The sequence below is a fragment of the Pezoporus occidentalis genome, unplaced genomic scaffold (genome assembly GCF_034315485.1).
Source record: "Pezoporus occidentalis ecotype Australia unplaced genomic scaffold, CSIRO_AGI_Poc_V1 ctg169, whole genome shotgun sequence".
Classification (NCBI taxonomy): domain Eukaryota; kingdom Metazoa; phylum Chordata; class Aves; order Psittaciformes; family Psittacidae; genus Pezoporus; species Pezoporus occidentalis.
In genome coordinates this window covers 2,070,308-2,123,926 of record NW_026913521.1, presented here as the reverse complement: position 1 = coordinate 2,123,926, position 53,619 = coordinate 2,070,308, and the positions used below count along the sequence as shown (strand labels likewise).

The window sequence follows — 53,619 nt, the reverse complement described above, 5'->3', positions numbered from 1 at the left end:
TTGGGGGGGAAGGTCAGCAAACGGGGTGCTCTGCAGCCACGCAGGGATGGGGCAGTGGGAGGGAAGGGGACGGTGACATTGTGGGTGCCGTGTGACCGTCTGGTGGGCGCCGGACGGTTTGGGGAATTAGTCGGTGATGGGGTGGGTGGGGGAACCTCGTCCAGGCTCCCTATGAAGGCAGTGGTATAAGGTGGGGAAGCAAACGGGCCGCGAGTGAGGGGAACCGAGATCTCAGTGTGTCAGGGTCTGTTTCCTTCCTTCTCCTCTTCCTCGGGCTGAGAGCCCGCTCCCTTCCCTCGTGGGCTACTCCGCGGAGGGTTTCTCTTACAGATTGCGCTGAAAGCAGGCCATGAGGTCTCAAATTAGGAACGAGCCCCCTTTGGGCAAAGTTGTTACAGAAAAGGGAAAGGCCTCCATTTTCACTTTCACCTGGCACCCACCTCCTTTGCTATCATAGTCTCGAAGCTCAGCCGAGGGGGGGGGAGAGGGAACTGTTGAGAGGAAAGTGTTTCCCGGGAAAGCTGCACGCCTTTTTCTTGCGCTTTCAGTCCTCACAAGCCCTGTCGGTGGTGAAGCACAGCGCTGTGCCCCAGCCCAGGCGGGGTTTTAGCAGCACATGGATTTACCTTGTGGGGCTTTTCTCTCACTGCTGAAACGGGCGCGTGTCGGTCCGGTTTTCCCCCTTCTCCTTCCGTGTGTACACGGTGCTGCCTTTGGAGAAGCCTTCCTCGTGCAGTCACTTCCTAGAGGTGATGGACATCATGGTTGCCCAATGGCAGCGCACTCGGCTGCGCGGCACCCGAGTTAACTCTGCTCCTACCCGGTGGAGGTGCTGAATGGGGGTCCAGCAGCAACGGGGTGATTGCTGCAAGGCTGGGGCACGACATGACTCTCGCCTTCAAGACACCCTGCCTGCTTGTGCGGGCTCTGAGCCGTCAGGGCTTTGTGCCACAGCAGCGTTAAACGTTGCTGGTTGTATTGTGCCAGGCTCGTGCCCTGCTTCGCAAGTGTTTCTGAAGCAGAGGCAGAAATGTGTTAGCTCTCTTTCTGTTTGCCTGTCAAGGCTAGCGTGCTTTGTCATGTTTTATGTCATTTCTGCGCCGTCACCCGTCTCGGCAATCTGTTGCGGCAAGGAGTTCAGTACCGCTGTGTGCCTCCTGAAAGGGAAAAATACAGATCAGCTTGATACGGTCTTATTTCCATCAGTGTTTAGAAGATGATTAATGGTGTGGAATGCGCTGCAGAACTTGGTACTGAAAAATCTCTAGCTGTGTGAGATGTCTGGGAAGTGAAGAAAGGACAGCTGGGAGTGCTGGCCCCCGCGGCAGTCGGGGTTTGTGGGATAAGCTTGCTCACTGATCATTTCTGTAAACATCCAGCTGTGAAGTGCTTGAGCGGTGCTAGCACTTTCAATTATCAGGAAGTTTCAGGCTCAGCACCCTGTAGAGATGAGCAGGCAGTTTCCACTTCTGTCTGAGCTATTGTTTCAGGCTGCCTTCAAACTCGGGCAAGTGATAGAGTGCTCTGTGACCAACCACACAAGAAATGGGGGGGGGGATGCAGTAATGAGGGTGATTACCCTTCCACTAAGCTCACGAGCAGGGGGACAGGTTACATAGTGAGTCACACTGCTTCGCAGTATTGCAGGACCCTGAATAGCGATGTGCTCTGTTCCATTTTTAGCAGCTGATGAAGATGTCCAACTCGATGGCTGGCACGTGGGGTCAGGAGCAGTTTAGCTAGGAATCCCAATCACAGCTCTGCCCTATGATCCGGCTGTGCATCTAAGCAAGTTATTTGTTGCTCAATGACTTAGCTTGGCTGTCCGGGGAGGTGCGTCTCTGGACTGGTGATGCTGAGGCATAATTCTGGTGTAGCTCTGTCACTGTGTTTTGTAAGCACGTGATGGAAAAAGTGCTGTATGGTTGTCAGTACCAGGGCTCGCTGCTGCATACCTTTCCCTTTCAGCCACCTCCTTGGTGGAGTTTCTGAGGTGACACGCAAGCATGCCCTCCTGGCACGCTGTATCCTCTGCTGCCTGGCCATAGGCTCCCTGCAGCATCTAACTAGGTTGTTTACCAAACCACTGAAGGCTGTCTGATATGTGTCCAGGCTTCCCCAGAGAGCGCCTCAGAGAGCTGTGTCCTGGCAGCTCTCAAATGTGCTCTGAAGGTTCCTGAATCTCCACTTTGCTGTTGGATGCTGGTTCCGATCCATAAGGGAAACGGAAAGCTGGCCAGCTGGGCGAGGGCTGCATGGAGCTCCTCTAGAACAGTAAACAGTGACTCACCCCCTCCTTGTGTCTTCTCTCCCTTCATGTCAAATATATTGCCTCGCATATGCTTCTACTCTCTGATTCACACCATCAGCCCGTCCCTCCCCGCTCTCATTACAAATGACTGACAAGCGTCAGTCTGCTGTACAGGATGTGTGAAGATTGTCAGAGCAGAAGCATGGCTTCTTGAATGATAGGGAGAAGGATGGTGCTCTGCCTACCATGCTGCAACATGCTGGAAATCCATGTCATGCCTCTGAGCAGCAGAGGCATGGCCACGAAGATTTAAGCATCTCTGGTTCCCTTCACCTGTCAGCTCAGATGTTATCCTTGGTAGGCACTTCCATTTGGGTAGCGCTTTGGAGCTGGGAATAACTTGTGAATAGATGAGAAATTTAACTAAAATAGCTGCCTGGGGATTAAATCACTGCATTTGGGAGTGAGTAAAGTATTCTCTGTGTAACTGTGCTCAGTGGCAGAGATCCCCATTTGCTGCTTGAACCTCACATTGTTTTTCTGCCCTCTGGAAGTCATCATTGGCCTGGCTGGAAGTGAGGGTTGCATGTTTTCACTTTGCTGTATGTGTCTGAGGATGGAAGCTGAACACCGGCAGGGCTGCCTGCCAGGCTCTCATGTTCTGGCCAGGGTTGTCTTTCAGTGTAGAGAGAGTTTTAAGGTTCGAGTTCATCCGCAGTTGTCGGGTGTCAGCAGTGACTTGATAGTAATTCCTTAATATGCTATGTGCTTTGAGAGCCCTGTAGCGTGGAAAGTCTGAAATCTCATTCTGGCATGCTTTCTTCCTTAATTGCAAGCCTGGTGTGGAAAGCACCATCCTGCACCTCTGCTTGAGTCAGGCTTTCTGCTCTCCTCCCCTTTCAAAGCGAAGGAATGGCGATCTCTATAGATGGTCCAAGCCGAGACCGTCAGGCTTGGGATGTCAGCCAGAGACCTCCAGGTTTTTGGGAGGATGCTGCAAGAGGCTGAGGAATCGACTGAGAGAGGGAGAGGGCGTTGGCAAGGCTGTCAATGGGTAACTATTGCAGAATTACAAGGGCGCTTTATGTAACACACAGTCAAAACACTTGCCTAAATACAAGTGTGAGCTGCGCTGGAAAAGCCTTTGCCCCTTAACAGTTGTATTACTACTCGCTGCTTTATTTATGTAGCGTTTGAAACGTGTCGTACCGCTTACAGAGGAGCGATGTAATGCAGTCCTTGTTCCAAAAAAGCTGAGCTCCTAATTTTAGACGTGATGCAGCAAACGCAATTAAGAAAAGAAGGGCAGGCATAGGGTAAAGACTAAAAGGGTTCTAATAATCAAATCGCAGGCAGGGTCCCAGCAGACCCCTGTGCAGCATGTTTAGGGAACTCTGCTGGATAGGGCATGTTTGCAGGATGGTTTTTGTTGTGGGGGGTTTGTCTTCTATCTGTGGGAGATCCTGTGCTTATTTCAGTTGGTAGCTGAAGAGTCCCAGAGAGTCCTGATGGGAAGGATTTCGTAGGTGGAGAGATGGAGCCTGAGGCCCCGGGGGACTGTTGGTGAGGGTTGTGAGTGTTCTTGTATGGGTTTCGAGCCCGGACCACGCCTGTGGGTTCACCTAGTACAGAGATAAGACTCACCCTGGCACCTGAGCCTGCGTTTCCACTTGCACTACCAAATCCTGCCCTTAGGGTCAGGGCAGACCCCAGTCTCCCACCCTTGCGTGAAGGGGACCCAACCTTCTTGCTCATCTCTGTGCCAGCAGCAGCTCTGGTGCAATAGGATGGATCCCAGTCCATTTCAGAGGGATGCTGGCCCATCCAGGGTGCAAGTGGAGATGGGCGTGCAGTACAAGCCCGTCCGCTGAGGAATGTGCAGGGTCAGGAGATGTAGCTTTGACGACATGGAGCAACAGGTGACCATAAGGGATTTGTCACATGGAGCCGGAGCATCGCAGGGGTGGCAGGCGAGCCCCCACACCGACCCCACTGGAGGCGACCTCACCCCTCGGCTCTTGTTTTCCATGATATTTTACGTTTCTTTCCATCTCGGCGCAGCCAAGCGGCCCTGTTCAGTTTTTCCATCGGCTGGCGTAGAAAGTGCTTTGAAGACGTGCTGGGTGAGGATCAAAAGGGTTTTTTTTTGTGTAATTGGTGGGTGTGACGGGTCTGCCGTCGGCCTCCCCCTCCTTTTTGACTTTCCTTTTCCGGTTTTAGCAGCACGGAGTGCCGGCAGCGTGCCCCTTTCCTTGTAGGGATGGGGGCGGCGAGGGAGGGGGGGATGCCGAGGGAAGGAAGAGTTTCTGATGCTGTGGGAATGTGAGCTCTCAAACTCTGTAAACAGCTGGTGACTCACTGCATAACTATGGCACCAACTGCCTGCGCGGCTGCAGGGAGGGGGCTGCCGGCCGTTTCCTCTACGCACTGGCAGCGCCTCTGCTCTCCTGAACTCGCCGGGACCGTTGGGCTGAGACCAGGAGCTTTTTCCTTCCTCCTCTGTGCTAGCGCCTACGACTGCGCCTCCGGCCTGGAGGTAGGGGTGGGTGGCCATGGCCCGGTGTGGAGGGGACGCAGTGGGGTCTGAAGGAGATCCTGTCTGCGGTCAGCCCTCGTGCAAAACACTCAGTGGGTCGGGCGCATCCATGTCCCTTGGAGGCTGGGACTTGGTCCCCTGCAGCCCCGGTGAGGCAGGGGCTGTTGGAGGTGTGCCCGGGGTGGGGTTCGGTGCTGAAGGAGAGGAGGGAAGGACTTGGTGATGCTCTAGAAAATGCAGCGCACACTAGTTGCTGTAAGTGGTCCATTCATCACGGAGCATCTTGGCTTGTGCGCTGTGCGGCTGTCCTTGTCCCTCCTCCAGACATGGAGAGCTGTGCTGTCTCGGGCTTAAAAATAGAGAAGGCGCCTAAATACACTCCCTAATATCTAGGATATTATCTCGCAGCTTTGCACTTAGGGGATTGGTTTTTTTCTTTCTCCCCCCTCCTTGCTCTTCATCTTGATCTTTACGTAAGTCGTGTGATGATGAGGTGTCTCGACCGATAAAGCTCAAGTGACAGCGGCGCAGGCTGAGCCAGCACCTTTACCCACACGGCTCCCACTGGTCCCCAGCCCCACCTTTACCCCCTCCCCAAATCCCGCCGCCCCCTGTTTGCAGATATGAATGAGTTTGTTTACTCTCCGACGACCTCGTGATGTCTTTGCACAGACATGACCTGAAGTCATTATTGCTTTTGGGCTTCTCTGTTTCCATGGCGACTGTCTCTGGGTTGGCTACTTTCCCAAGGTCACCATGGCAACTATCAGAAGGGAATCATGCTTGGGATGCTTTGGCTGGATTTTTCATGAATGATTAGGATGTGTGACACGATGCAGACGTGGAAATGGGGAGGGTTTGGGCTGGGCTGGAGAAGGAAGGAGGGGGGAAGAGGACTCCCGCCAGACAGGCTGCGCGCTCTGCGGTGCCGCTTGGGTGTGCATCGGGGGGGGGGGGGTCCGGTGCCTTGTGCTCTCCCCGCTGGGGAGCCATAGGCAGAGGCTGTGATGGTGGCAGGGCTGCGGTCGCCTCTCTTGCGGTAGGTACCAGGCAGAGCTCCGTGCTGCCGTCAGCACGGGGTGAAGGTTTCGGGTGGAGGTGCGGGCAGGTGGGGTTTCTGCAAGGTGCTGGTCGAAGGGGTGTAGTCTCTTGCTAAGGTGAGAGTGAAGGGCAGTGTCTCGGTGTCTCGCTGTCGGTGGACATGCCTCCATGTCACTAGAAACATCAGGCAGGTCAGCTCTCGCAGCCTGGCGCTGAGAGGATCGGGAAGCAACAGTCTTGGTGCGTTGGGAGAGGCAAACTCCTGCCTTTGCTTTGTTATTGGGGTGGGGGGGCTTTTGTTTCTGTTGTTTGGGTTTTCTGGTGGCGTCTCCTTTGGGTGGGGACAGCGCTGGAAGCAGGTTGCAAACCAGGCAGCTTCTTTCTGGGTTGTTGATTCAATTTTGAGCCGGGTTAATAATAATCAAAATAAGAATGAAGGGAGTTGTTGCCTTGTGGCTTTTCAGTGCCTTTTATGAGCGGAGGTAACTCTTAATTCAATCCCTAATAGGCCATTCCGAGCGTCTGGGATTCCTCTGGAGGGAGGTGAGCAAGTGACTGGGCCTGGGAGGCCACACTGTGCACTCCCCTTGAGAAGGGGTGGCATATTGCAAGGTGGTGCATGGTGGTTAGCCTAACTGCTGTTTACAGACAGGAGCTGGTGTACTCTTCCCCCTCCCTGCCCTGTCCTTTCTTCTTAATCTTAGTGTAGTTAATAACAAAATATGAGGTCTCAGCATCAAAAAGCAGTGCACTTGTCAACACAGATTTCTCTTTCTTGTATCTGAATGGGGTAAGCTGATCTCTGAATCCATCCAGGTGTTTTAAACAACTGTGTGGTTATTGCTTTTAATGGTGGTTGAGTTGGGGGCTTCCACCGTGCGTTGGGTGTCTTCTTCCTACCTTCACCTCTGACATTCGTTATTGTAACCTGAAAATCTTGTTTTGTTTTTCCAGTTGCAATTTCTGAGCAGTTTTGTCCGGAAGACTGTGCTCAGGTTATGACGACTAATCCCAAACCGAACAAGGCGTTAAAGGTAGGGAAGAAGGCTGAGTGGGTGATGCTGGGTGGCGGGGGAGGCTGTCACGGAACCGTGCTTCGTGCAATATCAGTTATGCATGACTGTTCTCTTTTATTCTGAGAGACTCTTACAAACAGGTGCTCATACAGTTTCCTACTATCTACAGGAAAAGTTAGGGTAGAAGGGTACTGGTGATACCCAGAAAGATGTCTGAAATCTCTGGGATGGCACAGGTGTATCCCCGTTGCTATCCAAGAGACTTTTGACTTAGCAGGTGTTGGCAGCATCCTGAAACCAGTGCTCCCAGGCCTGTCAATGAAGTCCTTCTCCTCTTGGGACTGGAAAGCACTGGGGAAAGGATGTGTTCAGCTGGTGTCTCTCACATCCATGGGACAGTAGATCCCTCAGACATACCAGCTTAGTAGCAGTCTATGCATGGGCTGTACATGCATTGTCACAGTTCTTTTCTCCTGCCCTTGTGTTTCAATCCAGATGTTCTGCAGTCTCTGAAGAGACAAAAGGATGATGTCTTAAAGGTTTTGCACTCAAATGATCTTAAAGCTCTTTTCTAATCTAAATGGTTCCATGATTCTTAAAAGAATTGTGGCAGCAAACCTGCTTGAGAAAAAGGCACAAGGCCTTGGTGTCTTTCTCATGTATTTCAGAGTCTGGCCTATGCAGCAGGAGAACCAAATCAGGCTGTGGTCCTGTGATCCAGGCAGGGGGTTGTTCACTACTTGAATGAGCAGTCTTCAGCAAAAAGCCACCAAATGCTGAGTTAAACCTTGCATATAAGTGGCTAGTTCTGCTTTTGAGATGCTGCACCGGTGTCCCAGCATAATGCTGGGAAGAGGTGTCATCTTTAGCATTCATAGTATGAATTCCGAGTCCTGACAAAGGAATACAGAAGGCTTCAGTCTGCTTAACACTTATCTCCTTACAAATCTTACTGTTCATCTTACACTGGGTGAGGAAGGCTCGCTGCTTTCTCTGACTTAAGAGGGTTACCCAAATTCAGATGAGAAAGCAGTGCTCAGATCTGTGCAGATGTTTTAGTGGAATATGTGCTCTCTGCAGTGCTCTGGGGATGTTTTCCAGGTATGGCTGTCCCATTGCTGAGGGGTGGCCTGTCTCTCTTTTACTGTCCAGAGCATCCATTCACATAGGGTTGCTGCTACCCCTGTGCTGTTGGTATTTGCAGGTAAAGGAGGAGTCGGGAGAGAATGCCCCAGTGCTGAGTGATGATGAACTCGTGTCAATGTCCGTACGGGAGCTGAACCAGCACCTGAGGGGTCTCACCAAAGAGGAGGTCATCCGTCTGAAGCAGCGGAGGCGCACGCTGAAGAACCGGGGCTACGCTGCCAGCTGCCGCATCAAGCGCGTGACTCAGAAAGAGGAGCTGGAGAGGCAGCGGGTTGAGCTGCAGCAAGAGGTGGAGAAGCTGGCCAGAGAAAACAGCAGCATGAAGCTAGAGCTGGATGCCTTGCGCTCCAAGTACGAAGCACTCCAGACCTTTGCTCGTACTGTGGCGCGAGGGCCCATCACCCCGACCAAAGTTGCCACCACCAGTGTCATCACCATCGTGAAATCAGCCGAAATCTCATCCAGTTCTGTGCCGTTCTCAGCAGCGTCCTAGTGCCCTCGGTGGCGGGGGAACTAGCAGCCTTTCAGAAGGGAGGGGATAAGGCTCTTATGCATTGTTCCGGAGTACTTGGTCACGTCAAGAATTGGCATTTTAACAATTCTCTTCCAAAAGTGCAAAAAATAGGAGAAGAAAAGAAAAACAAGAAAACGAAACCCCCACCCCAAACCTACAAAGGGAACTTAACTGGCTGCTTCTGTCTGGACTCGGTGGCTCCATCAACCTCCTGTGTCCAGGATTTGAGCTCTGTAATGCAGAACAAATAACAAGATCTGCTTCCTCCTTACCCCTGCCTCCCCCAAGCCCCTCTCAGCTGTGGGCAGCTTTCCAGCTGCGAGAAGATACCTGAGGAGCCTCCGGAGTCTTTGTGAATGATGCTCAAGAGCCAGGAAACAGATGGACTGTAGAAATCATCATGTGAGATGAATGTATGGGAAAAAAAGAGTTTCCTATTGTGGCATCCTACTCCCTGTAAGAAGGGTTTCCCCCTATCTTCCCCGCTTCCACCTGATACTATGAGGGCAGGGATATAGGCTTTCTGGATTAGATTTCGTCCTGCTGTGAGTGGATGGGAGCAGGAGGACGATGGAGACTAATGCTTGGGTCTGACCACACCCATTAGGAATAACCTTTCGTTTTCAATCCATGCTGTTAAAATATGGGAATATACATATATTTTGCATATTTTAATATGCCCCATTACCTGTGTGGCCTGTAAAAAAAACAAAACACAACTACATTGCAGCCTCCTTTCTTCCAAGCCCAGGTTTCCCGATAGCTCCTTCCCTAAGGTGTGCCTGTGAATTGGGTATATTTATGCAGTTTATTTCTTCCAAATGATCTGCAGTCTTGAAGTAGCAGCTGCTTTATTATTTTTTTCTGGATTCCCTGAAGCTGACAAGGGAAGGAGGCACAGTAAATGCTGTGAAGAGCAGTGTGAAGGGGAGGAGAAGGGGAGATGAGGAGGAAAAATGCTGCAAGTATTACCAGGTGGAGGCAGAACTGGCTGTGAGAAGGTGGGACAGTTCTGCTGGGATCAGCACTATGAGAAGGGGTTTGTGCAGAGGTATTTCAGAGAGATGTTTTTAAAGCACTGAAGTGTAACTAAAGGGCAATAGCATTCAGACAGGAGGAGGGAGCTTCCAGAGCCTCCTCTTTGACAAAAGCATTGGCAGGTTAGCAATGAACATCCTAGCTGGAGAGCTGGGCTCGCCAGTCTTTGACCAGAGAAGGGCTGTGGGGAGGTCGAATGGGAGCTGGAAGAGTCTTTTCCTCTCCAGAGCACGTCAGGCGCTGAAGTTGGGATCCAAAGAGTACAGTGAACAACCCTCAGTGTTCAGACAACCTGTGTGAACGTGACCCTGAAACTTGACGCTTTTTCTTGCCAATGGGTGGATTATCCCGAGAGGACAGGATGGAAAATCAGTGTGCATGTAGGGGACAGAAGAATTGGGATCGAGAAGTTGTTTGGATGGCTCTGAGCAGTGGTTTGGGAGAGGGATTTCTGGCTCAGCAATGGGCAGGAGGTGGGAAGCTGAAAGGAGCTGAAAACATGAATGTTTCCAGGTCACTGTAAAAAACAAAATAGCTATGTTGGTGTTCATGTGTTCTGTTGTTGTTCGTTTGTTTTCCTTTTTGAAGTAGGAAAGAAAAGGGACTGTGAGTTTTTGCAAGGCAGGTCAGAGACTTGTGGAACGGACGATGCCTGTTCTCATGCAGGTGAGAAGAGAATGAGATGTTTGAAGTTTAAAGATGAGGAGAAGAGCTTAGAGGATTTGGGCTCCAGAACAGAAAGCAAAGATCACGGAGAATTCACGAGTGTTTTGGACTGAAAGAGAATAATCAAGTGCCACCGTTGTTGCAAAGGGGACAGTGAACTGGCAGCTGACACCCAGTATAACTTGTTGTTTGAGGCCTTGAATAGCAGTAGGTTTGTAGACGTTTAGTGAAGCCCTACTTGTCTTTGGAAGAAGTTGTTAGCTTGCTTTTCCTTTTTTTTATGATTTTATTTCGTTTTTCACCTTGTCATCGGAGTCTCTGGATTTCCCAGGAGGGTCCTTTGTGAAATAGGTTAATGAAAAGAGAAACCTCAGACTTGGTTCTCGTTCAGTCCTCAACATCGACAGCCGTGACCTTACTGAGCCAGAAAGGGTGTAAGTGAAACGCTTCCCGAAGGCTCGTTACCCCTGCCAGATCCATGTGTTATGGAGGGGAGCAGGGAGTTTCCTTCAAAGTGATTTTCCAACACGTAGAGTTTGGATGACACTTAGCGTTACCTCATTTCTCCTCCACTCCCTCCCTATCTCCGAACAGGCAGATCGGTGCCCTGTGTATCAGTACCAGTTATTGACTCCCACAGCAGAAGCTGAGGAAGAGAAAGATGTTACTGTCATTTCCTGGTCCTCTCATGTTCTCCAGCTCACAGACATTGGAATCTTTCCCAGACCTTACAGGTGCCTCCGAAAACAGGCAAAATGGAGACTCCTGGCACTGTTGGGGCTTTAAATGAAAACTCTAATGAAAAAGGCCAGTTGACTTGAAAATGCCCAAATGCTTCCAGTCTTTCAAACAGCTCCAGAGCTCCATAACATTCCTGGCTAGATAGGAACACCCTCTGGCTGTTCTTGAGCCCTGCGCCGGGGCAATCAGACCAGGGGAACTTGGAGGTCAGACTTGGTTCCGTGGGGTCTTCTTGCTGTTGGAATGGGTTGAGAAACATATCTTTACGTGGCACTTCCCTTGTGGCCAAGTGTTTCTTTTATTTCCAGTTCTTGGAAGGAAGGGTGCCAAAGGCTTGTCCAAGTGATTGCTAGTTTAGTGCTGGTAGGCACTTCAATCTCTGGTCACTCGCTAAAGAACAAGAGGCCTGGGTGTTGTTAAAGCTGTTGATACCATAGCCATGGTAGGTAATCCATATTGGATATCCATAAGGACCACGTGGAAATATTTAAAAGAGAGAGAAATATATATATAAATATATAATTATATACATTTTATCGTACAGATTTTTTCGTAAAAAAAAAAGAAAAAAAAATTAATTTTTTTTCCAAGTTTGATACTGTAAATCTTTATTAAAAAGAAATTGCCAGTCCAGGGCTCCCTGGGTGGTGACCTGGAGGGGAATGAAATGTCCTGGCTAAAACTTCCACAGAGGGATCAGAATTGCAAGGTAACGTGGAGGGAGGAATGACCCGAAAGCTGTTGTGACCACGTTGGAGACCCAGCTCCTCCACCCTGGAGGGTCCCTCCAGCTTGGGGTTGTCGCGTTGCATTCCTCTGGGGGTCGGTTTGTTTCTGTTGTGGTTTTCTTCGTTTTGTTTTAATTTTTTTTGGGTTGTTTTCTTTGATTTTTTTCTTGTTTTTTTTTTTTTTTCTCTCCGTCCTGCACTTGCAAGCCTGACACCCAGGGCCAGCGCGGCGTGGGGAGCTGGCTGCAGCCTGTGGCATCCCCCCGGGCCGTACCTCTCGCTTGTCTCTTCGCTGCAGTAGTTTGGATGCTTGGGGCTCCCTTCTCTGCCCCTCTTTCGTTTGTGTCATCCCCTCCCTGCCACGCTGCTGAGGAGCAGGGGGGGAGCTCTGGATTTAAATGCTGGGATCCTCTCCCTATGGGCCTGGCCTTGCTTGGGATGCTCCCCATCCGCAGCGTGGGTACCAAGGGCTGGGCGGGAGGCAGGAGAAGACGGAAGCATCGGGGAGGGACATCTCTGTTCTTGTGGATGTCTGCTGTGCTCTCTATTGGGAATGGGGAACCTTTTCCCTCCAGGGCAGCTCTAGATCCCTTTGAAACAAGTCAGCGTCTCTGTCCTTGCCCAACTCCACTGTCTGCCCATGGAGACCAGGGCGACACTGGAGAAGGGATGAGGCGCTGATGGGTGAGCTGTGGCAGGGCCAAAGCCAGGCTACTGGACGGCTCAGTCCCGGGGAGGAGGAGAAGGTGGCATTTTGTTTTTTCTCTCTCAAATCATTTAAACTTCATTGTCATGATTGTTTTTATTTAAGAAAAAAAAAAACACCAAAAAAAACAAAGAAAGAAAAAAAAAAAGAAAAAAAAAGATACAAAACCTAAACCCTTTTGTAACGTGGATTTGTTTTCCTTCGTCTGTATTTCAGTCTGCTGGGGTGTTTCTGTAGATGGTGGATACTTGCTTTCATTTTTTTAATGATAGACGTCTTCTGTTTTCAGTTGGTTTTGTTTTGTTTTTTATCACCAGCTCATTCTATCCTCTGTGGTTATTCAGTAATTTCATTTCAATATTTATTTTTGTGCTGCTTTTTTATTATAAAATAAATTATTGATATACCAAGCAATGTGGATTCCTGTTTGTAAGGCAGATAGCCCTGTGTATGTGTCCATTACTTTCTCTTGACAGCCACAACGTAATTTATTGCTGTAAATTTAGCTGCAGTGACTGGTTTTTTTGTACCTTTCCAATAAAGCATTTTCTGGTTTCAGACTTGCCCTGGTCTATGGTCAGCGTTTTGGAGCTTGAATTGATCTTCAGTGGAGTGTTTTCCTTGGGGAATTTTGCCTGTGTATCCCTATTCTGATGGTGAGCAATGTGTTTTCTAGGAGGTGATGCTGCTCGGGGTTTGGCAGGCATTGATGAGCCCGGTGTATCCCCCTTGCCCAGCTCCCAGCCTTGCCATGGTGCTTTCCTGGTGTGTTTGGAACATGCTCAAGGGATGGCTCTTGTGAGTTGCTTCTCTGGTAGATCCCATGCTCAGAGCACATGGTTCTAACCCAGGCTGTGCCTCTGTGTGTGATCAGTGGGTATTTACGGTAGCATAAGTGGAGGCTGATAGCTCAGCAGGCTCCTGCCTGCAGTCATGGTGTTGAGAGCTGGATGCATAGGGGGGCTCTTGGCTAGGAGGCCCTGTGCATCCTAGATAGGTCGTGGTGCTGGAGAGACACCCTCTCCTCTGCTCCTGTGGGTTGTGAAACAGTCCTTCACTGCTTTCCTATGTGACTGCTTGTGAATAAATCACTCGAACCCCTTACATCAATATTTCGTTTATGTTCCACCCTGTTTGGGCTCTAAAGAGGTGGCACCTTGTGCCCGTGTGCTCTGAGGGGCCATGTTAGCTTTAACCCCCCATTCCACATGGTCAGTTTTCTTTAGATGAAGCAGGAAGACAGTTGGTCTGTGCTGGCTTGAGGCAATAGTTGGAGGCAGATGGGTGTGTTGGCCAGAGCTGGAATTGGAGGTAGGGCTGAAAAGGCTTTGTGTGTCAGGAGGTAATGGATGGTCATTAGGTGGGGCCAGGCAGGCTTGGCTGAGCAGAGACCATGGTGGAGCCTGTGGAGTGATTGCAGTCACTCACTGAGCAAGAAACTCATCATCATGTGCTTCAGCTCCTGCCTGGAGGGGTGGCAGCGAGGAGCTGGTGACACTGAAGAAGAGAGGGAAATAGGCCAGTGTGTGTTGATGGAGGAGCACAGTCAGCCCTGGCTGTCGTGGCTGCCATGGCATGGTGTGCCCTGATGTAAGGGTACATCCCGGACACGAGCAGGCTCTAAACCTGTCCTATCCAAGCCGAAAAAGCTTGGGAGAACCATAGCTGCATCCCAGCTTTGTCCTTGGGGAAAGCCCAAGAACAAGAGACAACTGGAAAACAAATCTGCCAACCACTGGAGCCTGCTGCTGGCAGGGAGCAAAGCCCGTCCCTGCCTGGCTGCCTGCTGGCATGGCTCCAGGCACAGCCAGGCTCCTGTGTAGGTCACCCGTTTGCTCGCTGCCAGCTTTCCCTGTGTCCTTGCTGGAGAAATGGAGGAGACGCGTTAGCAGAGGAGCACAGGACCGTGTCTGCTGGAGAATGCATTGCTCAGCCTACAGCAGCACTGCTGATGTTTCTTTTCCCAGTGGATGTGTTTTGACAGCATCACAGTTTGAGGGCCCTGCCAGTGCCCAGCTCTTGCCTTGCTCCCTATCCCGAGGAAAAGGAGCAGGAGGTCAAGCTCTCTCTTGCTGGTGTCCAGCCCAGCATGGCTCCTTCAGGCTGGTATCACACTGCTGACTTGGATGAGCCACAGCTGGTACCCCTCCTCCTTGTTTCACTTGCATGAAGGACCTGTTTTACATATAATACAGTAATTGGGGCTTGACATAAATAGGCAAATGTTATTGTCTGCAGTGGGAATTGCACCTGCTGGCAAGAGCAATGAACGCAGCCCATTATGCACCGGCGTTGATCATTTGCGCGGTGAAGTACAACTACATCTCTTGCTGTGTTCTTGTGCAAGTCTTTATCTCAGAGAGCCTGCCAACAGATGTGCTATAATCACCTTTGCAGCCTGTCCTCGCTTCTGTTCCTGCAGCTGTGGCCGGCTCTCTCCCAGGGGATGGAGAGGACCAAGGTGTGATGTCCCTGCTTCAGTGCTGGCTGCATTACAAAGCCAAGCAGGCTCGTTCCTGTGCACTGAGGCTGCCCTTTGCAGGCAGGGTATTTCTTCTTCCAGGATGCCAGGACCACAGGTGGATGCCTGGATGCACAACGCATATGGATCTAGTTGATGAACCTCATTGCAAGAGAAGTGGCAGCTGTCACCAGCTAAACAGGTATGGGCTGAGGTGCTTTGGAGCAAAGGGACTTGCAAGACTGGCTTAGTTATAAGCAGCTCATGTGGAATCCAGGCTTCCAGCACGATAAGGTTTCTCCAGTAACAACAGAGGTTGTCTTGGTGCTGGAGTCTGGGCTTGGCTAAAGCAGATCCAGCAGCTCTGAACTGCTGCATCCACAGCTTAGATGAGGGTTGGAAGAGGCGCAGTGGAAGGAGAGGAAGCGGGAGACTCACACACACTCTCTTTGTGGAGTGAAAAAGATGAGCACGAATCCTGTGGGAATGCCAAAGTGTGCAGGATGCTGCGTGTGCAGGTATTTCTGCTGGGCCAGCAGTGAGGGGCAGGGAGGACACTGAGCTTAAGAGCATCAGCATTAGAGCAGGAACAGGCAGATTGTGGCTTTGCTGAGCTAAGGGAAAATGCTTGCCCTGTGGTAGAAATTGCTGTTTATTAGAAAAATTCATAAATAAAATAATTTTATGACATGATTTGCATTTTGCAGATAAGAGGAGGTACAGGGGGGACCAAACAAATACTAGGAGTTGTATGTAAAAGAGGTTTAAGCCTTACCCATCGCTTTGCCACATGAGTGCAACTCAGGCTGTAGCCTTGTCCTTGTCCTTTCACTGCCCCCCAAACAACAGCCCACCCAGTGCCTAAGCACTCCAAGGATCATCTTGGAGTAAAAATTGGACTAAAAATTGGGGGGAAAAACCCCAGAGAGGAAGTTTAATGGAAGGATGCGCGCTCTCCATCACTGGTGTGGCAGAATCCCCCCATGCAGTATCTTCCCCTGCCAGCGGTCCTGCCCTGAGCAGTGGCATCCCCCAGCATCTGTCCCCACCACTATCACCCTGCTGTGCTCAGCTCCCTCCTGCCTTCCCCCAGGTTGGTAAATAGCAAAGGGCTGGGAGGAACAGACAGTTCCCAGTAAGTGCATTCCTAGCACCACCAATCATGGTCTGGTTCCTTAATAAAGGCTCTGATAAGGAATCTGGAATCCCTTTTAACTTCTGATCCAGGCAGAGATAAGCTGGTTTGGACATAAACAAGCACTTCTGTCACCAGCAGCTCTCCAAATGCAGCTGCAAGACCCTGTGTTAGCCCTGAATGAGGTCCTGCTGCTGCTCCCGGGGGAGTTACTCATCCAGCTGCATCCCCATCTGGAGGGAGAGGAGGATCACTTACTCTTCCTCCCTGGTAAAGGTCTGCACAACTCCATGGGCTTTTCTGGGAGGAGGAGAGGGGAAGAGATGTAAAAATAAGGAGTGATGTCTTTGAAGTGTGACCGGGTTTTGAGGTGAAGTGAAGTCACCTTCCTGGGCTGGTTTTCTCCACGGGGCCCTTGGAGATCAGTTTTTTTCACTCGATTCAGGAGAAACTAGAGCAAAACCGTGCTGAGAAAAGCATTTCAGCACTGCTTGGAGGTAAGAGGACAGCGAGGGCAGTTGGTCCATCCTATAGCCTGGCTTCCCTCCCTGCCTGGCATTCCCCAGCACAGGCATGGGGGCACTGAGGCAGCAGCAGTGGGGAGCAAAGCCCAGGCTGCAACACATGGCTGCTTAGTTGCAGGAGCAAAGATAGCCCCAAACTTAATGCCCAAAGAGATGGGACAGCAGAAACTGGCACTATTTGATTTAACCTTTCCCTGGCTTATTGCATCTTCCCTTCGAGAGACTGGCTTTTTGGGTAGAGTTCCTGGCTTCTCAGTGCTCCCAGTAGACCAGGTTGTCTCAGCCTTGAGACACCTCCCATTTGCATGGGTTTAAACGTCCCTAGTGTCACTGTCCCTTCCATTGTCCCCTACAGCTCCTCATCCGACAGGATCAGCACTCTCTTCTCGATGTTTTTGCTCTTTCTACTGCTCGGTCCATCCGCCTTGGTGGCCACGTGCCCGTTCTGTCCTGGTGCTTTGCGCTCTGCATCCTGCATTGACTGCTGGGTGTACTGCTGGTACGTGGGTGAGAAGTTGTGGATTGCATCCTGGACGATGTCCTGGGGGCTTATGGTCTCCTTCAGCCCACTGGAGATGCTCTGCATCGGAGCAAGGTTTGCTGAAAAACAGGGAGAAAGGGGAGGTGATGGGACATCAGACACTCATGAGCCCAAGTGCTCCAAGACTGGAGTGACACTTTTCCATAGTAATTCAAGATAAGGAATTCATTGTGGTCTATGTCAGCTTGCAGTGGCAAGTTCCAAGGAGGAGGAAGGCAACCCGAGCTCTGTTTCCAACAGGATGGATCCTCTCAGCAGCATGTGCTGTAATACCAAAATCCCCTAATTCTGCCCATCCACATCAAGGTCTCTCTTCCTATCCACTTACTATGGCTCATGGGTATCATGAGGGAATAAGAAGGAACTGGTGGAGCACAGGAGAAGGAAACTGCTCTTGTGGTTTTAGCATCCCATTGGTAATGCTGTAAGGGGGATCTCTTTAGTCACTGTCAAAGAAAGGAAGAAGGAAAAGTTACCTGTTGAGTTTTCTTTCTTCTCTTTGTACACCTGGCAGGTGAATGCATAGCGCAGGGCAATGGAGGCAAAGAACATCTCAATGCAGATGATGAAGTTCTGGTAGCCAGCAGCCACTGTCCCAGCTCCCACCTCCTTCCCGTCGATGATCTGAACTTCAGGGATCACCCCACATTTTTCCAGGATTGCCAGCAGCGTCCCTGCACAGGGGAAGAGGGATCAGCTCTGGAGCTGTATCTCTGGCTCAGGTGTGGTTATGGGATGAGAAGCACTGGGCATCTGTGGTGGTACCCACCTTGCCAAAAGGAGAGGAAGATGACTGCCTTGATGGTGATGAACTTGAGGACTGGCTCAAACGGGCGCAGCAGGTCCATGGTGGCAAAATAGAAGAGGAAAAGGGCGTAAAGTGCCAGGCTGACAGAGAAGTTGTAGATGATGGTGATGTAGAGGTAGCCACTTTGGACGCTGTGGGAAGAGAGAGATGATGCTCTAGGGTGCAGGAAGCAAAGTGAACGCAACTGGAGGCAAAGAAGGATGAATGTGGAGGGGAGCACAGCCCGGGAGGGGAAGGAGAGGCCTGGGGAAAGGGGGGAGCATGGGACCACTCTCAGCTTTTCCTCTGTGGTGATGAAGCAGGGACCCCTCCTGCCCCCTTACCCTCCCATCCCAACCCAGCATCCTCACTTGAAGTCCCCGTCGTGGTACTTCCCGAAGGCCTGCAGGATGATGGTGACGATCGCCATGAGGGGTTTCACGATGCAGAACTGCAGCGTGGCCTGCATGGGGAGAGATGCAGTGTGGCCTGGGCAGCAGGGACATCCCACTGCCCTCCCTGCAGCTCCTGTTACCCCTCCACACAACCCAACCCCTCTGCTGCCAGGACAGAAACACACAGGAGGGAGCAGTTCTCCATCACTGCAGTGATCAGTGCTGTGGGGTGAGAGATGAACCTGCATATGGGAAGAAGCAGGGCTCCCAAAAGGCAGCATGGTTGCTTTGAGATGGGAGACCAGCTGAGCTGGGGACAGAGAGCCAGGATTCAGCCTGCAGCATAGACCTATAGAGGGTTAGAGCAGCTCAGGCTAACCTGGGCCTGGACAGAGATGGCAATCTCAGCTCTGCAGTGGGAGGAGACCCTGACTCAGCAGTGAGTCAGCAGCAAGGACAGAGAGCCCTGCTGCTGGCTGGCTGCCTGCCTGTGAGCAGGGTGAGCTGCCTCTCGGAGGAGAAAACCCAAACCAAGCATCTTGGGAGAGTGACAAAGCAGAGCCCTCAGCAGGGCAGTGGGGAAGGGACCCAGAGAGCCCTCATCAGAGGGGAGCAGAGCCAGTGCCCCCCAGCGGGTACCCACCTGCTTGCAGAAGCGCAGGAACCCGATGGAGTAGGACATACCCTGAAGGCAGCAGGTCCCATAAAAGCAGCTGGATCTGGAAGGAGAAGCCGAGGAGATGCTGTTGGGGCTGCTGGATGGGGATAATGGGTGCAGGGCCAAGGAGCTTGTGTGTTGCTGGGACTTACGCAATGGGCTTCCCACGGATCTCAGCCATGATGGTGCTCTCCCCTCCGAGGTACTCGAAGCACAGGCTCAGGAAGCTGTAGATCACAAAGGCTGGCAAGGGAAGGGTGGACAGGGTCAGCAGGGCTGATGGAGATCCGGGAGGGGCCTGGTACATGTCACATTCCTTCCTGCTCAGGTGTTTTGTCATCCACCCCAGCACCTCCTCAGCCTTTGGCAGATGGAGCCCAGCAAGAGGAGCAAGCAGAGTCAGACACACAGCACCATGTGCACAGGGTTTGCTGCAGATGCAGCAGCTCCTCTCTGCACACACAGTTTGTATGTGCACGGGGCAGCAGTTGTATGTCCCAGCACTGTTCGTGGAGCCAGGCACCATTCACACCCACACAAACCCAGGCAGGAGTGCAGTGGCCAGGGACCATCTGCATGGAAAGAGCTCAGAATTGCTAAGGGACAGCACAAGTGGCCAGCAAGGAGAGGTCCTGAACAGCTTCATTGGACATCCCCATTGCTTATTCTTCATATACTCCAAACCTGAAGTAATGCAGATGCCCACACTCTCCACTCCTCAGAGGGTGACCAACAAGGTGGAAGTGCAACCTCAACCCTGACAAGCTTCCCATGCACCTCAAATCACCCCAACTCCCCAGTTTCTTAGGTATGTCAACCTCCTGCTTTAGAGGACCTGCACTTTACCCCAAAGGCAGCCAGAAAACCTCTTTCCCCAGGCACATGATGCTGGGGTCCTTCTGAGGCTGTTGGAAAGGCTCATGTCTGCCTATGGGGCATCTGCTTCCTGCTGCTGATGGAGAAGGAAGGGGAAAACCTCTGCTTGGAGGAAGGCAAGTGAAAGAGGTGGAGATTTGCCTCCTTATGCGATCCAGAGACAGGTCAGTGGGATGAGAGCCCTGCTTTGCCATCAGCATCCCTGCCAAGGAGAGGCTGCACTCACCTTCATAGCAGTCGCGCACTGAGTCAAAGTAGACATAGTACTGGTGGCTGCCGAGGAGGAGGAGGCTGAGCCAGGAGTCGAAGGCATAGATGGGCACGATGAAGAGGATGCGGATGATGTAGCGCTGCTCCTTGGGCATGGTGTAATTCCTCAGGTGTGTGTAGATCTGCAAAGGGCCCAGTGTGCGGAGCTGTGGCTACCCCTGGTCAGGAGGGGAACCAGAGTACCCCCCAGCCCACAGGGCTGCAGGATGCTCATCCCACGTCAGCCCTCCATTGTGGTGAATAGACACAAGAGACAGGCTCCATCCCAGACCCTGGGGCACTCCCTTCCATGCAAACACATGGAAATCAGGTCCCTTCCCTGGCTCTATTCAAAGAGCATGCCTTCATCTGTGCCAGCCCCATCCCAGTGCTCAGAGGCACCAGCTTGCCTTCAGTAGCACCCGAACCCATGCCCATGGGCAGTTGGTGGTGTGCATTCCCAAAGGCACAGACCCTAAGGTACCAGATGAGGAACCCCATTGGGTGTTGCCTCCAGGCAGTGCCAATGCCAATTCTCTGGCAGCCATCAGGGAGCAATGGGCAAAGTCCACTGTGCCAGGCTGCCAGCACCACTCTCCCTCTGCACAACAGAGATATCCCCTCCAGGCAGCAACAGCAGGAGATATTTATCCAGAGCTGAGTGATTTGCAATTAACTTGGGGGCAATCAACAGTCTGGCCCCAAGTGCTGAGCCCTGTCTCTGCCCCAGCCTGTACCTGGTGGAAGGTGATGATGAGAGCCGACCACACGAAGATGCCGGAGATGGCCTGTGCTGCTGTAGTGGTCAGGAAAAGCTGCTGGCTGTCCTGGGAGTCGTTGTGGGCAACCATGAGCAGGGCAAGGGCTGGCGATGGGGAGGGTGAAGCCAGCCTGGGTGCTGTGCTGGGCCCCAGGGTGCTGGGCTCCATGGAAGAGGGCAAGGCACGTGTGGCATTACTCATCTGCAGGGAGGGAGAGGCAGGACTGAGGTGAGCTGGTGAGGGGGAAGGTCCTAGCACATTTCCCAGCCCACACAGTGTGGGCAAACCTCCCGTGAGGTTTATCTTCTCCATAGGTTTTTTCCAGCGTGTTCCTCATCCAAACCAGCCTATTTATGATGGTTGGAAATGCAAACATCCTTCAAGAGCAGGAGGTGTATATGCAAACATGGCCCCAGAACACATGCTTCTCCTTCCCAGCCTTCCTTCTTGCTTCCTTAGGGGTCTTTATCCCACCTGTAATGGAAAACCTGCCTACGTTTGTGTCGCTGTGAGTTCACTCATGTTGCTCAGGACCCTTTTCCATCATGAATCAGATATTTAAGGGTTAAACTCATCCCTCACCTATGATAACAAGTCCCTTATCTACTCACCATCTGGACACTTATGTCCTCCTCCTTGGGAGCCCAGAAAATACAAGAATACCTGTGATCCCCTCCAAAATTTAGCTCTTCTCATCATGCATTGCCTGATGGAGGCAAAGTCCAAGGCTGCCCAAGAACATTTGACATCACCCAGGTTCTTTGGCAAAAAAAAGGCTTGGCCATGTTGGGATCATGGGAGTCTTGGTGTGCCATCAATGCCAACTCCAAGACTCGAAGGGCAGCCAGTGGCCCCTCCTGCACCAAACTGAGCACCAGAGAGCAAGCCTGCCATGCTGCAGCAGAGCTGCTGCCCTTTGGGGATGCTGCAGTGCTCCGGCATCTCCCCAGCACGTCTGTCCTCCTCGAAGCGTTGCCCCAAGGCATGGAGCATTCCCAGCACAGAGCGCGGCTGGGGCATAAGGGCACTGTGTAGCCTGCGGCTCCAGACAGCAAGGACCAGCCTAATAATACACTCTTATTTATAGGGCAGCTTCATATCTCAAGGCCAACAGATGCTCAAACTGCCACGTTTGGCCTCTGCTAATCTACAGAAAGCTGCTTCTTCCCAAGTACCACAACAGTGGTTTATAAAACCCCCCACCAAAACCAATAACCTGTGAGCAGAGCTCTAACTATAGAGACGCTTCTCGGTGCATTCATAAACAAAGGTTTTAGCTGCTGGGTAACAACTGCCTGCAGATAAAACCATAAGCATGAACTGGTGAGAAGCAAGGAAGTATCTGCCGCAGATCAGAGTGGTAGGGACTGGCCTTGGTCCATTTAAACACAGCAAACAAACCAAAGCGAGAGCTCGCCCTGTGGCTGCCTCTGCTGCCCTCTGCCCGAACCCCAGCCTCACAGGAGAGGAAACTCGGCTGGTGTCAGATCAACAGCCCTAAAAATACCTTCCCCCCCCCTCCGCCTGGCAGGAGCTGCCTGTAAGCGGAGATGCCCGGGGCAGCAGCGAGCTGGCGAGGAACCAGGAGCTCACCCGCAGTACCTGCGAGCGGGGAAGCACAGCCGGAGGTGGATGCGTGGATGGATGGAAGCAGAGCGGATGGAGGAGGCAGCGGGATTCGGGTCTTTTCCTCCCTGTACCTGTCCCGCTGCCCTGCCCCTGCCAGCAGGAAGAAGGGAGAGCCGGGCAGGGACCTAGTCTTTGCTCAGACCATGACGTTGCCAGACCTGTCTTGTAAACATTAACAGGAGGAGGGAGGTGAGAGCTCAGCTGTGCCCTGCTCCCCAATAGTCCTCACTCTTCCTGAGGGCTGCCCTGCTGCTAGCTGGGGCCACAGGCTGGGTTTGGGCATGGACCTCATAGAGTCATAGAATCACAGACTGGTTAGGGTTGGAAATGACCTTAAGATCATGCAGTTCCAGCCCCCTGCCATGGGCAGGGGCACCTCACACTAAACCATGGCACCCAAGGCTCTGTCCAGCCTGGCCTTGAACACTACCAGGGATGGAGCATTCACAACCTCCCTGGGCAACACATTCCAGCGCCTCACCACCCTTACAGTAAAGAACTTCTTCCTTATATCCAGCCTGAACTTCCCCTGTTTAAACCTGAACCCTCTGCCCAAACATCACAATAGGGAAGGATCCAGTTCACTTCCCAGAACACAGTGGAGAGCCATGCTTATTGCTAGACCCATTTACCTTGTTTTTAACCCATCACTGTGCCACAGGTGCCCGGCCCAAGACATCCCAACCCCTATTAGCTTTCCCAGGCATGGCGGTAGGAGCACAGTGGCTCCAGCAGCCGGTCCCTGGCAGGCTCCCCGACATTGTCACACTCTGAACGTGGCGGAGCAAGTCATTAAACACAAAAGCCTCGGTGCCGCTTGGAGACGGGGCTCCCAGCTCGGCAGGTAATTAGATCCCGGCCATGCAAGGTAGCTGGGCAATTCAATGCAGTTAGAGGGACATTTGCTTCCAAAACAAAGGCGGCAAGGAGACAGAGAACAATATTAGCAGCAAAACTCAGCTTCTCAGCGCCAGTGCCACATCCAGTCTGGGTGTTTTCGGCCGCTTTGCAGGTACCTGCCATGTCTACCTGTTACCCTCACTCCATCATGGAGTATTTGAGCTGCTGAGCACGGAGCAGAAGATAAACTGAGCAGTGAAACCTGCTTTGGGGGCTTTTTCTTTGCCCCATCTACAGGCTGCCAGAGCATCACATCCCTCCCATTTCCCGAAGCACACAGGACAAATCCCACCTTGTCCCCGTGAGGCTGGGGCAGTCAGAAAGGAAAGGCAAACCCCTAGTCGCCCCCCCACAGTGCCTGTGCACTGTTGGCTGTGTGCCACAGTAAGGGGGGAGAGATCCCTAAACCCCATCCTGGGGGGTGGGATCACCCACATCCAGGCTCAGCCCCACCACAGGAGACATGCCCTTCCTCCTGATTGCGTTCAGAAAGCACCAGGGCATGGGGGTTATCTCCCTGCCCAGCCTCTCCATAGCACCCCCAAGGCCACCCAGGAGGAAGGACCTATAGCACATAGCTATAAATTGAGCCAGGGAAGCATCAATCTCTCCTCAAGGCGATCCCAAAGGAGTGGGTGCTCCCCCCCCACAGGGCTTTTGCCATGCTGGTCCCATGGATGGCTGGGGCACTCTCTGCTCTGTGCCAGGTTGCCCCCCGCTGCTGCTCAGCCCTCCCAGGACCCCACTCACCCTGAGGGGCTGCTCCAGGAGCTGGCCTGGCTGCCGGGCACCTGCACCCGCATCCCCTGCTCCCTCCTCCAGCGGCTCGGTGGAGACTCCTCCTCCGGGCACCTTCCCAGCCCTGCCCGCTGTCAGCTCACCCTGCCTGCACCCCGGAGCCGGAGCGGCAGGTCGGAAAAGCCACCCAACTTACCTTTCCAGTCTGCCACGCTCGGCACCCAACCCGGAAAGCAAACACGGACGTAAAGCCATGGCGCAGGCTGACACCCGCACACGTCCTGCGGGGCAAAGGCAGGTTGTATTGCAGTTGGGAGTTAATCCTCACCTAGAGGAAAGCGATGGCAGTGACAGACCGGTGCTTGCTTTTTGAGGCAGGCCTTCCCTTTGGTTTACTGCAGAGTAGAGAGGAGCAAAGTTAAGGACCTGTTGCCCATGGTCTAATTTATCAGCCCTGGAAAGGCAGCAAGATCTGTGTGTCCTGTTTCCAACACCAAATCGGTGCTTTTAGGTAAAGCACCCATAGGACCAGCACAGCAAGAGCCCTGTGTGTGCATCACCCACTCCTCTGGACAGGCTTTAAGGAGAGATGGATGCTGTCCTGCCTCAATTTATAGCTATGTGCTATAGGTCCTTCCTCCTTGGTGGTTTTGAGGGTGGTACGGAGAGGGTGGGCAGGGAAATAACCCCCATGCCCTGGCATTATCTGAAAGTCAGTTTTTAGCTGAAAATGTCCTTTCTTGCCACCCAGTGCAGACCTGGTAGCACACTGAGACAGGAAACAAAGGTGGTTAACTCGTGGTTGGCTTTTAGGTAGCACCACTCAGGTTTTCAGGGCACAGCGGTGGTTTGCCACCGTATCACCACGGTGGAAGATGCAATTTACATTCAATTTGCTAATAAATGTCTGGTTTGCACACATTGCTGGAGCTGTGGGCACCGTAAGAGGGCCAGGATTTGGGCAATACACTGAATTTAATGTCGGGAAAGAACCTCTACTAACAAACCGGCATCGTCATTAACAAATTCCACATGCCTCTCTCAGCCTTGCTAGACCAATAAAAAAGCATAAATGAGGGAGAATGTGGAGCTCTGACAGATGCAAATCTTTGATTCTTGGAAGCACAGTTTGGAGAATTATTTTTAGATGAAATTTCTTGTGAGGGGCAGCTGCAAGCCTGCAGTGCCTGAATGTACTTTTAAAGTTTCATTTCTCATAATCCCTTCACTGCTGCAAATGACTTCAGAGAAAAGAGTCCTTTCAAAAGCCACTTTCTGCTTTTCTACTTGTAGGGGATTTTTTTAGCAACAGAAATATCCCAGCAGCTGGATCTGCATGGGGCAGGCAGAGGCTCTGGGCTGGTTCTGCCCAACCAACAGGTCCTAATGCAGCACAGGCTTTGCCTGCTCAGAATCCAAGCCCTGGCCTCTATTCTGCTCTTCCAATAACTGACAGAAGGGTGTAACAGCTCACTTAACAATTTACTACTTGGTGTTGTTACAAGAAGAGGTAAAAACAAATGTGTTTTCAAGCAAAGCCTGGCTATTAAGCATTGCATCAACTCATATGACTTCATTGAACGCTTTTATTTCAACAGACTTGGGAGAAGCACCCATGTGTAACCCCCCAAAACACTTTTGTCCCCATGTCTCCCATGACAGATGCTTCAGGAGAGGGACAGCTCATTGCAAGTGGACCCACTGAGGTATGTGCTGCCTCTTTGATGTGCTGGTACCACGTAATGCATAAGCAGCTCTTATTTATCTCCTTCTCACCACTAAATTGGGCTCCTGTCTTCCACCCTGATGTCAGCTTTCATGAAATTTGCAGAGCATAATTATCTGCCTCTCTTTAAAACCAGAGCGAAAGTGGAAAATGGATTCCGACTGCATCAGGAAAGGGACTGACACAAGGACAAAAGCAGTCGTACAGGACTCATTTCCTTAAAAACAAGCAAGAAAACCTTTCCTATTATGCAACTGCTGTTGATTTGTTACAGGCTTGTATTTCAACTGAAGCAATTTTCACAGAGCAAAAAAGAAAACAGGTAAAATTAGATTTGTCAATGTTTCTTTTTATTCGCCCTGCACTGGGTGTTCCCCCTCTGTGGTGCAGCGTAGCTCCAGAGCTTGGCATCCATCGCTCCTCAGGATACAAACGCAAGAGCCACGCCACTTCCCAAATATACAGCCCACCCAGTGCGATTAAAATAACACTTCTCTTGTATGTTGAGACAATTGCCGTCGTCTCATCACTGACTGTATGGACTGCAAACCTGTCACAGTAACAAAACCCACAAATGTTCTACACAGTAGAGAAAAATTCATGAAATTCCTCAGTTCGTCCAAAACCAGACCAAAGACATTCCATCATTTTCATTTCTTGTCCTTTTAAATAGGTGGTGATGAGTCACAGACTCAAGATCATTTCCTTGAATCCAGATGGCACAACTTCACCACACTTGGCAACTTCGGATCACTTCCCGTAGAGCTTGTATTCCTTCCATGGTCTTGTCCTTTAAAGCCATGGCGAGAAGAACGGGTTTGTTCCCAGCTTCCTGAGACACAAATGCCACCAGGTTTTTGGCACAAACATGAACGAGGGGCTGAAAAGCAAAGGCAGACAGATGTACACTATCACAGCTGGGAGAACTCTCCTGCATGAGCTGGGAGAGTCCTGCAATGACATGGAACGTGTTGAGAACCTGTTGACACATCCCTGGCAGTGTTCAAGGCCAGGCTGAACGGCGCTTGGAGCAAACTAACCTAGTGGAAGGTGTCACTGCCCGTGGCAGAGGGGTGGAACTGGATGAGCTTTAAGGTCCCTTCCAACCCAAACCAGTTTGGGATTCTACACTTCTATGATGCTGGACCCAGACTGAGCGTGCAGTTTGTTGGGAGATTCCAACATGACTGGGAACAGACACGCAGTCTGGCTGGTCAGCACAGCCAAGGTATGCACCCAGCTGGCTTAAAAGGGAAGAGTTTGGACACAGGAGTGACATCCACCCAAACCACCCTGAAACAACTGAGCTGGAGCTGCACTTTAATCGAGTTCTGCACCAGCCTGGATATCTTCAGAAGCTGGTATAGAGAAGCTTTCCTGTCACTAATCCTCCCACCCTAACCATCAATTTCCTTCCACTAATCCTCCCACCTACCAAATATCAAATTATATGAAATGCCATGGATCAAAATGCCTCTGCTTCCACCATAACCAGAGTTCTGAAGAAGTCTCCAAGTGCAGGTTTTGTTTAAAACCTTGTTGCTGATGAAGGTATGTTAACATACAAGCTTGGGAAAAAAACTTACTTTTGCAGCTCCTAAAGACCCCAAAATAGTGGTTTTTTAGTCTTTTACAGCATGTCTAAAAGACGTGTTGGTTTTGATTTGAATAGAATAATAAAAACCAGAACTAAGTAGTGATGCTGAAGGAGGGAAGAAGAGGCGTATTATCTTCTCAATGAGGTTTCTTTAACAAGAAAAAACCAGGAACAGAATAGCACAGACTATTTCAGTTGGAAGGGACCTACAACAATCATCTACTACAAACCCACAGCCAATTCAGGGCTGACCAAAAGTTACAGGATGTTGTTAAGGGCACTGTCCAAATGCCTCCTAAACACTGACAGTCTTAAGGCATCGACCACCTCTCCAGGAAGCCTGTTGCACTCTTTGACCATCCTCTTGGTAAAGAAGTGCTTCCTAATGTCCAGTCTGAACCTTCACTGCTGCGGCTTTGACCCATTCAACTTGTCTAGGTTTTATTTACACCCACAGTCATGTATTTTATCAGAAGGATGAGCTTGGTTTCAGCTACCAGTGTGGTATGGAAGTGTGCACCATCCCAAGTGAGGTTGTTAATGGGGACAAGCAGGAAGACAGCAAACCAGTGAAAGCCTTTCCTTAAAGTCTGATCAATAAAGTTGGCAAAATGATTTAGAAATATGATGTTACAAAGAGAACAAAGGCACTTCCCATCTACAATAAAACACAAAACCAGCTTGGGGATGGAGGGGGTCAGAATTAGCAGACATCATACCAGGGAAAGAAAAGCACCTCCCAAACAGAGAAGGGAGTCTATCACTGAAGAACAAGAACTCCGTAAGGGGAAGCTACAGGTAGAATCAAGAACTTGTGTTGCTAGAGATTTTCCAGTTAAGGTGAGAAAGTAATATTTGATAGCTCCAACTCTGATGGAAAGCCTCATATTGTAGCGCTGTAACTTTGTGCTTTAATGGCCGACTAGCTGACGCTTTGTGAAATACATTTTCTTCTGCGCTCTCTCCAGCTTTGTGAAAGGGTCGATAAAAACTCATTTTGTTGAAGCAAAACAAATTAAACTTTCTCAAGGGAAGGCGCTGGCAGGCACAGCTGGGAGAGGGCAACTAAAGTCCATGATGTGGCTGGCACAGATTGGGGGGGGGGGGGGGATGTCAAAAAAAGAAGGAAAACAACCTCACTGGGAACGGAAACCCAAAAAAGGCTATCAAAGGGTGCATGTTTGATCTTGTAACCCTTAGATCAATAGGAGCTTTATCAAACCGGCCATAAACACAGCAAAGCAACCCTTGGAGAAGAAACAACAGCTCCCCAAACCACTCCGTTCAACTTCTGTTATGTCAAGGCGCAGAGGAGCACCACATGCTTCTGATGAACCCCTCGGAAGAGACTCTTCAGTTCAAACACCAGTGAACTGCTGTGATCCACCAACTTGCACAGCCCCACTTACGACATTCCCCCCTTCTTATCCCTGCCGCCTGCATATCCGCTCTCACCTCGTCCTTGCCCAGCAGCACCTTTGTGGTGAGCGAGGGCCTGCCCACGTTGTCACCCACTGTGTTGGGGTCCACATAGACGATTGTGCCCATCTTGCCGTACTGCGTGACTACCACGAGGACGGAGTTGGAGAACGCTGTGCACACCACCTCTGTCGGCACCCCGCGTACCACCTCCTCTCGCTGCTTGGACATCACGATGGGGTTCGCTGCCATGGCTGATAAGAAAGAACAAAGCAGCAATGGTAATAATAAAACAACATTAAAAACACGGGCTATAAAAAGCCTGAATCCTTCCTTTGAAATACCCAGTGTTAACAGAGCACAAAAGCATCTGGAGGTGTGTGTTGGTGCAGGCACAGCGATCAGCACCCCACACCCCTGATGGGGATGGGAAACCTAACTGCCCCGCCGCAGCCGTCCGCACAACGAGCTCATCATGCTTTAACAGCAGCCGCACCTACGGAGCCATGCCCTCCCTTCCCTCGCAGCCTCCCAGCCGCTGGCACCGAAGGGGCGACCCCCGAGCCCCGCTTTCCACCCGTGCGCCCCGCAGGCCGCGGCGCTTCCCCCTCCCGCCGGGCCGAGTCGAGCCGAGCCTGCCGGGAGGCCTCTACCGCCCCTACCCGCACCGGGCCCCGCCGTGCCGCCGCTCTCCGCCCAGGCCCGCCCCACCGCGGCGGAAGCGGCGCCTTTCCCCTCCCTCCTCCGGCCGGCGGCGCGGGGCGATGGCGGAAGGTGATGGCGATAGCGATGGCGGCGGTGCGGGCCGGCCGCGGCGCTTCCCTCCCCTCAGCGCCGCGCCGCCATTACCCGCCGCCATTACCCCCCCTTCTTCTCAGGGACGTCGCCCCTTCCGCCGGCCTCATTCCGATGCCGTTTTCCCGTTTTTCACCCCCGTTTTCTCCGCTCCCACCCACCGGGTGTTGTTCAGCCCCCCCCCCCCCCCGAGCGTGCGTTCCCATCAAACTAAGGGTGGTCTGGGACCTTGGGAGCAGCCGTGTCCTCATCCCTGTCCTCCCCTTGTCACAGCTGGTGAGATAAGAGGCACGTTTGGCACCAAACCACTTCACACATGGTCCAGCTGCTTCTTGGGCGACATGTGGGGCTTGAGGGCACGATGGCAGCTGCCCCGTGGGGCTGTGATGGGAGATGAGGACCTCCGTGGGAAGAGCGCAAACCTAGATGCTCATGTCCCATGAGCAGTACGTATAAACATCTCTTTCTGTTGATTGCATACAGGTAATGCAGTGCTGTTTTTCCCGTTTGAAATACTCATGAATAGTAACTCTGAGCAGTGTTTTATACAAAGCTCTTTCTCAGAGGTTTGCAACCTTCCAAACTAACAATTGCTGTCTCTAAAACAGGCTCCAGTCCTTACTTTCTGTGTGTTATCTCTCCCTACCGTCATTCCCACCGCGCACAAACTATCCCTGCTGTGGCTGCAGCAATAGACCTGACTTGTGAATTGTTCAGGTAACGCCTCTTAGGGATTTAATCTTCGTTTGTTTTGCATTAGAAGTTGCAACAAAACTTGGCTACGGGGAGAGGATGTAAACTTTGTGCTGAGAATCCCTTAAGGCACCGTTAGAGAGCAGCAGAGGTCCATGGAAAGGCTTTTAATGCGCCAGGTTATACTTGTGGTTAATCCAGAGCCTCGATGCCTCTTCGGCGCTCCTTGCAATCTGGTAAATAGTCTGTTTTCCAGAGCTGCGAGGAAACAACATTCCTCTTCCTTGCTTGCCACAGTCACTCGAGGCTTTGCCTGTTCCATGGAGATAATGGCAGCTCTTGCCAGCAAAGCCTCCTGACTCATAAAGAAGTTTATTCCTGCTCTGCTTTCTCCAGAGAATAGTTTTACTCCAGGGAACACAAAGGACCAGATTCTTCCTGCCATCCTTGCCAGACTCCTGTCTTATTTTTACACAATAAAGAGAGTCCGCTCTAGTTCAGATTTACGTGGAAACACTGCACTTTGCTGGTTTGGATTGGTTTGGGACAAAAGAGTTGTCTGCAACAGTTTCAATCGTTTGGCTACCTCATTTTGGCATGGAGCTGAGGTGGGACATTGCAAACTCGAGAAGCAGGTGGCAGGAGGTGACGGGGCACTGAGTCTTCATCAGTGAAAGTAAATACATTAAAAAAGAAATGAAAGAATGGAGGAGAAGGCTCTGTGTGACCGAGGCAGGGGATGGAGCTTTGGGAATACACACCATGGCAGATCATGGGACCTTTCCTGAGGGGTCCCTGTCTGGCTGCCACCTGCTTCCCAGCGTTTTCTGGCTTAGAAGAAAGTGTATCTGTGCTTACACTTCCATTATCTATAGCAGTTTCCCTCCAAAGATCCCTAATCACATTGCAAGCATTACTGCAAACTCTCTTTAGACATAACAGTATTAATATACTGCATTTTATGATCTGATGGAAATAAACAATCGGGACAGGCAGCAGTTCAGAGTCATCCAGTCCTTGGCTGGAGATTCTGCAGGATTTCAGGATGCTTTCTTTGCTGCCGAAGACACATAAGTCATGCATGTCTCTCTCTCAGTTACAGAGAAAATCAATGACTCTGCAGCCCCATACTTTGACAACAAAACCTACCCATAGTATTGCAGCTTTATACCTTTATTATTATTCATTTGAGCGGTTTCTTACCACTCTTTAAACTGCTTAAGTGCCTCTGTGTGTGTAGACTGGAAGGAGGCTGCTTTTTATCGTAAACTTTGCATTTTTTTTCCAAGCTGGTTTTATAAGAGCAAACGTGGAAGATCCACAGAGCATCCGAAATGTTTCCCACTTCCTTTGAAAACTAGACACACAGTGTTTGAGGACATCCATTAATAATCCTTGCTCTTGGGAGCACCTAGCTATCAAAGTGCCGGGTTGGTTTATTAGTTTACAGGTTATTACTTCTCTAGTTTAGATTTCTCTCTTGTATCTTTTATGATGCAGAATATAGACTGTGAGCTGGAACCTCAGGTGCAGCTGCGCTCAGGGCTGCGCAGCCAAGGAGGCAGGAAAGGAATTAGTTTGCTCCCTGATGCGGGAGCTGCTTGGGAATTATTCTGACCCTTGTTATAAATTGGGTAAGTGAAGCAGAGCAGCCTTTAAGTGCATGCTTTTGGCCAGACAATATCAGGGATGCTCCTCTCCCTCTTATTGCTGTTACTGCAAGGTCAGGGGGATGTGGGTGGTGTGGGGTTGTGTGTGTACTCTCTCCATGGGGTCGTGTCAAAGGAGTAGGAGGGATGGGAGAAATCCACCTCCTGGTGCTTTGAAGCAGTTTCCACTGCATTTAAATAGAGCCTGGCAGAAGCAGAGTTCAGAAAATGCTGCTGAATTGAGGCCCTTGCAGAAGGCATAGAGGAGCACATCTGGGGCTGTTCTCAAAGACTAGGTTTAACCCCAGAAGTCCCTGCCTGACTCTCTCTGCAGTTAGTGGAGAGAGGCTTTGTCACTGCTTGGTGCAAAGTGGCAGCACAGCTTTGAACCTGGCTATCCGCAGTCAGGAGTTAAACCTGCTGTGGCTCAAGCTGGCTGTTTTATCTCCTGGTTTCTAGATTTCAGGCTGATGTAGGTGTGGGCCTGCCAGACATCACCAAAGAGAGACAGACAGACAGACAGAAATGGGGCATCAGGTTTGCAGGGAAGCCTGAGGTTAAGATTTGAGCAGCTGAGGAGTTTGATGTGTTCAGGGTTAGGTGATAGCTGAACAGCATTCGCAGAGTTAAAGCTCTCAGGCTGTAATTCCACGTGATCATACCTTGAAGGAAGATGAGGGCATTCTGGCTCTTCTGTACTTTGGTCGCTTTTCTGTGCTCCCTAAGAGAACAACTAGCATCATTTCTTATTCTGAGAGACATGTCTAAGAGGTTTGCTTTGTTCTGAAGTTGTCCATATGGCTCTTATTGTATGGGCCATCTCTTACTTCATTTGTTCCATGAATAAGAGGAAGGCTAAACCGATCAATTAGGCATTGCAGAACCACTCTAAGCTATTTAACTGTTGATTAAACACTTCCCCCCCCCCCCCCCAAGAGTAGAATTCAGCTGGAAAAAAGAGTCTTTTAAGAAAAGATAATGCTCAGAAACCACATTATTCCCTTTCTGTGCGAGCTGCGTATGTGAAATGGATGGATGTCTTTGCATGCTGGGGACTATCAGGTCATGCTGTTTTCTTCTTTCAGGTCATGCTTGTTTTCTTGCGTTTGCAACTTAGTAAGGAAACATCATTCTTTGTGTAAACAGGAGCTGCCCACATATGAGCACTAGCATGTTTTTTTTCTGTGAAAGGGTAGGATTTAAACCGTGGCAGTAAGCCAGCACGCTCCGGCTGGGCTTGGAAGCATCTAGGTAGCAATTTGACTGGAGCCCTTTGGAAGTTACTGTTTTTTTAAGTCAGATTTAGCAACGTATAAATAGAGGAGTACTCCAGGAGCCCTTGTAGGACTTTGTTATGCTGTGTCATTTCTGTTTCCTGAGCTGCTGGGCAGGCTGAAGAAGGAGGACTCCAGATCCATGGGGCTGGGATGAGAAAGGAGCTCCCTTGGTGCTGGCAGAGTTTTACAAGGGGGCTACTGTTGAGGTTGCAGAGCCTGACAAAAGTCAGATAAGTCACATCTACAGAAGAAAGTTGCTGAAAACAGTTTCTTGGGTTCCTGGTCTCGCGGAGCAGTAGTTTTCATATATTCAGTACTTTTAAAACCATCAGATCTTACATTTCTTTGCAAAAGATACCCAGGAATTATTTCAGCAGCCACTGAAATGAAAATGACACTCTTGAAATATGTGGAATTTATCTCCAGAGCAGCTTCAGACTACCTAAGAGAGCTGAAAGAGCTCCAGGTACCTGAAAGAGTCTGGATTACATCATGCAGTCAAGCTGGTGCTGCCTGATAATAACTTTTATACCCAATATTTATAATGAAATATCAGATGTCTGTACTGGACACTGTAGGCAGGGTATATGGAGCAGGCAGAGTCATTATGAAGCCAGGTTGACTTTAAGTACTGTTTACATAATTTTCACTTGTCAAATAACAGCCCTACATAGATCTTGGCTATGACAGCGCCTGTGGATGGTATCATCCATCAACAGATCCACCCTGTAAACAGCAGAAGCTTTGCATTACTGCAATGGCTGAAGAAATTATCTCCATGGATCAGTAAAGACAGCAGTAATTGCCATAAAGCTCACTGTAGTTTATGCAAGAGTTTTTCAGTTGCTTGTGGTGGACTGTCAGATGAAAGACACCATGCAAATGGAGTGGATTGTAAAAGTAATTGTGGCATAGCTCGTAAGTACAAAACTTGTACCACTCTGTTCCTAAGAAGTGTGACAGCACAGAAAATAATGACGTAGCTCTTGCAAGAGTATTAGTATGATACTAATAGTTTAGTCAGTTGTATAAATCAGTTAATTGCAACAGCAAATTAAATAGCGTTATTGTCTAGAATCCACCCAGAGTTAAAATAATATATCTTGATGAGACAAATGCCTTGTGCTCTGCCAGTAATAAATTAGCTCCTCTTTCAAGTGAGAAAACAATTAAAAACTTGGTTGAAAAGGGCATATTTTCTCCGTGGCCATTGATCCCTGAAACGCTGGAAATTAAAAGTGTTTCTAATCGTTGTTCATTGTTACACAGTTGAAAGAGGAAAAATCCATTGTCTCATGTTCAAGACAGTTATGAAATTGCATATTGGGAATAGTTGAAAATGTAAGAGTCATCTAACCGAATGGTTTCAACTTTGACAATGTATCATCATTTGCAGTTTATAATGCTGCCGTTAAGTTTGGGAGATATCAGTCAGTGCAGTGCAAATTGAGAATAAATATTTACTTTTCATTTCTATACTGCATAAATAACAGCAAAGTATGCAGTAGACAGGTCATGATGTGATTTTGAGGGTTGTGTAACTGAAGTTTCAGTATTACAGGAGGTATTCATCTTGCAAGATTTAAACACGTGGAAGCATTGAGGCATTTCCCAACCAAGTGGGCAACTCTGTGCCTTGCCAATGAAACAATAACAAAATGATTTCTGGGTATTAAACCCTACTCTTTTATATTAGGTAAAGATTGGCCCCATCTGATTGTCCTTTATAGATGTTGAAGATGGAGATGGTGGAAATGGCTGGTGTCTGAATGCTTCTCTTTCATAACACATTAATTTTTTTTGCCATGTAGTTGAATTTAAAATCCTCGCTGGTGCTGAAGTTTAGCACTTAAACCATTAGTTGTGCTATAGATCACAAGAAAGAATCAAAGTCAGACCTGCATAAAGATACACCATGACAAGGCAAAAGAATGCAGGCAGGTGCCCTTCAGAGCTGTAGAGGCTTTCGGATCTCGGTCTTCACCTACATATACTAACCTGATTCACTTGCTGTCTCTGAAAAGGTAAGATTTTAGGAAACTGGAAGCAATATTGAGGGACTCACCTATGACAGAAGATCTGAAATACATTTATAAGGAATACTGTGATTTGAAAGATTTGTGAGGCATGTGCATATGCTGCAGGATTTTCTATTTAGAAGTGCTTCAAATCCTGGTTATCGCCATTTCATAAAACTTGTTGAGTTTACTACACCCTCTCCTGCCTCTAGAGAGTAATAGAATAAATATTTCCTGTTGGAAGCAGATTTTAACATTTCAGAAGCCTGCAAAATGTTAAGTCTGTTAAAGCTGAAGTTTAAAGTTCATTTTAACTGGCCACATAAATTATTTTATGAATGAACATAAAAGAAGTAAGTGTTGAAATTGTTTGTTAGCGTCATTGTAAGTAATGAACTGAAGTTTGTGATAATTGAGTTGTGCATTTGATGGACAGTACAAATATGCTCTTAGAAGAAAAATGCAGTTATATAGTGGGGAAAATAACATTAATTTCTCAGGTGTTTATCTCCTGTTTCCCTACAAGAAACATGATAATCAAGAGAGCAGATGCACTATCATCTTTTAAAGTTTCATCCGGCAAATAAGGTTGGAATATTCCATGAACAAATCATTGTCATTTTCCTACTCTCTTCTGTCTCTGTAAGAAATGCTCTGCCTAAGTCCTTCTGTGCTCTGCACTTGGAATTCTTCTATTTCTCTAGGCAACTCTAGGCTGAGCTCATGCTTTTGCTCTTAACTTCATGTGATCCTCCTTTCCTCTTCCAAGAGCATTTTGGAACCAGTTTGCCCCGAAACCCTGAGATCAGAGAACACTGGGGGATTAGGTTTAAACTTGTTAAACTGAATTAACACTTCTGCCACATGATTCTGGCCTGTGCCAGTCCTTCTAATCTTGTTCAGAGTTTAGGATAATTTGTTTAGTAGTGCTGATCAGCTGGAGGTTAATTCAATTGGACTCTGGTTATTTATTCATACCCGGATTTGCTAAGTGTCACAGCAGATACATGAGGGCTCTGTTACAGTTATGAGACGGCTTCATTAGTGTGACGGAGAGTCCATCTGGATGACTTCCTTTCCTCAATGCAATAACTGGCTGTCAGGGCTCTTTCCAGTGGGAAAAATTCCTTACGTAACATCTCCCTTTTCATTTGTGTCGTTTATGTATTGATTACAACTTAAAATGCACTTCTCTGTTCTCATTGCTGGGCTTTAAATTGATACCAGCATCTAAAAGAAAAGTACAAATGTGTTTTAAAAGCCATTTTTTATTACTAATGGGTTGTCATGCAGTATTTTGGTCCTGCTCACTTCAAAGTCCACTTTCCCCATGTGGAACACAGTCAGCCTTTTACTCTGTCCAGAGTTAACTACCCAAAAAAAGACAAAAAAAGGAAGAAGAAAAATGCATCCTGCTGAAATCTCTGGAGGAATTTAGGTTGGCAGAATGTTGTTCCTTAAACTGGAATGTGGCCAGGACACCAGGATTAATGTTAACACAAAATGCCACTTGATTGCAAGTGTTCGGATAACCTTGGATGAAAGTCTGACTTGAAAAGAGGCTCTTCTAACAGAATAGGGCTTCCTGATATTGGCTGGGACTTCAGGGTTGACTCGGAGAATGTTTTGCTATTTGCTTCAGCAGTTTTTGAATGGGACAGCTCTTGAGTGGTGACAAATCTCCCCTTCACAGCCTGCAGCACAGCAGATAATTTCCCAGGGAGGATTCCATGCCGTTGAGTGATGTCTCTTTTTAGAGCTGTTTCCTGATACATCATGCGCACATTACACATAGGAGCCTGAAGGCACGCTTGTTGGGGAAGGCTCCTGAAGATTAGAAGGCAGGAAAAATGTTCAGTCGAGAAGGCACCGGGCCAACTTGAGCTTCTGTGGCCACATAAATGTGGAATAGCTGCTTATGTCATGGAGTTACTAATGAGCAAGTGAAACCATTGTTTGCCTCATTCTTATTTTATCTTCCTCTCTGAATGTTTCTATTGTCAGTCCTCTAATATATGTTATGGGTTGGGCTGGTGCCCACTGAAAGAAGTGCTGGTTAAGAGCGGTGTTAACCAAAAGTTCTTCTCTTTCTCTCAGTTTTTCAATTAAATTGTAAATCTATGCTGAGAAACAGCCATTAACTTCCAGGGAGAGAGAAGTGTTCCCACATGTTTGGCCTTCTTCAGAAAGCACTGTCACAGTTACATACCGTGAAATATGGTTTCCAACAGAACAATGTTTCCAAAACCAGCTGGGACCCACGTTACAGCTCAGCACTCTGCAGAAGTTTATTTGCTGTTGACTTGGAAGCCAAGTTAGAGCCTTTGAGAGGAGTTTCTACTGGTCTGCAATAACAGTGCAACATGGGTCCTGCAGCATCAGCCCCCACAGAGAAGCTGCAGAGAGCAGGGCTAAGAGAAAATTGAGTCAGTGTCTATCTTTGCCAGCAGATGAGTGGCCTGCTGTGGGATTTGATGTTTCTTGCACTGGTCCTGGTACTTGCGTGCCTGCATGGGTGAAAGGAAAGCATCCAGGAAGGATGTGGAGGCAGCCTGCCAGAAATGCTGAAGGGGGCTGTATCTGCAAAAGCCCAGTGTATTCCCAAGGGACAGGATCCCTGTCTGGAGGAGAAAGCAGTGTGCAACTCCATCTCTGTGATACAGAGAGCTGATACAACAGCTCTTTCTTTATAATAAGGCAGAGTTTCAATGCAAAGGGAATAACCCTTCCAGGGTCTGCATGTCAGCTTCATGTGTGGTTAAACTGTATCTGAGCATGAGACTTGCTTTGCTGTTTGTTTTTGAAGGCAAAAATCATCACTGCTGTTATGTGGGGTGAATGTGATCTAGACTGTTTTGTAAGTGGAGCTACTTTCCATCCTACCGGAGTTCCACTGAGGTTTTCCCTTGTTTTCCATGGAAATACACTGATTGTCCTCTCCCCCCTAGCCCAGCCTTCCTATTCCTCTCCTGCAGCAGCTCAGACTTGTGTATGAGCCAAGATATGATTCCCCTAAGAATTCACTTCATTTAATATTCCTCTTCCTGTCTTCATTTATTTTACCTTTATAGGTTAACCAGCACTGGAGATGCTCAGTGCTTTCCCTAACTTTACTTTGACTAGATAAACTTTTAAATGAAATATTTTCATTCTCCCCTCCTTCTGTTTGAGGGTTACTGTATAATTTCGTGGTTTTAAAAAACAGCAAACGGGGAACTAGTCACAGATGCATTTTGCTGAGAAGCAATAGCTGGTCTTGACATAAAGGATTGAACATACTATTCTGCAGATATCCCTGCATCTGACAAAACAGGCCAAATTCATTCTTTATGTAGCTCTACCAGGGATGAACAAGACCCAGAGGCTGTAAAGAAGGCCACGTGGTGACATTTTGTTTCATCAAGTCCCTGGAACATTGAATATGCTCTTGATATGCAAGGGTAGGCTGAAATCTGCAATCAGCTCCGTGAGTGTAATTGAATCTGAGTCAGGAGAAGTGACACCTGCATGATGAAGAAGGGCATTCATTATGCTCTGTTCAGGTCTGTACCATCCTGCTTGTGTGGACGGAGTTCAGCATATACTATCTTGAACTGAGGGATCACACAATCATGCTTCAACTGTTGTTTCCTGTATATATTTCTATGTGCTGGACAGCTCAATGCTATGCTGATGCACGGCCCATCCTATCTATCTGCTCTCTACATGTGCATCAGGCAGCAGATGCACGTTGGAGTTATGAATATGAATGGGGCAAAACGTGTAGCATGACCTTCACATCAAGCTCGCTTTCCCTTCATGTGCCTGTGCTTCTGATAAATCACTGCTGTCTTGGGGACATCTGTGTCAGTTCAGACCAATCCCCTGTTATTGCAGGCAAACATGGCTCAGCTGTGAAGTCGGTAATGTTGTGTATCTCACATGCATGCTCCCCATGGCCAACAGTAATAACAAGACCTTTGTACAAAAGCCTTTCAGTCTCACACAGCCCAGGAAGAGAGAAGGAGAGGCCAATGCCCATTGGTAGTGCCTTAAAAGGAAATTCCTGGGTCTCTTTGTGCGATCACTAGGAATGGTCCTTTTGGGAATGGTGCAGTGAAGAGCTTTTGAGAAAGATATTGTCAAAATGAGTTTTGTTGGAAATGTTATTTTGACACATCAGGCCATAATGTTTTGATCATTCCCTTTTCAGAAGTAACTTTCAGGTTACAGTGTTCTGCTTTGATGAGTTTTCAAATGAAGTTGCAGTCATTTCAGTTCATGTCATTTTTTTTCATCCACATTTTATCTTACATGGGAAAAGAGAGCGAAAGAAAACATTTGATTGACCCTGATGATTGATGCTGATTGTGTGAAAACTTTCAATATGCTCCTTCCTTTTTCCCTCTTTGGGAGGAAATCCTAGAACCTCTCACCCTTTGGAGGAAGGAGAGTGCACTCTGATGAGGGCGTTATGCTATAGAGGCCAAAATCAAGGTGCTAAACCGATACTGAATCGCCCTTTTATACATCTGACCACAGATAGGTCTCTTGTTCAGCTACACAGTGGTCCCACGTTTCAGTTGTGCCACTGTGTGAGCACTGTCCCTGGGGGAAGCTGGCCTCAGTGCTCAGCAGGCAGCTCTTTGGGACCCTGTGCTGAAGAATTTACACCCTGGCAAATGCAAGACGAGGCTCTTTGGTAGGGATGGATGGATGGCAGGAGGAGTACATCTTTGCATTTAGCCTTCAGGGAACCTAGCACTTCTCACAATTAGCCCTTAGAGAGGGCACTTGGGTGCCCTTGATGGATGACTTCAATGGAGAAAGCAGCACATCTTGGTGGGGAGCCAGAAGAAAAAACAGCTTTGGCAGGTAGCCTTTATGCAAGACAAGCACATGATAGTTCTCCTTTAGAGGAGGGAAACACGATGTTGTAATGGGTAGAAGGGTAAAACCCACTCCAGGCCTTTCGGACTTGCACTCAAGGTTGGAGTTCCATGTTCCCTCCCTAAGCCAAGCAGGAAACACCCACCATTTCTCCATATTTTGAGGAATTGTCACCAAAATCCCCTCTGTATAATATATATATATATTTATATACAAACATGTATAAAATCAGTTACTGAAAGCCAGAGAACAAAAATACTGTGAAAGTCAGCTGGATCCTCCAGAGAGAAGGATGCAAAATATGTATCCAATAAAGCTTTTTTTTGATGATACCCATAAATACAGAGCTGAAGTGCTGGCCCTGCTGTCCTCTCCAGTACCATTCAACCAGAAATGTGTAGCTCACTTCCTGAGTCATCCCCAAGGAGAGCAATAGATGTTATACACTTGAAATAGTTTAATTTCTAACTGGACCAAGCACAGTTCATCCCTCTCTCATCAGGCAAGAGGAAGATGGAGAATTTTAATATCCTGTGGTGAGATCATGGGACCTCTGAGTCCCAAGGCTTCAGTGCATTTTGCCAGTTCCACAAAGGAAACTGCAGGTGTGAGAGAAGTTGGGCTCCCAGATTGCACTGCAAGGACAGGAGAGTGACAATGCTTGTGTAGAAAGCTGGACCTTTCTGGTTGCTTTGACAGAGCTGCAGGACCTTGGCATCTGTGTTTTCAGCCTCAGGAGACCCTTTTTAGGCTCATCAGTTTGCAGTTAGTCACTCTAATGTCTTTATTTACAGTGGCAGAAGTGATGAATTCCCCCTTAAGAAGCAGGTCTGTAGGCAGATGTGTTTGGTGAGGATCTGACATTTATCCTAGAAGACCTTAGCTTGCTACACCCATTCCTTCTTAGCACCAGCCTGTGTTTTTGTGTGTAAAGTCAGGTAGGAAGCTCACAAGGTTCTACTGTCCCCTCTAAAACAGTTGTCCCAGCATACAGAGAGAGGTTGGCTCCCAGAAACCTGTCGTCACCACACACCAATGCATCGGGCACATCTCTGAGAATGAGATAAGTGACTGATGGCTGCAGTTAGAGGAGATCTTTGGAACAGATCCAATCTTTTCTACGGTGGAGTCAAAAGGCAAGAGAAATTCTTCAGACAGCCGATGGTTGCAGGGTGGCTTTGCTTTAACGTGAACAAGGAACACATTTTCAGAGATCGTGGAATCCACAAGCAAAAAGGAAAAAAGAATCAGATGGCTGAATTAGTAACTCATCAGAGGCCAGCAGGGACTGCAGTGATACAAGCTATATTATATTGTCAATTTGTCTTGTGCATTTGGAACAACAGCAATCATGTTGTTTTAAAATTGAGGATAACCTGGAGGGGGCAAATAAAGTAACAGTGTACCAAATAGTTGAGATAAGAGAGAATTTGTACTTGGCAATAATCGATACACGTGTACGTCTTCTAATTGAGTCAGCCCAGCCTTCCTCTGGGATGTGGCAGTGACAACTGAACTCCTCTTCCCATTTGATGGATTTGATTGTGCTGCAGCAGTAAATAGAGAATGCGCCAAAAATGGTTTTGGTTGTGTTCTCAGCACCTGAGCAATAACCCTGCTCTGTCCAGAGCATCCATCAGCCAGGCAGGATGTGGGCACCGGTGCTGTCTTGCCTGAGGCAGTTGGAGGGGTAAGCAAGGATAGGTGCCAGGGACCTTTCCTAGAGGAGCATTCATCTCCCTTGCAAACAAATAGGACAAGCATCTTCTAAGGAATCAAATGACCAATTCTGGGGGCTTTCACAACAATTTGATCCTTGTGCTGTCTCCTAAAATAGTCATTTAAAAATACCTCATTGCCAGGGGCACTGCATGGGTTGCTTGATTAGCGTGACACACTGCTTGGGGGCCCACATCTGAAGTGTGTATCGTTCCTTTTCAGCCAGTGCTCAGGTTTGCAATGGGTGTTGGATTCATGACTGGGTAAGAATTGTTATCCACCCAGAGCTTTCATCTGGCCTGTGTCCAAAGGCAGACTGCAGGCCCCCTCAGTTCATATCTCCACATCTTGGCATTTCTGACTTGTATTTCTTCCTCTGTCCTTCTGCTATGGCTGGAGGCACATCCTCCAGATGGAAACACAAGGCTTTCCTTTTCCCTTGTCAAATAGCTACTTGTGTTGCCAACTCAAGCTCTCCACTTAGTTTGTACTGGGGGATGAGTCTAAACTCTGGCCTATTCATATTTCACATCATGTGCACGTTAATTGGTACTTTACATCCCAGGGACTTCCTAAGGAAGCACTAATTTGATCTCTGAACAATTTTACTACAAACACATCCCCCTCTTCCTCCTCCTTCCTTTCCCCTTTTTGTCATAAGTTGAATTTTTTTTCTGGACATGAATCCACTGCCTGAGGTTTGTCAAATCTCTGCTCTGGGACACTAACATCTTATCACTGAGGCAGAGTGGGAAAGGAAAAGTAGTACATGAGGGGAACTGTGACTCATGCAGAAATTGAAATGATGAAGCAGATGCTGCTATTACAAAGACCCAGAGGTCTTCAAAGACCTGCTGGTGGAGAGGCAAAAGCCTGGGCTTTTCAGCCTTGAAAGGCTTCTGCATATAGAAGCTCTGAGCGCTGGGTAAGGGTTGCAGGCTGGTGAGTTCTCTGCTTGCCTGCTAAGTGCCTTCCATTGTCGTCAGCAATGCAGTGGAGCTGAGGGCTTGACTGAAAGTAGCGTGCAGCAGATTTAAGGCTGATCAATAGAAGATGTGTTAAAACTTGAAACGGTGCTGCCTTCCTCCCTGCAACAGAAACTTTAATGATTTTTTGTGTTTTGTTTTTGTTTTTTTTTTATCCTGGAGGGTTTGAATATGAATGAAAGAAAACGAGAAGGAAACGTGCCTGATTTTTCTGGTTGGGTGAATGAGCTGAAGGAGGCACCTATGTGTCTGTCATCCTGAAAAGCTCCTTGTTTTGATGGAGCTGTAATGGAGTTTTTCAGAAGACTCTTTAATGCCTCGCCCAGCTCTATTGGAAACAGTTATCTTTTGAGGCTGGCACCTTGCCATGTCTATTTGTGCTTAATATCGCCTTTAAAAATAGCATCACTTCTGTCTTTTCCCAATATTCAGAGCAGTATTAGTGCACAGGACAATGAGCTGCCCTTGCCTCCCTTGTGTTAGGGAAAATGCTTCTGTGGAACCCAGACCGCAAGGAGAGGTAAAATTCCTCAATTCCTCTTGCCACACAGATGGCATTTTAGACACCACAGAAGCGGGAAAGACCTGTACACTAACAGGAGACAGCTTCCGTGCTATTAGGTCCCTCAACATGGAGACTCCCCAGCACCCCAAGGTTATCTGCTCCAGAGACCCTGTTAGACAGTCCTCTGTGGCTAGCCTGATTTGCTCTCACTGCAATTTAAACCCATAACAACATGACCTGTCCAGAGCAGACCATTCCCTTCCTCATGAAGGTTATCTTTCAAAGGCCTTAAGGACTTAGCTGTTAAGCTGGCAGAGAGATGAGGCCAACATCCCTTCTCCGCTACTTCTTAGGCTACATAAGGAGAGGGACCGTTTTTCGTTTGGTACAGAGCTGCAGGACTCTGTGCCCCCTCTACACAGACCCTTGCCCTATGTCTGCCGTTATCCTAGATCCTTTCTGGAAGAAAGCCATGGCTCCATTCATTCCCACCCTTGATGTGAGCAGCCTGTGCTTCCTGCTGAAATGCCATGCTTTGCTGTTGTCCCTGGTTTGCATTTCAACTTAATATTTGGGGCCATTTCATCCGACTTGTCTAAATCATTTTGCATTCTAGCCTTGTCCCCAAAGTGTCCTTGCCATCCCTCCCTGATCGCTCTTGTCTGCATGCATAATAAACCTACTCCTTTATCCCTCACTGTGTCTTCATTGCAAACCCAGGATGGAGCGAACAGGAGATTGTACAGCCCAGCCATCCATACACACTGGGAAGTGTTGGAAACAGCAGCTCCCCAAGGATGTGCCATCCTGTTGTGTGCCTGCCTGGAGCAACAGCCCTCTCACCACACGCTTTTTAACCAAGGAGTCCTGAAACAAGGTGGCAGAGAGCCTTGAGATTATAGTTAAGATGCAGCAGCAGTACAGCTTAGAATGTGGCAAGGCAAGTGGAGGGCTTTTCCCTAGGAAGACCTCCCTTCCTGTGTGAGCAGTTGGCTGCAGGATGAGTAAGGTGCCCAGTCATGTCCTGACTCCTGAGAAATCCATTATCACAAGCCAGCTTTCCCTTTGAAGTATCCTGAACTCAGGGAGTGTGCAGCCTTATCTCTGCCTGTGCCAAATTCTCCTTAATGAGGTTTATCCAGCTTTTCCAGCATGGTTTAACATTGTCCATCCAGTCCGGCCAGAAAGGATCCTTTATTTTGCTAACATAATTAATAGCAATAAGCTGTCCATGGTGTGCAGTGATAATGGTACTGATGCTGTAATGCCCCATAGATAGAGCCTGGGATTTAGAGGAAGTTTCATTCTGTGTGCAGCGTTAGCAATTTCCCCAGCTCCCTTCCTGAGCACTTTCCATTTCACATCCTATGCTGGAATTATGCCTCCCGCTGTTTACATTAAAAATGCATTATACATGTGTTGAAGACGTTGAGTTCTCTGTTGTTGGCAAGGATGGAAGCTGTCATGTTTAAGAAGCAGTTTCTTATATTATTATCACTTTTGTTTAATTTAGTAGGATTATTTTGTCTAATTCCAAAGCTGGGAAAAGACTCCTGTAAATATTCTTCCCACTAGCCAATTTCTGTATCATCCAAACCCACGTATAAGCTGACTTGCTTATGAACTGCCACATCACCAAATTAAAATGCTGATTTCCCTCTGTTAGCTTTCTTCTGTCCTTTGGATCAAAAAATACACAAGGCAAAGGTAATGTCGTTTAAAAGAGCTCTAAATGGCTTGCTGCAGCAGAGGGGAGTGGGGATTTATGCTAGCAGTATAGCAGTGCCAGGCTGGGGATGTATCGAGGTTCCTAAACTCCACAGAAGAGCCACATGGACTAGGAAAATGTGGGATTGATCAGCTGTGCACCTGTAGGGATTAGATGTTCAAATGCACCGTACCAGCCTGCGTGAACAGGCCTAGGAGTGATTTTCTGTGGGACTTAACTGCTGTCATATCTAAGCACCTTACTGTACAAACAGAATTTGGCAGGGCTGGGAGTTAAACCTGTATCTCAGACCCAGAGCTTTAACTACATGGACATTTTTGTTCTTGATAATATAACTTGATCGGGGTAAATGAGAGACCTAAAATGAAATGTAGCAAGAGGGTGATGTAGCAACAGGGTGATAGGGCAGAAATGGTGACTGTGGGTTGAAGTCAGAGCATTTAGAGGAAATGAGAAGAAAGAGAAATGAGAAGAGGGGAGGGAAGGGGAGGGGAGGGGAGTGAAGGGGAGAGGAGGGAAGGGAAGGGAAGGGAAGGGAGGAGAGAAGAGAGAAGAGAAGAGAGAGAGAGAGAGAGAAGAGAAGAGAAAGAAGAGAAGAGAAGAGAAGAGAGAGAGAGGAGAGAAGAGAAGAGAGAGAGAGAGAGAGAGAGGGAGAGGAGAGGAGAGGAGAGGAGGAGAAGAGAAGAGAAGAGAAGAGAAGAGAAGAGAAGAGAAGAGAAGAGAAGAGAAGAGAAGAGAAGAGAAGAGAAGAGAAGAGAAGAGAATAGAAGAGAAGAGAAGAGAAGAGGAGAAAAGAGGAAAAAGGAAGGAAGGGAAGGGAAAGGAAAAGATCCTGTGCCAGGTGATGTGCCACTGGGAGGTTCTGCATGTAAGCCCTAGGAGCTGGTTTGTGTTGTACAGCACAGAGGAGATCACAAGGGACATCACAAGGGAATCCCACCAAGTTTGGGTCATGGCAATAAGGTACCAGAGTGTGAAGTTGCAGTGAGGAGTTACAGGCCAAAAGATGAAGGAAATTAAATCTGTAGAGGAAAGCAGGAGAGATCCAGGCTAAGATACAAGGGTGTGAGGAGCCTGCCTAAAGGAGGGAAGGAAATTATTTTCCTTAATTAGTGACTGAGAAAACTGCACCTCCTGGGCATGAGCTGGCAGAGAAAAAAAATCCATTTACATCACCAAAACCCACTTCTTAGTAGTAAGAGTGGCTGGGGTTTAGGACCTGCAGTGGAAATGGGTATCAGGTCACTAGGTGCCCAGTACTTCAAGTGCTCAGGGGACCTGCAGCATGGGCAGGAGGGATTGCTGCAGGAGATCCCAGATGCTGGTGGTGTGATTTGTATTCGTGCCCGCAGCACTTTGTGAAGTGATGGAGGGTTTGATGCTAGCATTAGGAAACAGACTTCTCCAGGGGGCTAAGCGGCATCTGTTCAATGGCAGCTGGAAACAGAGCGCTGGGAAACCTAACGGAGCCACGTTAGCTGGGAGAGGAATGCCAGACATGGGAGGCTGCCCAGGGAATCAGTCCTATCCTCCCCAGGGCAAAGGCAGGGCTTGGGGTGACTTGTCTCAGCTGAGATCTCTGTTTTGTCTCCTTTCAAACCCAGCGTGCCCAGCAGCACAAAGGCAATTAGAGACCAGCATGGCTCGTTGGTGATCCCTCAGCCTTCAGGAGTGCAATAACATGTCTGTTAGATCTCTTTAAGCATTCGCCAAGTCACCGCTCTATCCTAGAGGGAAATAACCTTGTGCTGAGCAGTTTGATTGTCTAGTGCTAATATAACAGGAGAAAGCGTATTAAATGTTGTGCTGGAAGGGTCCTTCGGGTCTGCAATAGCTTTTCTCTTTCTTTCCTTTTCCCCTTTCCTTTTCCTTTTTTTTTTCCTTCTTTTCCACCTCTTCCTTTCCTTTTCTTTTCTTTCCCTTTCCTTCCCTTCCCCACAGACCAGAAGTGAGCAATAGCAATGAACTGAAGGCAGGGAAGAGAACATCTGTATGAAATGAGATTGCAAGCAGCTGTCAGCGTTGCCTGCAGCCATGCACCCACTTACTGCTGGGGTCAGCCCTGCATCCTGCCTCCCTGCTCTCACACTGCTGCATGCTCACGAAGGCTTAGCTATCCCTCATGTCTCGGCTGATACCACTTGGGCAGTGTCTGGCCAAGGCTTTGCGAAGACAAAGGCATCCCACCCAGGTGATGTTTTGGCCATGGTAATGTCTGGACCAGCTGTGGCTGGTGTCTCCCTTGCTTCAAGCAGCGGTTTCCTTGTCACACCAACACATGGCGCTTCAAGGAGAGACCCTCAGGGCTTCTCCTTTCCTGGCGCTGCTGAAACACTGGTGACCTGTCAGGAACAGCAGGAGAGAGATACGCTGGGCTCTACAGTGCATCTCGCGTGCAGATGTGACTCTGAGCACTTGCCAGCAATTTTAAGAGCAGAAGGGAACAAGAAGCCTGTTCATTCATCATCTGGGTGAAACACCCAGTGAAGAAGCTCTGCATTGTCAGTCGCTTTCCCCTGTGAGCTGGAGAGAGGCAGTTTTGAGGGCAGTACAAGATGGGCTTGCCCTGTTAACAGCAATGGCAGGAGGTACTTTCCTCTGTAATCACACAGAGCACCCACAGTGATCCTCTCAAAGCACAGACGAGTGTGAGCAAGGCCATCACAGCAGCCAGCTCACTGAAATGACAGTGTATGAGCTGTGTAGGCTGGGATAGAAACTGGTGTAGTCAGCGCTTGAGAAACCTGAGCCACTGTGGAGAGCACAGATCATGCAATAAGGTGGTGACCTTACTGTTAAGGTGGATTTTAAAGAGGTAATTCCTTAAATCAACTCATCTTCTGGGTCCCTGACTGTGCATGGGTCTTTGCACATCTTCCAGTGCAGTGAGAGATACCTGTTGACCCTCTGCAGTTAGTATCCCTGACTTAATAGACTTTAGCATTCTTCCAGTCTCCTTGGAGATGAATGGCTCCATCTGCAATCCATGGAGGAAGTAGCACTTCCTGAAATGCAGTTACAGCTGAGAGGAGAAGCAGACATGGGGTGAACATCACACTCTTTATCACATGCAAGGCAGAGCTTCATGGCTGCAGCCAAGGTGTGAGAAGCTCCTGAGACTGTGCCATGGCCATGCCCTGCACCCACATCAATCCCAGTAATTCATTCCACTCTGGCAGCGATGTGGGGTGCCAGAGCCCTTGTGGTGAGTGCAGCCTCCATGGGATGCTCGGCTGCATCCCTGTCTCTGCCAGCCCCTCTGCCAGCTCAGCCCATGTTGGGAGCTGCCGGAGCAGAGGCACTAGTGCTCACTGCTCCGCTTGTGTAACTGTATTCTTCACATCTCAGTGACTTGCTCAGGGTCTGGGCAGGTGCATGTGGGCTGAGCTGTGTTTGCTGCTGGAGCCTGGAGGGGAGCCAGGGACATCCAAGCATGTAAAGCCGTCAGCTCTGGAGTGAAACCTCTGCCTGACCCAGTAATCATTGGCAGGGGGGAGCAGAGAAACTGCTCCTGATAGGCTTTGCCAACCTAGCTTTCTGCAAGAGATACATTCAGAGACCATAAACACCCAACAGCTGGGCTCTGGCTTCAAATAAATCATTCTCCTGCCTTTGCTGTCATCAGGGGAAGTGATGAAGCCACTGTGGTGGCTGAGCCCTAAAGTCTCATTTCATCCCATGTAAATCCTGCTGATACACTGTGTCTCACGTCCCTAAATTGTGCTGTCCCAGCCCCTGCTTACAGGAAAAGGGTCAAGAACTCCGTGTGTCTTGCCACAGGCCCTGAGATGCTGCTTGGTTATTCTGGGTTGACTTAGTGGTTGATGTCACACTTGGCATGGACACAGCAACACCCCACTGAGCTGGCCCATGTTGGCATCCTGGGGCTCGTCTGTGGTGTTCCATGGATCCCTGGTTTCCCTGGGCATAGAAGGAGCTCAGCCTGGCCTCAAATGTCTCAGGTCTTGTAACTCGATGCACAAACTGTGTCAGTGTGTAGTGCCCACACTGCCTGAGTTACTTCAGTAGGTTTTTGTTCACTGTATGTGCCCCTCCAGCAAGCTGGGGGTGTTCCTGGGGCAGGCAGGAGAAGCAGAGCTCTTGCCTCTTATTCTGCTCCCTCCCTGAAATCAAGACTTTTAACTTCAAAAGGAGCAGGCTTGGGGCTTGCTGGAGAGGATTCAGTGGGAGCATGTCCTGGGAGCAGCTTCCGTAGCTGCTGGAGGAGCCGTAGGGCTCGTCCTAGCGCTGTTCCTTCCAGGCGCAAGAGAAGCCTGGAGTGACCCGCAAACAACTCCATCTGCTCCAGCCTGTCCCACTTTATCACCCTTGAACAGGGACAGGACAAGGATGCTCATGCATGATTCCCCTTGAGGACTAAGCTAACCAGCCACTGGATGTCATTATTGCTCCAAACCAATACAGCGAAGAATCTATTCCACACCTCCAAAAAATGTGACTTTTCAGGATGGAAAGCTTAAAATTGAGCTTCCTGAGGACACAAAGCTGCTCACCTCTCCTGCAGCTCCTGCCTTCCCTGGCACACCTCTGCCTGCCGGGGGACAGGGTGCTGGGGTTCAGCACAGGAAGGATGTGATCCCGTGTCACCTGTCTGCCCTTCCCAGGAGCTCCTGCGCTACCTCCTCATCCATGGGATGACATCGCGGCTGTTTCTGTAGCAACAGAAAGGGGCACCGCGACCACTGAGTGGTGACAGCGGAGCAGGATTGAGCAGGGGGGAGATGTTCCCCACAGCAGTGGCCTGTGGGTGCCCCTGCATGGCGCTGGGGCTGGCGAGTCAGGGGGGCTTTTGGTTGATATCTGATCCAGTAAATAGGGGGAAAGGATTTGGTCCAAAATACCCCCCCCGCCTGCTCTCCCTTTTTCTTTCAGCTGGGGACCCCAACTGTCTCACTGGACTGGGATGGAAATGTTTTGCTTTAGGTTATTTGATGTGTCAAAACTTTTCCCTGCCTTCTCCCTGCTTCGCTTTAGAAGTGAGGTCTGATCTTAAAGAAAACCACAGTGGGAAGTTTCAGGTACGAAAGGGCAGCATCTTCCCTCTGCCTCACTCTCCCAGGGATTTTGGTTGCAGTTTTCCCCAATTCAGCCTGTTTTCACTGATGATTTTGCTGCTGGGATTGTCCCTTTACTGACTGGTTTGGTATTTACTGAAAACATGGTGCCCCGCTTGGTGGGAGAGCTGATGGAAGTACGGGATGAGGGGTCCAGCCAATGCCCCACCTTCCTTCCCCCAAGCTGCCTGCAGGTCCTCTCCCAGCATTCCCAACATAGCTGTGCCATCATGGCCTCCCATAAGATCTGCCCTTATCAAACTGGCATAGACTTTTCCTGACATGCTAGGAAGTCATGGGTATCCCATTTGCTGCGTGCACGATCAACACTTTAAGGGGGAGTGGAGAGCAACTGCAAAGAAGAACCAGAGTTAGCACTGCAGTGCAGTATGGAGAGGAGTGGACAATCCCTGGGGAAATCTTGGCACGATGCTTGCTGGGGAGAGAGCTTCCATATATCGTCACTGATCTGTACTCTTTCATCTTTATGTGCCTGCTTCTAACTTGCCCTATTTCAGTTATATCCCTTTCTTCTTCCACCACAGCCATAAAACAAGCCAGGGAAACACCAGCTGCTGCAAGCCTGATGTAAAGAATTAATCCTGAAACAGTGGAGCTGGATGCATGAGGTCTGTGCCTCATCTCTAGCACTACCTTGGGTCCCACAAACAGCATCAGCATCATCTTCTCCCTCTGCAAACCACTGCAAAGAGATAGGCCTTGGGTGCGTGTTGGCAGAAGGGAAGCTGCCTCACAGCCCTGGTAATAGCTAAAGCATATGCCTGCTCTCCCGGCTTGTTTTGACTTGTGTGGGAATCTTTGCAATCAAAATGATATGACAATTCCAATCACTGCCGATCGCTTTAGGCAGGTGTAATTCAAGCTCTGGCTGCAGACGGTTGTCATTTAATTAAAAAGAGCCCAAATTCTGCGTAAGACTGGGGAAGGCAAAGAGAAGAGCCTAAGGGGAACTTGCGATAATAGAGAGTGGAGGATGCCTGCAGTCTTACTCAGAGTTTAGCTGCTCACACAACCAGGTAATGCCGACATTATTCCCTGCGTCACAGGTGGAGACATGTGCTTGGCAAGCTGTGGTAGGCAACACAATTATCCACTTATTTCAGTCCAAATTATGGGGAATGACTTGAGGACAACACAGAGGGAAGCCCTGCGCAAATCTCAGTATTGTTACCAGCCCTAGGAATTCACAGGCTCTTAACCCTCATCTCACCATTTTACCACTTGGATTCCATTCCCAGCCCAAGTAGCACTTGCTGTGAGCCCTCCAGGACCAAGCTCAGCTGGGGCACAGATGGCTGCAGCTCTCTTTGGTTGGTGGAGTGGCGCTGGCCCTCCAACAGTGCAGAGTTTGTCCCTGTTGTGCTCTCCTTGCATCTGCTGACTTGCCAAGGGTGGTATTTCTTTGCAGTGGGCTCTGCTTTCCCCGCTTGTGACCCAGATTTCAATGTTCTGTATCTAAAAGGAAATTAATAGGACCTGTTACTGCAGCTGGGGAAGTGGTGGGCAGTGAAGGAAGCTTCAGTCCTGCTTTTTGTGGGTAAATTGAGCATGTTTTGAAACCATTTTCAGTAACTCATGCCCTGATGTTGCCATGCTTCACCTTCTGCAGCACCTGCTGTGCAAGACTCTTCTTGGTTGCTAAGAGGCATCATTACCTGGCTGTGGGATGTGTTTCCAGGGCTTGCCTTCGTGGAAGGGAAACTGAGGCACACACCTGGCAAATCCCACGTGTGAAGTTATTGGATGGAGATGAGCTCAGAGCTTAGTTCTGAGCTGTTCCAGGCTTTGGACCATCCCATATGGAATATCTAAGCCAAAGGGAAAGGTCAATCTAAATATATAGGTAAGCCAGGTCACCTGAAGAGATGTCAGAGGAGTTGTCCCCCTGCTCCAGCAACCGTGGCAACATCCCTTCACTCAAACCCAGTGATCCTGCTGGCTGCTGCAGCAGTTTACCGTGCCCAAACCCAGCACAAATGAGGGACCAAGGGAAGGACCTCCAGTACTGGGAGGCATTGAACTGACGGAAGGATTTCCAGTTGCAGAGGTGGCAAGAAATGTCACCCTGTTGTCCCTTGGCCCATGGGGAGTGCCTGTGTGCATTGGTACAACCTTGCACATGCGTGACTCAGAGTGTGCATCATGCAGGACCTAATCCAGCTCAACAAACCCGTGCTCAGCGTCCTACTTGGTGTGCTGGCTGCTGTTTTGACGTCTCTGAGTTGCTGGGATGGCAGGGCCCTGTAGTCTTTTAATTTAGCCCTGTCTCAGCAAATGGCTGACATTCTCAGAACTGAATTTTGGAGAGAAGGGAGATGAAAATCCAGAGGAAATTGCTGTCTTCCCGCAGTGCTGACTCCGAGCTGTTTGATATTCTCTCTTTTTTAAGGTTTGCTTGTTTTAAAGCAACATTAATTAGAAAGATGCTGGAGTGTCAAATAGAAACCACTCCCTGAATAACCTCGCTAATGAGCATGTTATTAAAGCAGGGTTAGGAGCTCCCTAGAGGGCTCTCACTGGATAGGATTAAATTAAAAAAAATAATCATCTAAACTAGAGAGAAAATCTCTGTTAGTCTGCAGTGATGAATGTGGAAAAGTCCAATGAAAAATGGCTTTGAAAGGTTTAAGCGTATGTCTTCCTATCAGAGATTCGTCTTCTCCATCCCTCAGGGCTCGCTCAGGCAGGAAAGAAGGTTTTAATGAAGCAGAGGGTGGAGGAGTTGCAGCTCAGAGCCTGGCAAGCTCACTCTTCAGGTAGTCACATCTCCATGCCCCCAGCTCTTGCCCATGCAGGACAGCAAGGGAAGTCCCTGCGTGCCGCCAGGATGGATCTTGTCTCTGCCCAAGCAATGTGACTTGCAGGAGGCAGTGAAGCTGGGGCTGCTGAGACCTTGCATCAGGAGATGAGAGGGTGCCAAGAGGTTTTCCCAGGCTCCATTGCATAAAGCCCTGCAGTGCTCTGACCGCCTTGATCCTTTGAGGTGGTGGCATCTCTTGCTCTCCGTTCATCGACCTCTCCCATAGGCCTGGAGGCATCTATGGGAGGAAGCAGACAGCAGTAGTTCTGGGGCATATGGGGCTATGAGATGGGGGTCACACATTCACCTGCCTCTGACAGCAGTGTGGGGGTGCTGGTCCCCACCCCAGCTCCAACCCAACACCCATGAGCCGTGGTTGCTGGGGCAGTTTTGGGGAGGGATATGGAAGGAGAGGTTTTGTGGTCCTTGTTCCCACCCTTCCTGCTGGAAAGGATCCAGAAGGATTTAGGGCAGGAAAACTGTTCTCCTATCATCTGAAGACAGGCATGAAATGCTTTAGCAAAGCTTCCGTGCAGTCACTGATGACTTCCAGAGGAATTCCAGCTTTTCTGTGGCTTGCCCTTGCTTCCCATGCATGATGGACAGGTCAGCCCTGCCCCAGCCGCACTGGGGGGCTGGCTTGGGCAATGATTTACTGCACCTGCAGCCAAGGAGCTTAACAGCTTAAGGCTCTTCTTTTCCTG

General features: G+C 49.2%; 3 protein-coding genes across 8 annotated transcripts; 1 reads left to right on the top strand and 2 right to left on the bottom strand.

The window, feature by feature from the left end:
* Positions 1–4,594: 4,594 nt before the first annotated feature.
* On the top strand, positions 4,595–12,943 carry MAFK (MAF bZIP transcription factor K). 2 transcript variants are annotated; one of them, XM_062613614.1, is made up of 3 exons: positions 4,595–4,787; positions 6,783–6,862; positions 8,049–12,943. In XM_062613614.1, exons 2-3 carry the CDS (start codon positions 6,827–6,829, stop codon positions 8,481–8,483), a joined length of 471 nt encoding a protein of 156 aa, XP_062469598.1. In that variant the 5' UTR covers positions 4,595–4,787; positions 6,783–6,826; the 3' UTR covers positions 8,484–12,943. The 2 variants fall into 2 exon arrangements, with proteins under 2 accessions (XP_062469598.1, XP_062469599.1); XM_062613615.1 differs by lacking the exon at positions 4,595–4,787 and adding an exon at positions 5,727–5,826.
* Positions 12,944–15,478: 2,535 nt separating this feature from the next.
* TMEM184A (transmembrane protein 184A) lies at positions 15,479–24,394 on the bottom strand. Of its 5 annotated transcripts, none has more exons than XM_062613610.1 (9): positions 24,234–24,394; positions 20,747–20,971; positions 19,987–20,152; positions 19,037–19,127; positions 18,870–18,945; positions 18,203–18,294; positions 17,814–17,983; positions 17,521–17,718; positions 15,479–17,103 (listed from the first exon to the last, which is right to left on the bottom strand). In XM_062613610.1, the coding sequence occupies exons 2-9, from the start codon at positions 20,969–20,971 to the stop codon at positions 16,853–16,855; spliced, it is 1,269 nt and encodes a 422-aa protein (XP_062469594.1). In that variant the 5' UTR covers positions 24,234–24,394; the 3' UTR covers positions 15,479–16,852. The 5 variants fall into 5 exon arrangements, with proteins under 5 accessions (XP_062469594.1, XP_062469593.1, XP_062469595.1 ...); XM_062613609.1 differs by lacking the exon at positions 24,234–24,394 and adding an exon at positions 24,050–24,156; XM_062613611.1 differs by lacking the exon at positions 24,234–24,394 and adding an exon at positions 22,364–22,554.
* A 1,211-nt stretch (positions 24,395–25,605) lies between these two features.
* Positions 25,606–29,638, bottom strand: PSMG3 (proteasome assembly chaperone 3). Its single transcript, XM_062613613.1, is given in 4 exon segments — positions 25,606–26,643; positions 28,816–29,033; positions 29,442–29,602; positions 29,604–29,638. Coding segments are annotated over 4 exon segments (567 nt in total). The 3' UTR covers positions 25,606–26,490.
* Positions 29,639–53,619: the final 23,981 nt, after the last annotated feature.

Excerpts from the sequence above, each read along its gene's own strand:
- MAFK (XM_062613614.1), top strand. The coding sequence starts at position 6,827 with ATGACGACTAATCCCAAACCGAACAAGGCGTTAAAG. Across the intron at positions 6,863-8,048 it reads AACCGAACAAGGCGTTAAAG|GTAAAGGAGGAGTCGGGAGA; the intron begins GTAGGGAAGAAG and ends TGGTATTTGCAG.
- TMEM184A (XM_062613610.1), bottom strand. The coding sequence starts at position 20,971 with ATGAGTAATGCCACACGTGCCTTGCCCTCTTCCATGGAGCCCAGCACC. Across the intron at positions 20,153-20,746 it reads TCATCATCACCTTCCACCAG|ATCTACACACACCTGAGGAA; the intron begins GTACAGGCTGGG and ends GGCCCTTTGCAG. Across the intron at positions 17,719-17,813 it reads CTTCCTCTCCTTTTGGCAAG|GGACGCTGCTGGCAATCCTG; the intron begins GTGGGTACCACC and ends TCCCCTGTGCAG.